This window comes from Macaca mulatta, chromosome 9 (genome assembly GCF_049350105.2).
Source record: "Macaca mulatta isolate MMU2019108-1 chromosome 9, T2T-MMU8v2.0, whole genome shotgun sequence".
Lineage (NCBI taxonomy): Eukaryota > Metazoa > Chordata > Mammalia > Primates > Cercopithecidae > Macaca > Macaca mulatta.
The window spans coordinates 90,729,359-90,801,447 of record NC_133414.1 but is presented as its reverse complement, the minus strand read 5'-3'; the positions used below and the strand labels follow the sequence as shown (position 1 = coordinate 90,801,447).

Genomic DNA, 72,089 nt, shown 5'->3' with positions numbered 1-72,089 from the left:
TTTCTACAGCTACATTATCAAGATGATTCTATGGAAAAATAAGCTTGTTTCTTGCAAGCAAACAACCAACAACAATAAAAACAATACTAAAAGAATAAATTTTTAAAAACCCTCTCTCAAGTCCATCATCGCAATAAAAGTAAGCTCTTTTAAAAAGAGAAGCTAGGTTTTAACCAATTAGTTATTGAGACATTATCTGTAAAATATAAATGATCTTCCTAAAAATATAAAGATCTTTAAAATGTAAAAGATCTTCCTAACCTTTTGGTATATGAGAAAACAAATACAGCACCATATACAGTGACTAACCATGGGATATTCTTAGAAAAATACTGTGAGGAAATCAGATAACAAAAAGGGGATTTTTCCCTTCATTTTCCTTTTTTCCTTTCTGTTTTAAAATCCACAATTCAAAAAGAAAAACCTGGCCTGGAGTTTGGAAAGAAGTATTGGATTCTTGTTCAGGCTATTTCTTCTTCTGTTGTCCTTCAGAGGAGACTGTGGGACTGGGATGATACAGCCAACGTGAAGAACGGTTCCAATTCTTTTCAAGTTGTATCTGCTTCAAATTCACAGCACAATTAAATGCTCTTCTTGTGTATCTCACTAAAATTGAGGCTCTGTGGGTCTTATGTTAGTTTCCCATGAACTAGTTGTTAAGAAATGAGAAAATCCAAATTCTGCTCTGTGATCCTTTTTGGCAAGTATGCTAAAATTTGTAGACCTGTTATTTCCTCTACAAACCAGACAGTTTGACTATATTCAAATTTTCAAAACTCCTGGCATTTCGGCAAGATGGTAAAGTTTTTATATTCAAAGGCTAAATATAGAGAACATGTCCACATATGGCAAATTATAATAAAGCAAGAATTATGCCAGCTTGAAACCTATGATCCATGAATTAAAAAAAAAAAAAAATTCTGCAGAAATGATTGGGAGACTCCAAAAATAATAATAACAATGTTAATGAAGTACTAAAAATAAGATTATGGGTGGATATTTATAGTATATTTCTCATTCCTTTTCATGTCACTCCTTTTTTGAGGCCTGTCAAATTAACTATTAATTTTCCACCTCCTGGTGACAATGTAAAGCAATCTTGCTCAGACACTTGGGTCAACAGTAATAGAAATAATAATAATAGTAGTAGTAGCAGACATTTCTTACCATATTGCAGGCACTGTCCAATCTTGCTTAATCCTTACCTTGCATCTCCCCCCCGTCCCCCACCAAAACATACTTTTTTATAGGTGAGGAAACTGATGCTCAGAGCTACTAACAACAGGTTAATGAGTGGCAGTCCTGAGAATGAAGTCTAGCTTGTTTGGTTTCAAAGCCCATGCTCCTCCCATTATGCCGTACGGCTACAGCGTCGGAAATGTGTCCTGAACCAGAGGGAAGGCAAGAACATACATAATCTGGAAATTGTAAAGAAGCATTAGGCTGCACACAGAACTAAAGCCCTTTAGTATGTGAAAGATTTCTAATTGCGCAAAAGCACTGAGAGCCAAAGACTTTTCACAAAACAACTCACAAATCTGTAGCAAGTCCAAAGAGGCATGGAGCACCACAAAGCGTTTTGAAATTCCTGTCTAGAGGATCTGTAATTAAGGACCATTCCGGTGTTAAATTTGCATCTGTCCTTTGCTGATCTTTACTTATTAATAAAGGATAGTCACTATTTTTAGAAGGGCAGATCTATTACTCTTGTTAGTTTGGTTTCTAGGGCCCTACCCTTCTCTTGGAGGTGTGTCCAGTGATGATCACTATATAATCTAAGGTGAAATTTTAGGTGGGTGAAGCAAAAATAGGAGAAATGAGCACTGGATTTAGCTATTGGCCCAGGGGTGAAAGAGGGTTAGACTAAGAAATTGACCTTCTCCAACCCATTCAGTCACCCCCTGGACTGAATGGAAGGAACTAGCTTGTCATGTAAGGAACTAGCTTGGTCTACTCATAGAATGGGGCTAGATCCAAGGCTATAAATGAGAGAGAATGCCTGCCTGAGACTACACTAGGGAGCTGTGCCTGATGGAGTAACCAAACCAAGCAGAAGTCCTTTAGAGGAAGTCCTTTAGAGGAAATTTGCTCTTCTTGGGCCTGGGCCCTGAGGGTTTCACATGATAATTAAGCCCTTTATTTGAAACATTAAGTCCTAAGAATTGCTTCTTGAGCCTATCTTCCTGGTTGGCTTCCCAAGTCACAGTTCCATCATGCCATAACCCTGACAGAGGTTCAGATGTTTTGAGATATTTCTGGCATTAAAGTACAATTAATTTACACTTTAATGTAAAGTATAAATTAAGACTATTGCACCCTCAGGAAAAAAAATACACACAAACATATAGAAATATATATAATATATAGATACATGTATGTAACTATGCATATATATGTAATTTCTCTCACTTATTTTTCTCTTTATCTCTACACACACACACATACATGCACATACACTCACATATGCATCAACACACATTGTTTTCTTTTAATGCTTATGCATATAAAAGCAACGAAGGAAGAGAGACCTAGAGGTAACATGGAGTCAAGGCTTCCAAGGTTGTTTTTTCACTAATTATGTGTGGCCTTTGGTAAATCTCTCTGAAAAGTGACATCTAGGTGTAGTACATTGTTATATGATTTAAAAGACTGGGTTTTGATAGGTTAACTCAAGATCTGATAACCCTATTCTTCTATTGAGGATCCACTGTCAGTACCAAAGATCTGGGAAGTGCAGAGAATAAAACCCTAATCCAGGACAGCTTTAGTTTATCTTGGGGCTCATGATCAGTTTATTATTTCAGCTTGTCAAATAAAGCCCAAGAGGCATTTTTAAGCTTGGAAAATGCAATTCAATAGGGAATATCATTACACAAAGTTGATAACTTTTTTGTCTTTTCCTTCTTTTTTTTTTTTCAATGCACATGTGTGTGTGCATGCGTGAGTATGTGATTATAATCCTCTTGATTTAGTTGGGGCCCATCAGCAGCCTGTGGCTTTCCCCTCCCTCATCTTATATCATTTGTACCAGATGAGCAATTGCTACTTTACCGATAATTTCAAGCAGATGAGAGAAAAGGGTAGAAACAGCCTCAGAGAACACACAGCATTTTGCTTTAAAAATTCCTGCTCTCTATTTAGCTTTTAGCTAAATCCTCTCTCCCTCTGAATATTTCCCACATGTAGGCAATTTTGCTTTTCTTTTCAGTTTTAAATGCTGCAAGTCAGCAAGAAAAGAAAAGTGTCTTGTATCGTCCTGAACAACTACCTGATATTACACAGGTGAGATAAATTGTGATGCCACCAAATGTCCTATATATAAATGTATGGACATATATTACTTTCTAAAAACTGTATTTATACTGCATAATTTCTATCTTACTTTTTCATGAATGGTGCCTGTTCATTTTCTTATATCATTATATACGCTTCAAGAAAACATCATTTCCAGTGGACTCTCAACAAGAGCATAAACTTTTGATGTCAGAAAAACAGGGCAGACATGATCTGGACTCTGGGATATGTAAGATGACCCTCGTCCTAGGAGACCACATGGACTTTATCACGTATTCAGTATGTGAGGAAGCTGAGCTTTCCCTGGGGAAACAAGAAAAAGAGTGGAAACCTAATGTTGTCCTATTTTTGTGCTTTACATTTATTATCCTACATAGTGCTCCTCCAAAACTTGGAAACTATTATTATCTCATTTTACATAGGAGGAAACTGAGACTTAGAGAGATGAAGATATCTTATGCATAGATCTTGGATTTGGGACCAGAATTGCCCTAGTCTAGACCTTAGTTCTTTCTATTTCACCATTCTGCTTCTCTGAGAGGTAAATGACATCTTAAAATCAAGTCAGGTAAAATGCTTTATACAACTACATGAAGAAAAAAATTTAAATGTTACGAATGGAATAGGACATTTGGTTCCTCAGAATCAGGGAGATAAACACAATGTCCTTATGCTTCATGTTTAATTCCCTGAAGCTTAAAAGGGGAAACTTGAGGCCAAGTAGGGCAGTCTCTCTTTCCTTAGGTTGGGAATTAGGGAAAAATGAAAAAGGGTAGAGTGGGTGTGGAGATAATGGCAGCTCAGTCTAGGAGAAATGGAGCCTGTTCATCTCTACATGAACTAAGTACTAGCAGGGATTGAGCATTTTTGTATATCCTGCATCACTTTAAAAAAGTAGATCACTTTTAACAATATAGGATTGAAGACAGTAACAGAGGCCTAAGGGTCTTTTAATCTACATCAGCTAAATGTCTTTGACAACATTTAATAAACTTGGCAATGAAGTACTGGATGCTGTTAATATTAAATCATGATTTCTTAAAACATTTTTAAACATTTTATTTGCTTGGTTTGTATTTTTCCCTTTTGTCTCTTGACCAACTCTTTCTAGCTGGGCTTGACTTTCTGCCACCACCAAAAAGCAGGGCAAGTACTCAAGTAAGTAAGCTACTAAGAAGGCCAGCGACCCAAGCTACCAGGAGAATCAGCTCCCCATCTCCACTCCAGGGATTCTGCCATTCAATGACCATGTCAGGTAGGACAGGCAATTACAGACATCACTATACTCATGCCTCTTCTTAAGCTAATGGAAAACAGGCAAGGATGATGCCCAGGAAGGTCTCAAATGTGTTACTCAGGCATCATCTTTTATTCACAGTGCAAATGTTTTTAGTAACAGGGACCAACTCCCCTGAAACCTACTACAGCCCTTCAAGATTTCTGTATAATTCCTTCTCCTTTATTAAGCCTGTGTACCCAGTATAGGGTAGTGAGGTTTGTTGTTCTTACTCACTAGCTCATTTTTGCCTAATTCTACCATCTTAATATATTTAATCACACCAAAAAAGTCATAAAGTATTCTAAGCGTAGATAACCACATGAATTATACCTTTTATGTATAGAACCTAATATAAGGTATATTTCTCATTCATATTGCCTAGAATAACACTCTTTCTCTATAAGGATATGATCAATAACACCATTACCCTCTCCATTTACCCATCCCAAACTAAGGGGAAAGGTCACTATGAGCCAGGGAAATCAGAGAAACACCAGGAGGCACAGTGCAAGGTCTGGGGTCAAGATAAAACTAGTAGCATTGGGACAGTGTCTGAGGTGGGCTTTCTGTAATGAGAAAGGACAACTGTGACAGGGACTTCCTTTCTATTCGGGAATGTCCTTAGCAACCTATAGCTGCCTTGACCCACTGATCCCATCCCACCTACTCCTGTTCTTTTCCCTAAATGGCTCCTGCTGGCTGTAATGATAGCCTTGGCAGATGACAGGGTCAAGAGATGTGCACAATTATACAGTCCTTCTTCACCCTTTTCTGAGTTCTTACATAACCTCCTAGTCTCTCTGGATGAGCAGAAACATTCTGTCAAAACAAGAGGTGTCAGAGAAGGAGGCAAAGAAGGGTTACAGGTCAGACTCTCTGGTTCCCTTGAGCCTTATCACTAATTTCTGTCATCTGGGAATTGTCTTAACTTACTTCCTACCTAGCCTGCCCTGGCTCCAGAGGCATTCATATCTCTGTGCCCCAGACAGCAATTATAATGAGCTGAAGGCATGCAGGTCAAGGAAGAAGTGACAAGAGTAGCCTCATATAAGGACAAGCTATGAGAGAGATAGCAAAGTGCTTTCTTTACTCCAAAGCACCATTTTATTTCTAGTAAAAGGTCAGTTACTCAAATTCAACACCTAGATGTATACCCCAAAGTATTGAAAACAGAGACTCACAAAAATATTGGTATATTAGTGTTCATTGCAGCTCTATTCACAATAGTTAAAAGGTAGAAACAACCCAAGTGTCCATCAGCAATTTCATGTATTAAAAATGTGGTATATGCATATAATGAACATTATTCAACAATAAAAAGGAATGAAATTGTATATACAATACAATATGGATGAGCTTTAAAAACATTACACTAAGTGAAATATTCCAGACACAAAAAAAGTTGCATGATTTCACTTATATGAAATATTGAGAATAGGCATATTCATATAGACAGAAAGTGGGTTAGAGGTTGCCACGGCCTGGTAGGAGAGAAAAATGGCAAGTTATTGTGTAATTGTTAAAGTTTCCATATGGGATGATGAAAAGTTTTGGAAAAAGATACAGGTGATAGTTGCAGGATATTATGAATGTAATTAATGCCACTGAATTATTAAAAATGGTTAAAATGGCGATTTTATGCTATGTGTATTTTACCACAATTTAAGAAAAGATCAGCTACTCATCAGGGCATGTGTTTTTTTCCTGTTATTCAAAACTTTTTTCCTAGATTTTGCAAAGTCTCTGAAAAATTCTTTGATCTCATTAGATTGACACATACTTTTTTCTACCTTTCTTTTATTCACAGTGCAAATGTTTTTAGTAACAGGGACCAACTCCCCTGAAACCTACTACATTTCTGCATTTTCTACCTTTCTGCATTTTCCCATTTTCTGCTCCTATGACCAACTGTTAGGAAGTCCAATTACTTAACATTTATTGAATTCCAGGCACTCTTCTGTCCTACATGAATTGATGAATTTAGTTCTCATAACCTCTATGTGAAAAGTATTACTGTTTTTGCTATGGAAGGGGGTCAGGGAAGTGCAGGGTAGAGAAGGGTGTGGTACCTGGGGAGGGCTCCACTCCCGGACCTGTGCCCACTAACCTAGGTAATGAGAGGCACTCCTGCCTTCCTGTCCAAATGTTGCATTTTCCAAGACCATCCCAGCCCTCCACGACTCCATCCTGTGCCTATAAAACCCCCAAGACCCTGGTAGGCAGAGACACAAGCAGCTGGATGTCAAAAGGAATACACGAGCGGCTGGACATTGAGAGGACGTCTAGGGGAGCATGCCAGGGGAAGGACACAGGACAGACGCCGGCAGGCCATTGACCAGTGGCCAGCAGAAGGAGGCAGAGTTTGGCTGCAGAGGTTGGAGGAGAGCCTGGGCCACTGAGTGGCCAGACTCCATGGGAAAACCATCTACCTTCTGGCTCCCCCATCCGCTGAGAGCTATTTCAACTCAATAAAATCTTGCACTCATTCCCCAAGCCCACAAGTGATCCAATTCTTCCGGTACATCAAGGCAAGAAATCCCAGGATACAAAAAGCCTTCTGTCCTTGAGATAAGGAAGGGAGTCTAATTGAGTTGACTGACACAAGCTGAGCTAACACAAGCCGCCTACAGATGGCTGAACTAAAAGAGCACCCTGTAACACACGCCCACTGAGGCTTCAGCTGTAAACATTCACCCCTAGACAGTGTCGTGGGGCCGGAGCCCCACAGCCTGCCCAACTGTATGCTCCCCTAGAGGTCTGAGCAGCAGAGCAGGGAAGAAGCAAGCCACACCCCCATCGCATGCCCTGTGAGGGGGATAAGGGAACTTTTCCCGTTTCATTATTATTCTTATTTTACAGAAGGTAAATGTCATTCTCAAGTCATCCTGTAAGTAAGGTCAGATTCCATCTTGGTAAGTCTGGTAAGTCAGGCTCACTTTTTATTTTAATGGGGTCTAACTCTGTCACCCAGGCTTGAGTGCAGTGGAGTTATCCTGGCTCTCTGCAACTTCCACCTCCCAGGCTCAAGCAGTCGTCCTACCTCAGCCTCCTGAATAGCTGGGACTACAAGCATGCACCATCATGCCTGTTTGTTTGTTTGTCTGTTTGTTTGTTTGTTTGTAGAGACAGTGTTTCATCATGTTGCCCTGGCTGGTCTTGAACTTCTGGCCTCAAGCAATCCACCCAGCTCGGCCTCCCAAAGTGTTGGGATTACAGGCGGGAGCCACCATGCCTGGCCAAAACTTGCATTCTTCACCATTACTCTATGGCATTCTTTAAATCCTGCAATACATGCTCCCACAGTCTGCCCCAGATTGATTAAATCAGAATTTCTAGAGAAGGGGTCTGGAAATCTACATTTTAAAGGAAATCCCCAGAAATTCCAACCAATTTCAAAACGTACTACAAAGCTATAGCAATCAAGATAGCATGGTGTTATTGTAAGAACAAATATATAGATTACTGAAATGGAAGTTTAAGTGTAGAAACAAACTCTTGTATTTAAGACCAATTGGTTTTTGGCAAGGATACCAAGATAACTCAATGGGGAAAGAATAATCTTCTCAACAAGTGGTGCTAGGACAACTGGATATCCACATGCAAAAGAGTGAAGTTGGACCTATATCACATACTCTGCACAAAAGTAACTGAAAAATTGATCAAAGACTTAATCTAAGAACTAAAACTACAAAACTCCTTAAACCAAACATAGATGTAAATCTTCATGACCTTAAATTAGACAATAGTTCCTTAGATATCATGCCAAAAGCATAAGCAACAAAACAAAAAATAGATAAACTGGACCTCGACAAAAGTAAAAATGTGTTTTTTTCTAATGATACCGTCAAGAAAGTAAAAAGACACCCCATAGAAGAGGAGAAAAAAATGGCAAATTATATATCTGACAAGGGACTTATATGTAGAATATATAAAGAACAGCTATACCTTAATAATAAAAAGACAAATAATCCAATTTTAAAATGAGCAAATAATCTGAAAAGAAATTTCTCTGAAGAAGATATACAAATGGCCATAAGCACAGAAATCAAGCACAGTATTATGGTTGATCAATATCATCAGCCATCAGGGTAATGCAAATCAAAACCATAATGAAATATGACTTCACACACACTAGGATGGCTATACTAAAAAAAGATAGATAATAAAAAGTGTTGATGAGAATGTGGAAATATTGGAACCCTTTTATACTGATTCTCACATGGTTTTCTATATTTTTATGTTTCAAAACCTAGGAAAGTGAAATGAGCAATTCTCTAGTTATATTGACCACTGACACAACAGTAGTAATAATGATAGCTAATTATTTTATGTATCTGCTATTTTTTCTAATAGCTTTATATTTGTTAACTCATTTGATCCTCACAGGAAACTATGAGACAGGTTCTGCTCTTAAGATGTCCAATTTGACTATAGGTAAAGTGCAAATTATTGGCTTCAAAATGAAATTTTCAGCAAACATGATACATCCAAAAAGGAATTTTTGTCATAAATTAGTCCTAAATTTAACAAAAATTGATTCAACAAATATTTTTTCAACAAACTACTCTCAATGAACTCACAAGTAAAGACAGAAATAGATATAACACTAACCTAATTTTAATGCAGACCACACTACAACAAACTGGCGTTGAGAAGAAGTGCTGAGGACATAGTGAATGAGTAATTCAGGCTCGAGGAGATTGAGCAGGTATTTGAGTTAGGGTTTTGAGGGATGGGTAGACTTTTCTTGGGTTTAGGAGTTAAGGAAGTATATCTAGACAAAGAGTATAATAGGATAATAGTATGGAGGCTCACTAAATTGAAATGACCTGTCTCTTCCTAGGCTGGCAGCTCCTTCAGAGCATATACTAGGCCTAAGTCATGCCTATAATCCTGGTGCCTTGCAAAGTATTTATGGTGTGCTCAGTAAATTCTCACTGAATTAATGAACAGATGGATGGATTGATGAATGTTGGAAAAGTTAATGAATGTCATAAAGTGTTTGAGAAATAACAGAATAGTGTGATTGTTACACAAAGTCAAGTAGGCAATGGAGTTAAAAAGAATTTGAAGCCAAGTTCAGAAAGGACCTATGTATCATAAAAAGTATCTTGGCCTTCATTTTATTAAAAATATGGATCTATTGACTCTTTTTGAGCATATGAGTGGCATTGGCTGGTTTGTGTTTTAGAATCATAATTCTGACAGTATGGAGAATGGATTAGCAATGGTTGGAGGTAGTTATGTAACAGGAGGAAAATTCTTAGGAAACTACAGCAAATTGTCCAATTGAGAGATGATGAAGACAGAACTATGAAAAGGAATATAAGAGAGACACTTGAAAATAACTCTGTGGCATCTAGCTTGAGTGACTGGTAAGAGTGCAATGTCATATTCTAATATAAATCAGGAGAGAAGGAGCAGATTTTTTCAAGGAAAAATGATTGAGTAATTTCACTTTTTTTTTTTAGTTTGGGGAGCCCATAGGTCTGTCCAGAGTGGCTTAGCAATATTAGCCAAGAGGTATGGGCTGAAGATATAGATTTGGGATTTAGTTGCTTATAGGTATTAACTGAAACCATGGAGGAGATGAGATTCTCCAGGAAGGCGAAGAGGAAATAGATTGAGCACAGAGCATTAGAGAATACCTATATTTAATGAGCAAGCAGAAACAAAAGGCACAATGAATGGAATTTGATAGAGAGGAAGGAGAATAACTGAAAGAGATTGCAAGGCAGATATTTTGAGACAAAGGTGAACCTGGCAGACCCAGCAATGAAATACTTACGATGATACTTCTAGTTGCAAGTAGCAGAAACTCACTTGAATTAACTTAAGTAGATGAGACGAATCTAATGACAGTGTTCAAGAGTGTTTAACCCAACCTAAAGTCAGACCAAGTGACTGGGCATCACAGGGGGCTGGAACCAGGAACTGGACAGCTATCAGGAACCAAGCAAGACACCTGCTCAGTTCTCTAAACTGCTTCGTTCTTCTCTTTGAAGACTGCCTCTGCTCTTGCCCAACTCACGGTGGCTGACTTCCATATTAAATGGTTCTCTGAATCCCAATTCCAGTTATTGTAGAAAGAATATGATTGGCCCCAGGTGGGTCAGGTGTCCACCCTTGATACAATCCACTATGGCCAGGATAGGGATAGGGAAGGACTCAGAACAAATATGGCAGATAGGATTTGCTTCTATGAGTGAAGGGAATAGTTCTCAGAGAAGGACCACTCTGAATTGGGCAGATGCCCCCAAAGATATCTACTACAAGATTAATCAAAATGACTGCATAAAGGCCTGGTTGATCTTTCATGGAGACATCAATTACAAGGAAAGTTGTGAGCACAGTGACTCCTTTTCTATTCTCTCTGTTCCTGTTTCCTCTGTTAGCCCAGAGGAAAACTTGCATTAATGTCAGTGTTTATTTCTCCACATAACAGAAACTAGAATAAAATAAATTGCTTGTGAAATGCCTTGACATCCTCAGGTCAAAGGGTCTAAACAAATACAAAGCATTTTTTCCCCTAGGGAAAACTAGAGCTTTCCAGTTGTTTTTGCTTTCACCTAGGTCTCATTGATTTCCCAAATTGTACTAGTTGCTTTCTGGCTTTCATTAATCAAACTGCCACTTGGGATAGACTGCTGGTCTTTTATCTTATTTTGATTAATTTCATTCTCACATTCATCTCTCTGGCAATTTGCAGTGGATGATTTGTTAGGGGCAGAGCAGGATGCGGGATGACTAGGGATTTGGGGGAGTAGAGTCAGTTCCTGAATCTGATTGAGTCTGTCTGTTAACAGAAATATTTTCCCCCTCATTCCTTCCAGCTCTAAGAATAGCAGTACCAGCTGTACTTGCCTGAGCCATATCTAAATTAATAAAATAAAGTGGGATTATTGACATTTTCTTGCTTCAACTAGCAAATGTGCATCTTTGAATTTTTATCAACTGAGACGCTCTTATAATGGAACATTCGCAGAAATGGGCTTGACATCAAATGATAATGTACACTTTATTCATGCTAATTATGCATTTGTATTCCTCTTACTTATGTTGTCCTTTTATCTATTTTGCATTTCAGCAGTTAGTATTAAACAGAAGCAGTTTAGGGAAGGCAAAGTAGCTTAGTTGTCAGGAAAGTGTCTCTGTGGTCAGGCTTTCATCCTGCTCCCAGCTCTCTTACCTAAGACCTAGGTGACCTCAGGGAAACTATTTAACCTTTTGAAGCCTCCGTTTTCGTACCTAAGCAATTATGCTCCTTTGAGGTTTAAATGATATATACAGCAGGTCTTCAAATAACATTGTTTTAATCAATTCCTGCTGGGACCACCGTCAGTGTGGAGTTTGCAGGATCTCCCCATGTCTTCCTGGGTTTTCTACAGGTACTCCGGTTTTCTCCCACATCCCAAAGATGTGACTCCTAGTATCATTGGCATGTCCAAATAGTCCAAATCTGAGTGTGTGTGTGTGGGTGTGGGTGTGAGAGAACATGCGTGTGCATGCCCAGTAATGGGACAATGTGCTGGCAAGAGCTGGTTTCTGCCTTGAAGCCTGAGCTGCAAGGATAGGGTCTGGCCACCAGTGACCTTGAACTAGAAAAAGCAGAATAGAAAATGAATGAATGAATAAATAAATAAATAATTATTATCAAGTAAAAATTTGTAGATTCAATGATAATCATACAAGTGCATGACAATGTATATATAGCTCACATTTATTTCAGTGTTAGACTAGAAATGTTTTGGTTCTTATTTAGAAGTTTGCTGATGTTTTTGTGACCAGAAATATGCTGTAGGAATTTAACTCTTGTTTATTTCAATTAGCCTGTGGTAAAATTGGTTTCATTATATGTTATTTTGCTTTAAGTTGCAGTTCACCATAGGCTAATTAATGTTATTTCAAATGAAAGTTGTTTTGATAGAGAGAGGGTGATTCCTCAGCCATACCATATGCAGAATCACTGTTTCAGACATGGAGTTAAAGAAAGAGTTCAATGTGTGGATAAAACCAAGGGATATCTGGGAGCCTCAGTTAGCAGGTAAAAATAGTGGAAAGCTTGTTGGAGGGAATGGGGTCCCACTCTCTTTTGCATACACAGGACTTCCACATCCCATAGGAGAGTGCAACAGGATTAATCTTTGAGAACCTAAACATTCTTCACTCTCAGGATTGGGCATACCCACAGGTCTCTGTAGCTGGGCCACCCCTAACTTATTAGAAGGCCTGAGGAGTCTCCTAGGCAAGAACTCTTCCAGGTTCAAGCAACTACTGGCCATGGGCCAAGCTCAGGAAGGAGTTTGAATACCACACTTTATCTGCTACTCAACTTTTCCATGGTCTAGATTGTGGGACTCATGCCTCAGGCTTAGACGAAGGCCCAAAATGAGATTAAAAGAAGGAGAAATGCCCTTCACTCACACTTTGGTTGCGCATTCAGAGCACATGTCCACATGGTTTTCTAAATGGCTTAAATTCTGGGTGAACTAAGCATTCCCCCTTGAGGTAACTTCTAGAGCCTAAAAAGGTCAAGGGCACAGTGGCCTGAGCAGCAAGCTTGATCACCCAGAAGATGAAACAGCAAAAGAAGCAACAGCTCTGAGCCCTTGGCAGCTGGAAGGACTAGCTCACAACCACAGCAAGACCCATGAGTGAGAGTTCCTGTGGCAAGGGTATGGGCAAAGTGCAAAAGCACCATTTGTGGCTGTTTGCTGTGACACTGATTTTACCCTCTTGTGATGTAGTCTGGTAAATAATTGGCACCTAATAAATATTTGAGGAATAAATGTCTACTAATTAAGCAATTTATATGCATCCCACTTGAGTATTGTCCTTTTTTATTTATTTTGCTTCAAAGGATTAATATTGAAGTTAAAAAGTTCAAAGGAGTCTGTTTGGCAGGAACAGGGGCTTTGTCTGGCATCCAAGAGAGAGACTTGGGCAAGTAACTTCATGTCTCCATTCTTTTTTCATTTCATCTATAAAATAGGATTGTTGGGAAATTTAACTGGACAATGTATGTAAAGTAAATGGATGCATGCCTGACCCTAACCATGGAACTTCCACGTAGCAATAATCAGCCATAAACTGCTTAGCTAAGAATTCGTGTATACAATTGCATTCTCTTATTCTTATGGTTGAAGACAGGAGCATTAAAAGGAGCATTCAAAATTAATATAAAATTAATGAGGAAAGAAGTCTGCAAGGAGAGGAGCAAGAATGTGTCTCATACTTCTTTTATATTGTCCAAAGTTGTCAGTGAAGCTCTATATCTTTTAGGTAGGTGCTCAAGAAGACTATATTAATGTATTGATTTGAGGTTCCCCTCGTAACTTGGATAATAATAATGCAGCTGAAAAGCCACCGAACTAGGAAACGGAAGACTTAGGTCAAGACATAGTTACGCCACCTAATTAGCTGGGAGACCTTGAATAAGTCTTTGGCCTTGGCATACTATTTCTTGGAGTTTCTCCAAAATTCTTTCCAGCACTAATATTCTATGTTTTTACAAAAGATCTGAGGATGTAGAATAATGTTCTTCTTCATGAGGGAAAAGGGGTGCATAGAAATGGCATGTGGTAGCATCCCAGTGGGAAAATGTAAAGTTATGGGCATTAACTCCACGTGACAAACAGAGAAATAACAGCAGCAAGAACAGCATTTTGGGTGTCTACAAAGTTTCAAGCACTGTGCCAAATGCTTTTCACACATTATTTTATTTAATCCTTACAATAACCTTGTAAAATAAGTATTTGTATTCCCAACTATAGCTAAGGAAACCACGGTTTAGAGAAAGTTTTTCATTATTCAGTAAGCTAGCATTTCAGTGACCACTGGCCTTGTATACTCACCTGGGAATCTAGTTTGCCCTTCTTAGCAAAGAAAACTGGAATTCAATAATGGAATTATGCCCATAAAGCTGGTTTGTCTATTGTGGTTCTTAATTTTTACTGAATTATAAGTTTTCTAAGGAATTTTATAAATATTGTTGGTCCCTTTAAAGTATATTTTTGGTCTAGCACATCTCTCCTGTAAAGGATCAAAATTTCTCCACAGTCTTCAATTGCGGCCTAAGAGGACCTGAGAACATCTCAAATAACTATCCAGAGAATGCTTCAAAGGTCTAGAAACATGATAAAAATCCTTGCCACAATGATCTTTTTAGGATATCATGTTTTCTCCTTTCTTAAGTCTGCATCTATCCACATATCTATTGGACTGAGGCTAGAGTGCTTGCCTTGAAGCAATAAAACATAAATCATTTGGTCTCAATTTCTGCCTGTGATCTATTTATTCACAGCCATCAATTCTGGATCTTCACTATATTCTGGCCAGATTTGGGGATTGTGTGGGTAGAGATGATGACTGAATACTCACAGGGTATTTGTGCTAAGCTTGGTGATAATACTTCATCCTGCTTATTACATCAACTGCAATCTGTCTAGGCTAGGCTGCATTAGATTATGAGAGGTTGCCATCCTGCCATTTAGAGACCATTCAGATTTGAGTTATATAGCAAGAGAAGCCAACAAAGTGTGTTAAGCAGGGGAAGGATAAGGGGGGTGTACGGTGGGGGGTGTGTGTGACCTGATCAGAATGGCACTGTGACTACAGGAGGAACAGACTTGGAGAAGACTAAGAACTGGCATAACAAAACTAAGTAGATGGCATAGGTCACCCCATTTCCTTTCGAGCTCTTTGTAGGCAGACACCTTATTAATATTGGTAATTGGTCTCCATGACACGTAGTGTAGGGTATGGAGCTTAGTCAGTGAGGACTGTGGAATTAATCAGTGAATGAACAAAGAACTAAAAAGCTCCTTGAGAGTAAGAAGGCTTCTTCATTTTTCACTGATGAATTTGTAAATTGCTGCTGTTTACAATGACTAGTCTTAGCCAGAAAGCACAAAGTGGCCCAGCATTATTTTTAGTAAATTATTAGCTACTTAAAGACAGCACCTGTAATTATTTTCTTTGTGTCTTTGCTCACCTTCCTCCTAGCACAGTTATTTGTGCATAACAAGTCATTAGTAAATGTTTAATGAATGAAAAATTCAGCTTGTAGACTAATGAAGTTTCTTTCTTTTTAAAAGAAAACTGTTGAAACATCATTTTCAACAGTCTTTTTACACTTACCAGTGCTTCTTAGTGGGGCCGAGTCTGACAGTTATAAGCATGAACAACTAAAAGAAGTAGAATCAAAGAATGCTTGAACTGGAGGAGGCTTTAGAGGTCATTCGGTCCAGCTGTCTACCTGATGTGTGCAGCAGTACAACTGCTGTGGGTATTGCTTTCTATTTTGGTTTCATGTTTGACCTTTGCCTGACTTCTCCGAGCTCTGTCCTCATTTCTTTCCAACCCTGGGTAGTACACATTTGCATGATTGTGCTAAATCCATTTCAAAATGAAAAATAGGACACCTCTGTGGTGTGATCCAGTGAGTGTCATTCTTCCTGGCTCGGATCAATTTCTTTATCATGCCTTAAAGGAGGTAAGGGAGGGCCTTCTGGGCCGGTACGTGCTATAAGTTCTAGATGTAAGAATTTAAAAAACTAGCATGTTTGGGGCATTTTAATGGGATTTAGTAGAGTGTGCTGCTTTCCTGTCTCAAAGATTTAATAAGCAAAGCAAAGGTAGCTAGGGTGGATGTTAGGATTGTGTAGAGTCAATACTGAATCATTTTATCACTAATGTCACATTCCTGGGCCTCTACACTAGAATTTTTTATACCTCTTATGTATTTACAAAATGCTTTCATAGTTGGTCTTTGTTTTTGTCAGCGTTCAATTTTCCATTATGTTCTTTGAAATATCACTCATGAACACCTACTTTGCGCCAAGTACTATACTTTGTATCGTAGGTCATCTAAAGAATTAGAGGATTTGCCCCTGTAACAGTTAGCATGCTTAGGTTGCCAGCAGCAGAAAGTCTGGCTAACTGATTGCAAGGCTTTCTGGTAGTTCAAAGAAGGGCTGGAATAGCAGTCTTGGGCCAGGGAAGTAGATCTAGAGCCCAAGGTAAAGGAAGATAGACAGCTTCCTTAGGTCACTGCCTCTGAAATCAGTCAACTGTTTTCCCTCTGTTTATGATACATCATTGAAGTTTCAAATTCCTGGAGAGAAATTCCTACTGGCCTAATTAAGTCATTTATTTAACCTTAGGAAAAGAAGGGCAGAGAGGCTTGACTGATTGTCCAATCAAGATTGTACACGAGAGAAGGGAGAATATTTTTCTTTTTTTTTTTTTTAAGTGTTTCATTTCTTGTATATTTATTTACTGATTTTTTGGATTTTATTGATGTCTTTCTTTTTTTTATTATACTTGAAGTTCTAGGGTACATATACACTACGTGCAGGTTTGTTACATAGGCTTACATGTGCCATGTTGGTTTGCTGTACCTATTAACTCGTCATTTACATTAGGCATTTATCCTTATGCTATCCCTCCCCCTGTCGTCCACCCCACAACAGGTCCTGGGGTGTGATGTTTCCTACCCTATGTCTAAGCGCTCTCATTGTTCAATTCCCATCTATGAGTGAGAACATGTGGTGTTTGGTTTTCTGTCCTTGTGATGGTTTGCTCAGAATAATGGTTTCCAGTTGCATCCATGTCCCTGCAAAGGAAATGAATTCATCCTTCTTTGTGGCTGCATAGTATTCCATGGTGTATATATGCTACGTTTTCTTAATCCAGTCTATCATGGATGGACATTTTGGTTGGTTCCAAGTCTTTGCTATTGTGAATAGTGCTGCAATAAACATACGTGTGCATGTGTTGTTATAGTAGTATGATTTATAATCCTATGGGTATATACCCAGTAATGAGATCACTGGGTCAAATGATATTTCTAGTTCTAGATCCTTGAGGAATCACCACACTATCTTCCGCAATGGTTGAACTAGTTTACAGTCCTGCCAACAGTGTAAAAGGGTTCCTATATCTCCACATCCTCTCCAGCACCTGTTGTTTCCTGACATTTTAATGATCACCATTCTAACTGGTGTGAGATGGTATCTCGTTGTGGTTTTGATTTGCATTTCTCTGATGACCAGTGATGATGAGCATTTTTCCATGTGTCTGTTGGCCACATAAATGTCTTCTATTCAGAAATGTCTGTTCATATCCTTTGACCACTTTTTGATAGAGTTGTTTGTTTTTTTTCTTGTAAATTTGTTCAAGTTCTTTATAGATTACGGATATGAGCCCTTTGTCGATGGGTAGATTGCAAAAATTTTCTCTCATTCCGTAGGTTCCCTGTTCACTCTGATGGTAGTTTCTTTGGCTGTGCAGAAGCTCTTTAGTTTAATTAGATACCATTTGTCTATTTTGGCTTCTGTTGCCATTGCTTTTGGCGTTTTAGTCATGAAGACCTTGCCCATGCCTATGTCCTGAATGGTATTGCCTAGGTTTTCTACTAGGGTTTTTACGGCTTTAGGTCTAACATTTAAGTCTTTAATCCATCTTGAATTTAATTTTTGTATAAGGTGCAAAGAAGGGATCCAGTTTCAGCTTTCTACATATGGCTAGCCAGTTTTCCCAGCACCATTTATTAAATAGGGAATCCTCTCCCCATTTCTTGTTTTTGTCAGGTTTGTCAAAGATCAGATGATTGTAGATGTGTGGTGTTATTTCTGAGGCCTCTGTTCTGTTCCATTGGTCTATATCTTTGTTTTGGTACCAGTACCATGCTGTTTTGGTTACTGTAGCCTTGTAGTATAGTTTGAAGTCAGGTAGCATGATGCCTCCAGCTCTGTTCTTTTTGCTTAGGATTGTCTTGGCAATGTGGGCTCTTTTTTGGTTCCATATGAACTTTAAAGTAGTTTTTTCCAACTATGTAAAGAAAGTCATTGGTAGCTTGATGGGGATGGCATTGAATCTACATATTTCCTTGGGCAGTATGGCCATTTTCATGATATTGATTCTTCCTATCCATGAACAAACAAATGTTCTTCCATTTGTTTGTGTCCTCTTTTATTTCATTGAGCAGTGGTTTGCAGTTCTCCTTGAAGAGGTCCTTCACATCCCTTGTAAGTGGATTCTTAGGTATTTTATTCCCTTTGTAGCAATTGTGAATGGGTGTTCACTCATGATTTGACTCTCTGTCTGTTATCGGTGTATACCAATGCTTGTGATTTTTGCACATTGATTTTGTATCCTGAGACTTTGCTGAAGTTGCTTTTCAGCTTAAGGAGATTTTAGGCTGACATGATGGGGTTTTCTAGATACAATCATGTCATCTGCAAACAGGGACAGTTTGACTTCCACTTTTCCTAATTGAATACTCTTTATTTCTTTCTCTTTTCTGATTGCCCTGGCCAGAACTTCCAACACTATGTTGAATAGGAATGGTGAGAGGGCATCCCTGTCTTGTGCCAGTTTTCAAAGGGAATGCTTCCAGTTATTGCCCTTTCAGTATGATATTGGCTGTGGGTTTGCCATAAATAGCTCTTATTATTTTGAGATATATTCTATCAGTATCTATTTTACTGAGAGTTTTTAGCATGAAGGACTGTTGAATTTTTTTGGAGGCCTTTTCTGCATCTATTGAGATAATCACAGGGTTTTTGTCATTGGTTCTGTTTATGTGATGGATTATGTTTATTGATCTGCATATGTTGAACCAGCCTTGCATCTCACGGATGAAGCCGACTTGATCATGGTGGATAAGCTTTTTGATGTGCTGCTGGATTCGGTTTGCCAGTATTTTATTGAGGATTTTCGCATTGATGTTCATCAGGGATGTCAGTCTAAAATTCTCTGTTTTTGTTGTGTCTCTATCAAATTTTGGTGTCAGGATGATGCTGGCTTCATAAAATTAGTTAGGGAGGATTCCCTCATTTTCTGTTGATTGGAATAGTTTCAGGAGAAATGGTACCAGCTCCTTTTTGTGCCTCTGGTAGAATTTGGCTGTGAATCCGTCTGGTCTTGAACTTTTTTTGGTTGATAGGCTATTAATTATTGCATCAATTTAAGAGTCTGTTATTTGTCTATTCAGAGATTCAATTTCTTCCTAGTTTAGCCTTGAGAGGGTGTGTGTGTCCAGGAATTTATCCATTTCTTCTAGATTTTCTAGTTTATTTGCATAGAGGTGTTTATAGTATTCTCTGAAGGTAGTTTGTATTTCTGTGGGATCAGTGATGATATCCCCTTTTTTATTTTTTTATTGCATCTATTTGATTCTTCTCTCTTTTCTTCTTTATTAGTCTTGCTAGTCATCTATCAATTTGGTTGATCTTTTCAAAAAACCAGCTCCTGAATTCATTGATTTTTGAAGAGTTTTCTTGTGTCTCTATCTCCTTTAGTTCTGCTCTGATCTTAGTTATTTCTTTCCTTCTGCTAGCATTTGAATTTATTTGCTCTTGCTTCTCTAGTTCTTTTAATTGCGATGTTAGAGTGTCAATTTTAGATCTTTCCTGCTTTCTCTTGTGGACATTTAGAGCTATACATTTCCCACTACAAAATGCTTTAAATGTGTCCCAGAGATTCTGGTATGTTGTGTCTTTTTTCTCATTGGTTTCAAAGAACATCTTTATTTCTGCCTTTATTTTGTTATTTACCCAGTAGTCATTCAGGAGTAAGTTGTTCAGTTTCCATGTTGTTGTGTGGTTTTGAGTGAGTTTCTTAATCCTAATTGGATTGCACTGTGGTCTGAGAGTCAGTTTATTGTGATTTCCATTCTTTTACATTTGCTGTGGAGTGTTTCACTTCCAACTATGTGGTCAGTTTTGGGATAAGTGTGATGTGGTCCTGAGAAGAAGGTATATTCTGTTGATTTGGGGTGGAGATTTCTGTTTATTAGGTCTGCATGTTGCAGGGCTGAGTTCAATTCCTGGATAGCCTTGTTCACTTTCTGTCTCGTTCATCTGTCTAATATTGACAGTGGGGTGTTAAAGTCTCCCATTATTATTGTGTGGGAGTCCCATTTTTATTGTGTGGGAGTCTAAGTTTCTTTGTAAGTCTCTAAGGACTTGCTTTATGAATCTGGGTGCTCCCGTATTGGGTGCATATATATTTAGGATAGTTAGCTCTTCTTGTTGAATTGATCCCTTTACCATGATGTGATGGCCTTCTTTGTCTCTTTTGATCTTTGTTGGTTTAAAGTCTGTTTTATCAGAGACTAGCATTGCAACCGCTACTTTTTTTTTTTGCTTCCCATTTGCTTGGTAGATCTTCCTCCATCTGTTTATTTTGAGCCTATGTGTGTCTCTGCACATAAGATGGGTCTCCTGAATACAGCACACTGATGGGTCTTGACTCTTTATCCAACTTGCCAATCTGTGTCTTTTAATTGGGGCATTTAGTCCATTTACAATTAAGGTTAATATTGTTGTATGTGAATTTGATCCTGTCATTATGATGCTAGCTGATTGTTCTGCCCGTTAGTTGATGCAGTTTCTTCCTAGCATCAATGGTCTTTATAATTTGGCATGTTTTTGCAGTGGCTGGTACTGTTTATTCCTTTCCATGTTTAGTGCTACCTTCAGGAGCTCTTGTAAGGCAATCCTGGTGGTAACAAAATCTCTCAGCATTTGCTTGTCTGTAAAGGATTTTATTTCTCCTTCACTTATGAAGTTTAGTTTGGCTGGATATGAAATTCTGGGTGGAAAATTCTTTTCTTTAAGAATGGTGAATATTGGCCCCCACTCTCTTCTGGCTTGTAGAGTTTCTGCCAAGAGATCTGTTGTTAGTCTGATGGGCTTCCCTTTGTGGGTAACCCAACCTTTCTCTTTGGCTGCCCTTAACATTTTTTCCTTCATTTCAACCTTGGTGAATCTGACAATTATGTGTATTGGAGTTGCTCTTCTCGAGGAGTATCTTTGTAGTGTTCTCTGCATTTCCTGAATTTGAATGTTGGCCTGCCTTGCTATGTTGGGGAAGTTCTCCTGGATAATATCCTGAAGAGTGTTTTCCAACTTGGTTCCATTCTCCCTGTCACTTTCAGGTACAACAGTCAGACATAGATTTGGTCTTTTCACATAGTCCCATATTTCTTGGAGGTTTTGTTTGTTTCCTTTTACTCTTTTTTCTCTAAACTTCTCTTCTCATTTTATTTCATTAATTTGATCTTTAATCACAGATACCCTTTCTTCCACTTGATCACATTGGCTATTGAAGCTTTTGCATGCGTCATGTAGTTCTTGTGCCATGGTTTTCAGCTCCGTCAGGTCATTTAAAGTCTTCTCTACACTGTTTATTCTAGTTAGCCATTCATCTAATATTTTTTTCCAGGTTTTTAGTTCCTTGTGATGGGTTCGCACATCCTCTTTTAGCTTGGAGAAGTTTGTTATTACTGACCTACTATTACCGTTCTTCCAGGTACCATCTGATGAGCTTCTGTCAGCTCATCAAAGTCATTCTCTGTCCAGCTTTGTTCTGTTGCTGGCAAGGAGCTGTGATCCTTTGGAGGAGAAGAGGTGCTCTGGTTTTTAGGATTCTCAGTTTTTCTGCTCTGGTTTCTCCCCATCTACCTTTGGTAGATAAAACCTTTGGTCTTTGATGTCAGCGACCTACAGATGGGGTTTTGGTGTGGATGTCCTTTTTGTTGATGTTGATGCTATTCCTTTCTGTTTGTTAGTTTTCCTTCCAACAGTCAGGTCTCTCAGCTAGTCTGTTGGAGTTTGCTGGAAGTCCACTCCAGACCTTGTTTTTCTGGGTATCACCAGCAAAGGATGCAGGACAGCAAATATTGCAGAACAGCAAATATTGCTCCCTGATCCTCCTTCTGGAAGCTTCGTCCCAGAGGGGCACCCACCTGTATGAGGTGTCTGTCAGCCCCTACTGGGAGGTGTCTCCCAGTTAGGCTACACGGGAGTCAGGGACCCACTTGAGGAAGCAGTCTGTCTGTTCTCCGAGCTCAAACACCATCCTGGGAGAATCACTGCTCTCTTCAGAGCTGTCAGACAGGGACGTTTAAGTCTGCAAAAGGTTCTGCTGCCTTTTGTCAGCTATGCTTTGCCCTCAGAGGTGGAGTCTACAGTGGCAGCTCTCCTTGCTGAACCGTGGTGGGCTCTGCCCAGTTCGAGCTTCCCTGGATGCTTTGTTTACCTACTCAAGCCTCAGCAATGGCAGACACCCCTCCCCCAGGCAGGCTGCTGCCTCACAGGTTGATCTCAGACTGCTGTGCTAGCAGTGAGCAAGGCTCCATCGGTGTGGGTTCTGCAGACCCAGGTACAGGATATAATCTCCTGGTGTGCCATTTGCTAAGACCATTGGAAAAGCACAGGATTTGGGTGGAGTGTTCCGTTTTACCAGCTACCATCTGTCACAGCTTCTCTTGGCTAGGAAAGGGAAATCCCCTGACCCCTTGCACTTCCCGGGTGAGGCGATGCCCCACCCTGCTTTGGCTTACCCTCCATGGGCTGCAGCCACTGTCCAACCAGTCCCAATGAGATAAACCAGGTACCTCAGTTGGAAATGCAGAAATCCCCCGTCTTCTGCATCGATCATGCTGGGAGCTATGGACCAGAGCTGTTCCTATTCAGCCACCTTGGAACAGAGAGAATATTTTTCAAAAGAAAAAAAAGGTTGCTGTTACCAAACTAGGGAAATGAATACTGTACAGCCAAAGAAACCAACATATATGACTACTACAGTTAGTTCTCCTGGAGATTTCATAATAAGATTTGGGAGATGTGACATGCCTCCATGAAGAGTTAACCAAAGGGATAAGAGTTGAATAGCCAAGTAAAACAACAGCACAAATACCTCAAAGTAATGATATGATTAAGTCCCTCTGAATGGTATTGAGGATAAGTGTTGTGAGTTCAGAGAAAAAAAAATTACTAGAGAAAGTCAGACTGCTCTCACAGAGATGGAACAATTTAAGCTTGGCAAAGAAGGATGTGTAGAATTTGGTTAGGTGGGGTGTCCTTCATCATGTATTCACCTCTGGGTAGATTTAAACTAAAAGGTCCAAGGCACACCTGGATTGGAAGAGTTCATGTAATTAAGTGCAAATGCTAATTATTGAAACAACAAGAGATAAGATATATATTTAGAATAGAATCTTTCATGTAGTTAAGTACTTAAAAATGTTAGCATTGTTATTAACATTACCATCATTATTATTACAAAATTAAGAGTATTCTTCTGATTATATGTCACATTAATTTTTATAAATGTCTCTCAAAAAGACTGGAGACATCTCTTTGCCCTATGTTACAGAGTCTGATATGAACATTTACCAAAAACTGTGTCCCTGAGCTGTTTGAAAACTTATCTCTGAGACTCATATTCAAAACGTCAGCCAGGGCAGCCACAACCAGATCTTCACCTAAATTAGCCAGGATATTTTTAGGTGCACCAAGGTTGACATATCCATATCCTCTCTAGGATGCCATGTTAGTATTGTCACTCTCCCTGAAAAAACGTTCTTAGTTGTGTTAAATCAAGTTATTTTGCTGTAATATTTACGTGTGCTAACCCCTGTTGAAATGGAAAACAACCTGTCAGCCGCATCCTCTTAATGATTCTTACACTTGGATGCTATTGTCACTTTTTGGCTTCCTTTTCTCTGACCTAAAAACACTCCAGCTCCTTTCATCTTTATTTACAGCTTCCCAGCTTTTTAAAAAGCCTTTGTTGTTGCTTTTTTTCTCAGGATCACTTGCAGCTTTTCTATGTCTCTTTTTATACTTTCTGGAACAAAATTGTACAGACTAGGTGATCATAGAGTTCCAATGAATAAGGCCAGGAGACCTCTCAAGAAACAATACTTACGAACAATTGTGGAGTGCTTACTATGTGCTAGGTATTGTGTTGAGCAACTTACATACATTCTTTAATAGTTAAAATACTATGGCAATCATTACCCCTATTTCGCATTCATGTAAGGTTTCAGAGATAGTACATGGCACAGCCTGGATAAAACTCAGGTCTGCTCAATATTGGAGCCTGTGGTCTTAACCCCCAGGCTATATTATCGCCCATTATGTTTGGGACCATAGTAACAAACAGATGATTGGATGATCAAGGCCCCATTAGAAAAATTAGAAAAGTAGCACTTTTCTAATTAGAAAATTAGTTTTCTAAATTAATTTTTCTAAATTAATTTTCTAATTAGAAAAGTGCTACTTTTCTAATTTTTCTACCCTGGTATTCAGAAGACATGGGGAGAATCACAACATGGTCTACCAGAAATGGGAGAGATTATTTAGGAGCTCATCTTTTTAATCTTAAAAATCCATGTATGTTTTGCGTTCCATTTAATAATATATTCATGTCTATTCAAATATAAAAAGTTAAAATTATTAACACCAAGTGAAATTGAATCTCCTAAAAAGATACATCATGTTTATTGTTACCTGGAGTTCTCCAGGGTTATGGAAAGCTCAGATTGAGAATCTGAGACATAGCAATGACTATGGTACCTTTAGCATGTGAGATATTTCAGAGGAGTTTTCATCACTTACCTCCTCCTTCACAGAATCCACCCCCAAATAACAGACAAAGCATCACTCAGAATTACATCCCAGTGTGCATCAACAGACAAAGCATCAACAGACAAAGCATCACTCAGAATTACATCCCAATGTGCCCTGTAATATACACTGTTTGTGAAATGTCTGTTACTGTAACTCAATGCCATATGGTATAGAGTTATTTAGATCCAGATAAAATTTGGGAAAAATCCAACTAAAATGATGATTTTTTCATTTTAATATCATTGATCTGTTGTTTTTCATTCTGGCAATGATTAAATATAATAGAGAATACTTAATTGCTATGTCCATTTTGGATTTGTAACAATGTAACTTGTCTCCTGCATTTATTCTCTTATGGGAGTGGAGCACAGGGGAAGGGTAACAGTGTATGGATCTCATCCAAAGCTGTAATCAAATAGCCATTACATAAAGTTGACAGGGAAGGAAAATGTTTTCTGCTTCATCAACCTAGCTTTCATGGTAGTATTTGTGATACTGGTAGCCTGACATGAGCATCAGCAGTTGGGAGTGGAGAGCGAAGTCTGTACTGAGCTCCCTCATTTTGTCCCCAAGCAAGGGAATCATATAATTTTTGTATAATTTATCATTCAAACTGGAGCATTCTGGAGAAAGAAAGGGGGCACAGTAGTCACAAACTGGGACTAACCTGGGCAAAGTGGGACACATGGTCACACTACCCATCACCAATTCCTCACGTGGAGTCACAGGCAAAGGAAGGGTCAATTATACTAAAAACCTAATACTATCCAATCTAGTTTCACATTGCTTTTTTGATGACACCCATGACTGATTTTACCTGTGAATAATAGGTTCTCATATTTTAAAAGGACCCCCCCACCCCAAATTCCTGTATTAATGTGACTCTTCTTCACATATCTTGAGTATATATTTTTGCGTGTCTATTTACCAATAATTGCATCTAAACTAGCAACATTGTTGTTTATTTATGTCCAATTTGTGTTACATTTTGACCATGAAGTTTTGTTTGTTTGTTTGTTTTTTGTTTTTGCAGGAAGAACAGCAGTTAGTCAATTTTCTCATCATGTATTTGAGTATGTTCATGCTTGCTCCTAACTGTATTCTTTATAATTATTGAATTTCTATTTCAGTTTTGAAGGACTTTCACATAATTTACAGTAAATTTGATTCCTGTCTTGAGGAAGGCATTGGCAGCCCTCACCAATTTGATCTAGCTGCCACCTTAATTAATAGTTGTTGATATCAATCACAGGACCACTTAGTGTGAAACTAAAGAAAAGGCCTCCAAGGTTATTCTGATTGCCATAATAGATAAATCCCCAAATCTCAGTGGTTTAAAAAAATAGAAGTTATTATTTTTTTCATGCAAGTCAAAACTAAATGGATATTCTTAACACCAGTATGTCTCTTCTCTGAGAAGTGATTGAGAGATCTAATTTTCTTCTATTCTGTTGCTCTTGGGCTAGGCTTGGAGGTAGAATACGTCACGTCCACTGATCTTCTATTGCCTAGAAAATCACAGGACCACAACTCACTGCAAAGAGCTTGGTAAATACAATCTGGTTGCCTTCCCAGGAGTAAGAGGAAATAGGTTAGGTGAACACCTAGTCAGTCTATGCCACAGAGGTGATTCTTCCGTACCATTTGTTTGGCACATTAAGCAAGGATTGTACCTCATATAAGAAAGTCAGAACCTAGTCTATACCATATCCCCTTAGTGTGAGAATTGCATAGACCCCAAAGCTTTATAAAAGCTTTTGCAGAGGCAGTAGATCAAATAGACTCAGGTATGACTTTGAGTAACTCACTTAAACTCTATGAGCTTCAATTTCCTTATCTTTAAAATTTAGCCAGAAATAACGAGTACCATTTCTGCTGCATAGAAAGTAATTCTTTCTTATAGTTTCATAATGGAATGTGTTATGCACCAGTATTGGATTCATTGTAGTTTTTTTTTGTTTTGTTTTTATAGTATCTTTGCTATATGGGAGATGAATTAAGTGGTCTTTTCTTTTTTCCTTTTTTATTTTAGATTCAGGGGGTAAATGCACAAGTTTGTTACGTGGGTATATTGCATGATGCTGAAGTTTGAGGTACAATTAATATCATCCAGATAGTAAGCATAGTGCCCAATGGGTAGTTTTTCAGCCCTCCCCTCCTGACCCCCCACCTAGTAGTCCCCAGTGTCTATTGTTTCTGTTTTTATCTCCATGTGAACCCAATGTTTAGCTCCCACTTATAAGCGAGAACATGCAATATTTAGTTTTCTGTTCCTGTGTTAATTTGTTTAGGATAATGACCTCCAGTTGCACCCATGTTGCTGCAAAGGACATACTTTCATTCTGTTTCATGGCTGTATTTGTACCACATTTTCTTAATCTAGCCAGCTGTTGATGGGCACCTATGTTGATTCCATGTCTTTGCTACTGTGAATAGTACTGCAATGAATATACGAGTGCATGTGTCTTTTGGGTAGAAAGATTTATTTTTCTTTGGATATATACCCACTAATGGGATTGCTTAGTCAAATGATAGTTTTGTTTTTAGTTCTTTGACAAATCTGCAAACTGCTTTCCATAGTCTCTGAAGTAACTTACATTCCCACCAACAGTGTATAAGCATTCCCTTTTCTTCATAGCCCCATTAACAAATTATTTTTTGACTCTTTCATAACAGACATTCTGACTGGTGTGAGATAGTATGTCGGTGTGGTTTTTATTTGCATTTCTCCGATGATTAGTGATGTTGAGTGCTTTTCAAATGTTTCTTGGCCACTTGTCTGTCTTATTTTGAGATGTGTCATTCGTATCCTTTGCCTACATTTTTTTTTTTTTTTCTTTTCTGAGACGGAGTCTCAGTCTGTTGCCAGGCTGGAGTGCAGTGTCATGATCTTGATTCACTGCAGCCTCTGCCTCCTGGGTTCAAGTGATTCTCCTGCCTCGGCCTCCCGAATAGCTGGGATTACAGGCACGTGCCACCAAGCCCAGTTGAGTTTTGTATTTTTAGTAAAGACAGGGTTTCACCATGTTGGCCAGGATGGTCTCCATCTCTTGACCTTGTGATCCACCTGCCTCAGCCTTCCAGAGTGCTGGGATTACAGATATAAGCCACCGTGCCTGGCCTTCTTTACCCACTTTTTAATGGGGTTATTTGTCTTTTGCTTATTGAATTGCTTTAAATTAGGTCCTTCTCGTCCTTTTTCGTTTTGCATTGCTTTTGGAGACTTAGTAATACATTCTATTCCAAGGTCTATGTGCAGAATAATATTTCCTAGGTTTACTTCTAGGATTTTTTTATAGTTTGATGTCATACATTTAAGTCTTTGATCCATCTCGAGTTAATTTTTGTATGTAGTGAAAGGTAGGTGTTCAAGTTCATTCTTCTGCCTATGGATAGCCAGTTATCTTAGCACCATTTATTGAATAGGATGTCCTTTTCCCACTGTTTATTTTTGTCAACTTTGTCAAAGATCAGATGGCTAAAGGTGCACAGCTTTATTTCTGGGTTCTCTATTCTTTTCCATTGGTCTATGTGTCTATTTTTGTACCAGTACCAAATTGTTTTTGGCTACTGTAGCCTTATAGTGTAGTTTCAAATCAGGTAATGGGATGCCTCTGGCTTTGTTCATTTTGCTTAGGATTGCTTTGGTTATGCTGGTTGTTTTTCGGTTCCATATGAATTTTGGAATAGTTTTTTCCTGTTCTGTGAAAACGACTTTGGTAGTTTGATAGGAATAGCATTGAATCAGTAGACTGCTTTGGGCAATATGGCATTTTAATGATATTGATTCTTCCAACCCATGAACATGGATTATTTTTCCATTTCTTTTTGTCATTGTGATTTCTTTCACCAGTGTTTTGTAGCTTTCCTTGTAGAGATCTTTCACCTCCTTGGTTAGATGTATTCCTAGTTATTTATTTATTTGTTTGTTTATTTATTTAGTGGCTACTGTAAATTGGCTTGCATTCTTGATTTGGCTCTCAGCTTGAGTTATTGGTGTATAGAAATGCAACTGATTTTCCACATTGAATTTTGTATCCTGAAACTTTACTGAAGTTCTAGAAGCCTTTTGGTGGAGACTTCAGAGTTTTTTAGATCTAGAATCACATTGTCAGTAAACAGAGATAGTTTGAGGTCTTCTTTTCCTATTTGGATGCCTTTTATTTTTTTTCTTGCCCAATTGCTCTGGCTAGGACTTCCAGTACTATGTTGAATAGAAGTGGTGAGAGTGGGCATTCTTATCTTGTTCTTTTTCTTAAGGAGAATGTTTTAAGTGTTTGCCTGGTCATTATGGTTTTGGCAATGGGTTTGTCATAGATGACTCTTACTATTTTGAGGTATGTTTCTTTGATGGCTGGTTTGTTAAGGGTTTTTATTATGAAAGGATGTTGGATTTTATCGAAAGCTTTTTCTGTGTCTATTTTGATGATCTTACGGTTTTTGTTTTTGATTCTGTGTTGAATCATATTTATTGATTTGTGTATGTTAAAGTAACTTTGTATTTCCGGAATAAAGCTTACTTGATTGTGGTAAAAAAGTTTTTGATGTGCTGCTAGATTTGGTTTGCTAGTATTTTGTTGAGGATTTTTTGTCTATATTCGTCCAGAATAATAGCTTGTAGTTTTCTTTTTTCATTGTGTCTTTGTCATACTGGTATCAGGATACCAGCTCTACTTTGTATGCCTGGTAGAATTTGACTGTCAATCCATCTGGTCCAGGGATATTTTTTGTTTAGTGGGTTTTTTATTACTGATTCAATATTGGAACTTGATATTGGTCTGTTCAGGGTTTCAGTTTCTTCCTGATTCATTCTTGGGAGGCTGTATGTTTCCAGGACTTTATCTATTTCCTCTAGACTTTCTAGTTTGTGTGCATAGAGGTGTTCATAATTATCTTTGAGGACCTTTGTATTTCTGTGGGATCAGTTATAATGTCATCTTTGTTGTTTCTGATTGTGCTTATTTGAATCTTCTCTCTTTTTCTTTATTAATCTAGTCATTGATTAATCAACCTTGTTTATCTTTTTTTTCAAATTTAATGAACTTTTTATTAAACTTTGAGTTCTAGGCTACATGTGCACAATGTGCAGGTTTGTTACATATATATACATGTGCCATATTGGTGTGCTGCACCTATTAACTCATCATTTACATTAGGTATATCTCCTAATGCTATCCCTCCCCTCTCTCCCACCCCATGACAGGCCCTGGTGTATGATGTTCCCCATCCTCTGTCCAAGTGTTCTCATTGTTCAATTCCCACCTATGAGTGAGAACATGCGGTGTTTGGTTTTCTGTCCTTGCGATAGTTTGTTCAAATGATGGTTTCCAGCTTCATCCATGTCCCTAAAAAGGACATGAACTCATCCTTTTTTATGGCTGCATAGTGTTCCATGGTGTATATGTGTCACATTTTCTTAATCCAGTCTATCATTGATGGACATTTGGGTTGGTTTCAAGTCTTTGCTATTGTGAATAGTGCAGCAATAAACATACGTGTGTGCATGTCTTTATAGCAGCATGATTTATAATCCTTTGGGTATATACCCAGTAATGGGATGGCTGGGTCAAATGGTATTTCTAGTTCTAGATCCTTGAGGAATCACCACACTGTCTTCCACAATGGCTGAACTAGTTTACAGTCTCACCAACGTGTAAAAGTCTTCCTATTTCTCCACATCCTCTCCAGCATCTGTTTTTTCCTGACTTTTTAATGATTGCCATTCTAACTGGTGTGAGATGATATCTCATTGTGGTTTACTTTTCAAAGAACAAATTTTTTGTTTTGTTACTCCTTTGTATAGGTTTTTCGCTCTCAGTTTCATTCAGTTCTCTAATATTAGTTATTTCTTTTCTGCCAGCTTTGAGGTCTTTTAGTTTGTTATTGTTTTTCTAGTTCCTCAAGGGGTGATATTAGATTGTCAGAGATCTTTTAAACTTCTTGATGTGGGTGTTTAGCACTATAAACTTTCCCCTTGACACTGGTTTTGCTTCATCCTAGAGATTTTGGTATGTTGTATCTGTGTTTTAATTTGTTTCAAAGAAATTTTGGATTTCTGTCTTAATTTCATTATATTTGCAAAAGTCATTCGGTAGCAAGTTGTTTAATTTCTATGTAATTTTTGTGATTTTAGGAGATTCTCTTGGCATTGATTTCCATTTTTCTTTCACTGTGGTCTGAGAGTATGGTTGGTATAATTTCAATTTTTTTTAATGTATGGAGACTTGCTTTACAGCCAAGCATGTCATCAACCTCAGAGTATGTTCTGTGTGCAGTTGGTAAGAACATATATTCTTTGGTTGTTGAGTTGAATGTTCTGTAGATGTCTATTAAGTCCAATTGGTCAAGTCTTGAATTTAAGTCCAGAATTTGTTAGTTTTCTGCTTTGATGATCTGTCAAGTAAAGTGTTGAATTCCCCCACTACTATCGTGTGGACATCTGTGTCTTTTTTATAGGTCTAGTACTTGTTTTATGAATCTGGGTGTTCCAATGTTGAGTGCATACATATTTAGGATAAATAGTTTTGCTGAATTGAACCCTTTATCTTTATGTAATGCTCTTCTTTGTCATTTATTTTTACTCCTTTTGGTTTAAAGTCTATTTTAACTAGTCAATGGATAAGTTTAAATTTCCTAGCATGCACTAGCAAAATACTTTTCGCAGTTTCTTCCCTCCCATCCCCCTCAACTTAATGAAGTACAGAAAGTATACCATTCAGAAAGGTGGTTTAACAATTCCACTTCCAAACACACAATTTCCCACCTAACTGGTCCTTAATGGACGAATCTACCCCAAGGCATAATATCACCTTTTGTAGTGCCCAGGAATTCATTCAGTCGCCCAAGGCCTATTAAGCAGTAGTGGTGACCTTGTGCCACCTTGATGCCTGGAAGATCCTACTGATAATCCATCTAGTTTCTCAATGCATAGTTCAACTCTTTCTTTCTTTATTCTAATCAGGCTTTCCATTTTCTCATATGAAGAGTGTTTGATTCTGGGTTATCTGTGAGTCCAGTTATTGAATACTTTTGCATAATATAGTAAATATTAATTTGAGAATTACTGACATTAACAATTGTAAATTGTTCAAAGTCAAGAACTGTCTTCAGGCCAGATTCCCATTAGATATCATTTTCTGGCACTGTATACATTGTAATTTTCATTTTTGCATTTGCCTTCAGGAAAGAGAGTGTCATGAGCTTATATGCATATAGAAGGAGAATAAGGGAAAAACATACAATAACAGGCAGACACATTCACTTGTTTTATTTTCATACATTTAATTCTATTAAACAGGTATTGATGGCTTTATTTTAATAAAATGAGTAAACAGAAATTCAGAATTCTTCTGCCCATACTTTAAGTGCTCATATTCTCCAGTTATATCCAAGGCCATCTGCTTTCATTCACAATCTCCTCCCACAGGGTGGCTAAGATTCCTTATCTGCTGCCTTTTACTCCTGCCCTGAGATTCAGACACATGCACCCAGTGATCTATTTGTCTGATGGTTCACCTCAATGTCCAACATATGCCAAACTGAACTAATTATTCATACACTGTATTTCATAAGGAATTGTATTAGTCTGTTCTCATGCTGCTAATAAAGACATACCCGAGATTGGGCAATTTATAAAGAAAAAGAGGTTTAATGGACTCACAGTTCCATGTGACTGGAAAGGCCTCACAATCATGGTGGAAGACAAAGGAGGAGCAAAGTTATGTCTTACATGGTGGCAGGCAAGAGAGAGCATGTGCAGGGAAACTCCCCATTATAAAACCATCAGATCTCATGAGACTTATTTGCTATCATGAGAACAGCATGGGAAAGACCCGCTCCCATGATTCAATTACCTCCCACCAGGTCCCCCCCGTGACATGTGGGAATTATGGGAGCTACAATTCAAGATTTGAGTGGGGATACAGCAAAACCATTTCAGAATTGATTAGATTTTTTATTCAGAGATAACATACAGGCTAGAGTATCGGGAGAACCTGCTCCCGATGTTTAACGTGGGTTCTTTTCTATTTCCTAAGTGTCTCGGCTGGGTTGAGAAATAAAGGGAAAGAGCACAAGAGAGAGAAATTTAAAGCTGGGTGTCCGGGGGAGACATCACATGTCGGCAGGATCCGTGATGTTCCCTGAGCCGTAAAACCAGCAAGTTTTTATTAGTGATTTTCAAAAGGGGAGGGAGCGCATGAATAGGGTGCGAGTCACAGAGATCACATACTTCATAAGGTAATGCAGTATCACAAAGCAAATGGAGGCAGGGCGAGATCACAGGACCACCGGATGAAGAGAAATTAAAATTGCTAATGAAGTTTTGGGCACGCATTGTCTTTGATAACATTTTATCAAAAACAGGGTTTGAGAGCAGGTAACCTGTCTGACCACAATTTATTAGGTGGGAATTTTCCCATCCTAGTAAGCCTGGGAGCACTATAGGAGACCGGGGCTTATTTCATCCCGTTGGATGGGACGCCTTAAAAAGGGGCCGTCTACAGGCCTACCTTCAGGGCGCATTCTCTTTCTCAGGGATGTTCCTTGCTGAGAAAAAGAATTCAGCGATATTTCTCCTATTTGCTTATGAAAGAGGAGGAATATAGCTCTGTTCCATCTGGCTCACTGGCGGCCAGTTCAAAGTTACCTCTCTTGTTCCCTGATCATCACTGTTATCCTGTTCTTTTTTAAAGATGCCCAGATTTCATATTCAAACACACATGCTCTACAAAAAATTTGTGCAGTTGACACAATCATAGGGTCCTGAGCCGACATTCATCCTCCTCAGTTTACAAAGAAGATGACGGGATTAAGAGATTAAAGTAAAGACAGGCATAGGAAATCACAAGGATATTCATCGGAGAAGTGATAAGTGTCCATGAAATCTTCACAATTTATGTTCAGAGATTACAGTAAAGACAGGTGTAAGAAATTATAAAAGTATTAATTTGCAGAACTAATACATGTCCATGAAATCTTCACAATTTATGTTCTTCTGCTGTGGCTTCAGCCAGTCCCTCCGTTTGGGGTCCCTGACTTCCTGCAACACTAGAGGCAGCACAAATCTTAAGGGCATGACTTGATGAATATCCAGAAAGTGCACACATTTATATAAGCAGACCCCACATCAAGCTAAGATATAACCAGTAGCTAGTAGCACCCCCATACCCCTTTTAGTTTTTATCTTCCCCACTCTAAAAGTGACACTATCTTGATTTCTAATAACATAGATTAGTTTTGCTTGATTTTGAATGTTCTATAAATGGAATCATATAGTATGTTCCCTGTGTCTGGCTTCTTCAGCACAATATTATGAGATTCATCCATGTTGTTGTATATAGCTGTCGCATGTTCATCTCATAAATATATGATATTCTACTGTATTAACAAACCACAATTTATTTATTTTTAGTCAACTACTGATAGGGTTTTTGGTTAAGTATGAGGCTATTAAGCATAATGAAGCTATACATTTATTATACATGTTTTTAGCAAATATATGTACAGATTTCTGCTAGCTATATGGCCAAAATGGAATTGCTGGCTCAAGGTTACACGTAAGTTGACCTTAATAGATATTTCCAAATGCTTTTCTAAAGTGTATGCCAACTTACACACTATCAACACTATCAATAGCATACGTGAGTTCCCATTTATCTGTCCTTACTAACACTTGATATTGCTAAAGGAAGTCTTTTTGCATTTTAGCCATTCAGGTGTGTGCACAAATGTAATTTGCGTTTGCTTGGGAACTACTTGCTAATCATTTTTGCATGCTATGTTTCATTAAGTTGGTGCCACTGTCCACCTGGTCACAAATTAGAAATCTGGGCATCATCCTTGTCCCTCCTCTTTCTTTACACTCACATACTAATTTTTCCACATAAATATTTCTCAAATCTCTTGGCTCACTGCCATCGATTATTGCCAAAACCTTTATCCATTGCCTCTGTTGTTTCTTAATTTGTCAACTTCCACAGCCTCCTAAGTGCTTTATTCTTTTTGCTTCCAAATAGATGAGCTACAAAGCCATCAGAATTATCTACCCCTAACCTAAATCTGCCATGTTTTTGTTGTGTTTAAGCATTTCTGTGGCTCCTTACCCCTACCCAGATCACAAAAAGTCTAGTCCTCTTAAAATAGATATAAGACTTACCAAGAGTCTGGCTTTTGCCTTCTCATTTGGCCCCATCGCCCATCATTTTCTGTCACTGGTTCCATATTCTAGCTATGCCAAATTCTCTTTTTAGAGTTTTTTTTTCCCCCGGAAATACTGTACCTTCCATGTCCTTACTCCAAAACCATTCCATATGTCCTGCACTGCTCTTGAGAAGTCTCAGTTTACACTGAGTGAAAGGAAGGACTGCCAAACCTTGAGGTATTTCCTCTCCATAGGATGTTTATATTTTAACGAAGGATGAAAAACCAGTCTCTAGCAGTGGAATTTCTAGCATCAGTGTGCATGTGGAAGAAATACAAAATTACACCATGAAGCATGCAGCCTACGCATAAAAACAGTCCTTTGAAATAATAATTTTTGAGTATATTTAGAAAAGAATAAATCTGTATCCTTATGTAAATCCTTACACTAAATTAAATTCCAGATGGATCAAAGGTTTGAATATACATATAAATAACTTAAAAGTGTTAGAAGAAAGTATCATTTAAAATAATTTTATGACAGGAAAAGCCTTTCCAAACATCATAAAAAAGAAACTATGAAAGAAAAGATGGATAAATTTGATTCCATAAGGAAAAACACAAAACATGAATGTGAAACAAAATCAGTATAAATTTGGTTGAAAGACAATAGTAAACTCGATGTGGTGCACAAGATTTTCTATATGTCATTATTGCTTGCTTGAAGTGGCATGGCCTTTTTGGACAAAAGTGTAGTGCTTGTGCCAAATGAATGAATAAAATGTTCATTCAATGAATGATTTCATTTTGGAGCCATTAACATGGTGATATATATTTTCAATATGGTCATTATCTATTCTTGAAAGGGGAAATAAATAGGTTGCATGCTGATTTTAAAGCAATTTTATGTAAAATTATATGTTGATCCAACACATTTTTAAGAATTATATGCATATATATATGCATATAATGCATGTGAGTGTTTATGCACAGAGAGGTGGAGGACATAGGTTCTAAGGTATGAGGACAGACACTTTTCTCTCTTGCACACACATTTGAATCTGCAGTGCCTGTCAACTACTACAGGAGTCCCCAACTCCAGGGCAATGGACCAATACTGGTGCATGGCCCATTAGGAACCAGATCCCACAGGAGGAGGTGAGTGGAGTGACAGGCAAGTGAGCAAAGCTTCATCCATATTTACAGCTATTCCCCATCACTCACATTACCTCCTGAGCTCCACTTCCTGTCAGATCAGCCATGATATTAGATCATCATTGGAACCAATTGTGAACCGCGCATGCAAGGGATCTAGGTTGTGCACTCCTTATGAGAATCTAATACCTGATGATCTGTCACTGTTTCCCATCACTCTCAGATGGGACCATCTGGTTGCAGGAAAACAAGCTCACGGGTCCCACTGAATCTACATTATGGTGAGTTGTATTATTATGTCATTATATATTATAATGTAATAATAATAGAAATAAAGTGCACAATAAATGCTTGAATCATCCTGATAACCATCCCCCAACTCCCAGCCCCACCCCCCCATCCATGGAAAAATTATCTTCATGAAACCAGTACCTGGTGCAAAAAGGTTGGGGAATGCTGAACAAGTAAATGTTCAATAAATGTTTGGGAGCAGAAAGGATTCAGTAAAGGAAAGAAAGGCGAATGGAAAGATGATTTGCAAAAATGTTTATAGCAGTTGATGAACTTTTGGATTGTTTTCACTTTTAATATTGTACTTTTCTATATTTCTTTGATGTTTTTTCTCTCCAAGGAGCATATACAGTTAGAAAATAGTAACAATGTCATTTTTAACAAATAAAAGCTTTGTAGCTGATATACATTGGCCAGGGTTAGGAATATGTGAGAGATCCAAGAGTAGTCTGAGACTGAGGAGAAAGAGCTTTCATATGGCCAACCAGCAAGAATGGGTTTTTGTTGCAATCGCAGTTTTAGTGTTCTCTTGCCATCCAAAAGGTAACCATTTCATCTTTAGGTAAAAATAGAAGATTTTCACCCCAAATATGGCAGATGATGCCAACAATTCCAGAACCAGAAACTTTCCTCTGCTAACGGAAGTCCCCTGTGCAAGCTGGCCCCATCTCAGCCTCCCACTAGAGGCTCCTTGTCAGTATTAGCCAGACCCATGGGATTTGCACTGGTACCTGAATTAGAGTTTTCTCTGCTCTCCCTCCTCTCTTCCTGGCCCCCTCAAAAACTTTGCAGTTTTTCCCTCAGTCACTGATTTCCATCTTTTAGATGTCCTAGGCACATGATCCAGTTCTAGTTTCTGCAACAGACAATTAGAAAAATGTCTGTCTGCCAGGAGAGGAAATAGGATGCTGAAGTGGTACCTCCTTTGCCCCACATAAAGTGCTTCTGTCTGGATCTTCTCCCAGAATCCTTGGGAGCAGAGGCTGCTGCCAATGGGGTTTGCTTTTTCAGATGGAGATTGGCAAGTCAGAGATAGTCTCCCTCTGTGCTGTGAGAACACTCAGGCCAGATTACAGGAATGCAGCCTCTTTGGGGTTTGCCCTCGAAATGCCTCTAGAACCTGAAGCCAGTGTTATCTGCCCAGGGCTGGAGACAGCCAGGCTCCAGTCAGTTCAGTCCAGCAACTCAGCACTTGGCTTGCCAAAGTCTTTCCAATTTGGCCCCTCATATTGACAGAGACAACCTATTTCCTTCTAAGTGAATAGAAACTGAATTCTTTTCTGGGGCACTTTTTAAAGCAGTTGGTCTTGGCCCTAGAGAACTGATGCACTTGCCCTTAATTTGATGTTTTTATATATATATTTGTGTGTGTGTGTGTGTGTGTTTTAGGAAATCAGCATGGTTTCTAATTCTTCTAACCACACACTGGATAAACTCACTTTACACTCACTTTGAAGAATTATAGTGCAGGGATCTCCCAAGCAGCAAACCAGAAAAATCTGACTTAAATGCACATCTGTTCATGCTACTAGTGTGGTGGAAATAAAGACCACAAATTTAACCTTCTAAGTTGAGTCTCTGCCATCTTCAAACAGGTGGACAAAATGAAAAAGACTCACAAACAGCAGTGACTCTATATCCTGTCTGCTTGATGATTGTAGTTCTGTTTGCTCTATTGTGCAACTGGCATAGTAGTTTAAGCAAATAATCAGGGTTATCCATGCCACAGCTGTTACTTTTTGTTGTTAGTGGTCTACTTCTAAGAACAGCTGCTGCTTTTTCTGAAGTAAAAGGTGTTTGCTTTGTGTGTGTGTGTATGTGTTTATGTTTTATGTTTGTTTAGGCATGGAATTTTTGGACAGGGGTTTACTATGACAAATGGGAACTTTGGGAAGAGCCTCTCTTTCCATACAGGGTGGGGGACTGTGGGTATTTCTGGAAGAAGAGGGGTCAATGGAGACCTCATCATTAGTCAGTGCACCAGAGAGTCAGTGACAAAAATCTGATTCAAAGTAGCTCAAGCTATTAGAAGGCTAATGGAGAGGAGGGGGGCACATGATAAAAGAAATCACTGAAGGATCAGTTTTAGGAAGGGGAAAGCAGGGCAGCTTTGGAGACTTGAGTCTAGAAGGAAGGCGTTGAAAGCTGCCACAGTTCTCTCTCTCCCTCTCTCTCATAGTCTACCCAGGGCCGACTCCAAAAGTCCTTTGCACCTGTCCTTCAGGAGACTGCTTTGTGGGATGTTCCTCACAAGCACGTTTATGATCTGGATCTATCTTTGTAATTTCACACCTCACTCTGCAGTTCTGAATGCATTTCAGTTCCTCAGTTAAGCCGTTTGTTTCCTTCTGCAGTCTCCTGTCTCATGCACTTAGCAAACTGCCTAACTTTCAAGATTCCATTCCAATGGTAACTCCTTGGAGAGACGTTCTCGCAACACCATCCTTCTCCAGGCAATTTCTCCCTCTTGTGCCTTGCCATAACTTCTTGTTCAGTTATTACTATTACCAATAGTAATTAGTATTTAGTTGTTACTAAACTATTACTGTACTTCTTATCACTGAGTTATAATTAACATGACCATAATCATTTGTTTAATGTGTTTTACTGTCTCTCTTCCTCCGGACTGTTGGGTATATTGGGCTCTCTTCATCTTTGTACTCAGGGCCCATCATAGGCCCTGGCACCCCATAGATGTTTGTAGAGTGAGATGAATAAATTAATGAGAGAGAGAGGAAAAGCATTTAAATCTGACCAGGTTTACATGTACTTTAGAAGAGTTTATAGAGGATTCTATAATTCCAAAGCCTACATCTTCAAAACAGTCTGTATTGGAACCATGTTTGTGAATCAGAGAGTAGTTGGTGCACAGCAAGCCTCAACATGGTATTTAAATTAGTTAAGCTACACCTAGCAGCTGATATGCTGTGGGAGGGTAGGGGGAGGTGCTTAGAACAGCTAAGAGATATATGTGAGGATAAGAAAATCGCAGCATTTCAAACAGGAAAAGGTGTGTTTTGCATCTTCCAGGGCAGCTCTAATTTTAAACATTTGGTCTCATTGTCTTCTTAAGCATACTTAAGCTTCTGTTAGATTGTTGTTCTGATATCTTGGCAAGAGGAATATGGTAACATTAGGTAAAATTAATCTGTCGATTTGCTAATAGAAAAGAGAGGCAGGAAAATGAAGGTACAAAGAGACTGAATAGAATGATAAGAATTTATCCTAATTGGAACTTTCAACCTAGTAAAATAGTCTGACAATACAAGTCAGAGAGAAGCCAATATATGAAAATTTAAATTAAACATACAATGTTATCACTTGAGGATAAAATGTTCAAGTATCACATTGTATTTGGGTACCTGATATCTTTTTAAAATGTTCATTTACACAAGGAAAAGCCTACAGTTTTCCTTTCAGTCATTTTGTCAGACTTATGAGAAGCATGGTTCTCAAATCAAATAATTCTCATGTGTTGATAATGATTTTTAATTTTAGGGCAAAATAAAACTTAAGACTGGTTCCCAATTCTAGACGATCTACTGAATCTACTGCAGATATAATCTACTATCCTCCTACCTCCTATTCTCTTGCTAGATTCTGGTTCTAAATAGCTCTGAAGTGGAACTTATTTGAAAGGTTTTAAAGAAGAAAAAAAGTTAACATTTAGAGGGCTGAGCTTGTAAACTAGTGCTTCTCAGGATTTGGTCTTGTTCTAACCCAATCAGTCACCTGGGTGCTTAAGAAAAAGCTAATTCTCAGGCTGTGGCGAGGGCCTATTGAATTAGAACCTCTAGATGGAAAAGTCAAGAATCTGTACTTTACATATGCTCCCCAGATGATTCTTATGCACATCAGTATTTGAGATCCATAAGTAATTGGTTTCTGATTTAAAATAAATAAATATTGATGACTGTAAGCATCTACCTTATAATATTTATAATAATATCTTGATTAGGATGCTCAGATAATTAGGAATTCCAGTTCGTTTAATTTTGTGTCAAATTCATTCTGAACTGAGCTAGGAGAGCTGTCATCTTTTGGAAACTAATAATAAATTCTGACATTTCTAGGAAGCTAATGTTATAAACTCACCATGGGTCCATTTATGCACAGGACCCACAAGCCTCCAGGGAAGTACTACCCTCAAAGAAGAGAATATGAAGCGTCCCCATTTGGCCCAAAGGTAATGGGCTGATGCCAGGAGGGAGGCCAGCCAAGGAGACGGAGGTAGTAAAAATCAGAAGTTTACACACCAGAAATGAAATCAGTAACATTTTCAGAATACCCAGGCTCCTGCTTTATATCACAGACCGAGCATGAAGGGGGAGACGGATAATTTCCAATGTTGAAGTGGCTGGTTAAGTGCACACTATAACACAAAGAGAATGGTGGCTTCTACCCACAGACTTCACTGAGATGAAGTGGGAGGGGAATCACATATATGCACACTGAGAAGGTCAGAAGAAAGTCCACTGTGGCTAGAGCATGAGGGGAAGAACATAGTGAGCTCTGTGTGACGCTGAAAAGATACTTTTTTCCTAGTACATGAGAGGCAAATGCTGTGGACTTCCTGAAATCACTTGATTTTTGGAGTAGGTGGTTTTCTTGTAAATTACAGATGTGCATGCAACTGAAGAAACACTTCTTTCCTACTGTTTTCATGATATTCATAATGCTTACAGAAACAGGGATTGTATATGGTTCCCTTATTGAAAAGTGTTCTAAAATGCCATGTTCCTATCATAATAAACAGAGTAGAGAAAGTTAATATGCAGTGATAAGAATGAGCACAAGACTATGTATGTCAGAAGCCCAGTATTCTAATGCTGGGGCTCATTTCCTGCTGTTTGACTTTGAGTAAGCTTTAGTTCTCTTTGCCATCTACTTCCTAGGGTTCTGCAATGCTTAAGTTAAATAATAAATGGGAGAGTACTATACAGACGTAAGTTGGGATGATTGTAATTGAATTTACTCTTGATGGAAGAGTCTTGGTGATTCCCTAGAGCAGTTGTTCCCGGGGTTGTATCTAAAAGCCTGTGTAACTTTAAAAAACATAATGTATATCTGGGCCCTGACCCTGGATATTCTGATGTGGGGAGGGAAGTCACCTACATATGTATTTAAAATTCTTCTGATAATTTTAAATACATATGATAACACTAGAGATTGAGAGTTTTAGTGTAGAGGTTGGTGGTGAGTACACAGAGCCCTGGCAACCTGAGTCCTGGCTCTGCCCTCAGCAAATATTTTTCAGCTGTGGGAGGAAGCGCAGCAGGATGTCGAAAATGTCACTAAGTTCTTCATTCTTCATTTTCTCCACTTGTCAAAGGCAGAGCTGGACTAACCAGTGAACTTCTACCTTTTGAAATCCATAGACTTTACTCAATGTGAATTTTACTTGGAAGCTTTAACATGTAAAACAGAAAAAAGCAGCATTGTTTTGATTTCTGCTCAGCAGTTTCCCTATGGGACTTCAAAAACCATAGGACTGGACGGTCGATAACATCCCCTCTGGCACTAGAATCTTATTCAAGGCATGGAAAACTTACACGAATTTGTATTGGCTCCATTTGGGAGGCCAGAAGATCCATGGTGTACACACACACACACACACACACACACACACAAACACTCTGACGACTGTGAATTAGGTGAGTAAGCAAGCAAAACTGACCCTTTACCTGTTTGCTCTGTTATCTTTCTCTCTGCCCTTCTGCCCTGCTCTGTTTTCTGGATGCCTTTGCCAACCGGCTTCCAGCCATATTTGGCCAAAAGTATACAGTGGCAGGAGATTGAAGGACAGGAGAAAATGTAAACTAGAGCATTTCAACTTCTCTTTCTCTGCGTTGGTTGATGTCATGTGCTTTTATCCATTTCCTGCTATGATTTTTCTCAGGGAAAATTGTTTTCTACCAACTTGGGAGATTTTTGCCTCCAAATATCCCTTGACTACCTGATTTATCATCTCTTTTCACTTTGACTTTCCAATGGAAAAGTCAGATGATACATAGATTGACCTGGGTCATCATGTTAAAGAAATTCCATGGTAAGGGAAGTGAGGATAACCTAAGAAAAAAAAAATCCACTCCTAGTATATACCCAAGTGGAATGGAAGCATATCCATGGAGACTTGCACATCACTGTTTTTAGCAGCATTATTCATAACAGTCAAAACTTGGAAACAACCTAAAGAACCATCAGCTGGTAAACAGATGGACAAAATGTGTATATCTATACAGCAGAATGCTATTTAACAACAAAAAGGCACAAACTACTGACGTATCCTACAACACTGATAAAATTCAAAAACACGTTAGGTAAAAGATGCTAGACACAAGAGGCCTCTTGTTGTTTGATTCAATTTATATAAAATGTCCAAAAAAGGCAAATCTATAGAGACAGAAAGTAGATTAGTTGTTGCCTGGCATGGAGTAGGGGTGGGAATTAACCCATAAAATGGGCATGAGGCATCCTACTGGGGTGATGGAAATGTTCTAAAACTAATGTATTGTGATGGTTGCCTCCACTAGGAAAATGCACTAAGAAATCATTGAATTGTACACTTGATGTGAGTGAATTATATGATAAGTAAAATATACCTCAATGAAGTCATCTTTTAAAAGGAGAAAGATAATAGGCAATAGCACTGTTATTAATCTGGGCCTTTTTAGATGCCAATCAAGTAGTTATTATGTCACTTTCAGCTACATTATTCACATATATATGTCATTTTCATGGACTTTCATCACAAAATAATGTCGAAGAGTGTTTCAGAAGTCTAAACAGAATATCATCACTCTGGTACTCCTATGCTCCTATTGGAATTCAGAAAACAATACCCAAAAAAAGGCCTCAGAAGCAGTCTAAATTTCTCTCCAAACTTCTCCTGTCCTCCAGCCTCTCATTCTCATTCTTCCATGAGGCTAGATATAGAAACTAGAATCCCTCTTCCACAGGGTAGGTTATGGAAATCACAACCCCTTTTTCCCAAAGCCAGCCATAAAACCTAAACATATCACTCTAACTTTTGTTGCACCTTTCTGTGTGAAAACTGGCCATAAACAAATTATCTGACCTAACTTCTATGACTGCAGGTCATATGACCCCTATTCCAGACAAGGATTTGCCATACACCCAGAAGAAGGAATGCTGCTCAGAGAGAACGAGAAGAATCTAGACAGACAGGACTTGCTGCATCTCCCCACTCAGTCTATTAGCATTAGGTCATACCCTTTTAGGTCCACCATATTTCTACATGGCCGTACTTACTTTGGTGAACCTTAAGCATAAAAATGGGCAATTTCCCTTGTATATTTGGGTGTTTATTCGGAAGTCTACCATGTGCACATTAGACAAAGTTGTATGCCTTTTCTCTAATTAATCTACCTTGTATGAGATGATTTTTCAGTGAACCTTCAGAAGGGGAAGAAAAACTTGCCCATTAGCCCCAACACACCCATTCTGTTTCATCAAAAGAGACAATATGATCTAATGTAGTTCAGGCTCTCAGACATATATACTGATTAAAAATAGAAAATGATCAATTTGTTTGGAGGTTAGGACTTTAAATCCTCCAACCCCCAAATAGAAACTGGTGGTCTAGTAGTGATTCACACCGGAGGTTTGAAGAAATACTAGCTGGTGCCGAATAGCGTGCACTCAGAGACTTGGAAGACGGTGCTTGCCTCTGTTTTCAGCACCCAGTAGCCGGGAGATAGGTGATAAACAAATGCTTTTAAAAGTAATTTCTATCCAAATTGTAATAGCTTTAATTCCCATGATCTGAAGAAAAAGAAGCCCTCTTTGTCTTGCTGTGTGATGGCAATAAGGTGCTTGCTGTGAAAGGCTGCTGCTCATAACAACGCTCAGTGACTCACATAATAATCTATTGATTCTTCCCACACTGAATTTGTCATTACCTCCAGATTAAAGTCCCCTTTTCTGATTTTAGTGTTCACACATCTGCCATCAACAGTCCATTGAGTATTGGACTCTGCTCTTAGAAATGACTGAGCTGGATATTTTGTTTCTTAGTTTTATTATTCTTTCATGCTTTCTGTCTGGGAGGGAAAATAATAGTCCTTCACCTCCCTACACCCAAACCTATACCTCAGCATGGCTGGAAAAGGAGCGATTACTCCTCACTCAGCCATAGCTCTGTCATCATTAATTGAAGTAACTGAGAAAATTACTGGACCGTAGGTTTTTCATCTTTAAAACTGAGACTTCTTATCGTGCCTGTCTCCCTCACAGCATGGTCATGAAGAGAAAATGTAATAGATACAAACATCTTTTTAAAATATTTCCTGGAGGAGAGGTTCTGGGACATTTTGATTCTGGGCTGAAATCAAGCTGAGTTCGGACTTTTTGGGAGATACTGGAGGGAAGTAGACTAGACTTAACTGAAAATTTTCAAAGCTGCATTACTTTCAGGCTCTTGAAGCTCTCTGCTTGGTGCTCCTCTCTCTGGATTCTTTGCAGCTGATTGGAGTACAGGAAGGACAGCTGTAGGTCCTTCGGTAATTGAATCTTAAGGGGACTGACAATAGATGCCATTACATCCCCCTCCAGCCACACATTACTCCCACTAGCAAGATAACCATCCACAATCCAAATCCTGTCCTCTGCACGCTTCTCCACTGCCTCTCCGCTTCCCTGCCACATCTAATATTCTTTTCATCTTTCCTTAATAGACGCCTAAATGCCTGATGTGTGACAGCAATGCCTGTTCCCATGGAGCCGCTGCTTCTGAGAAAGCTTGAAACAGACAAAGAACAAGGCAGAAATGGCCTTCTCACTAGAGATGAAAAGAAGCTGCCCTGGTGAGGAAATCGGATCCCAGCTTCTGTCACTAAGATTCTTCTCTTCTGCCTCTGGTTGTCCTCATTGTTAACCCCTAGAAGCAATCGCTCTCTCACAAAGCAACACACACAATAGAGTGAACAGTGATTCTACAACCTGATTCTGGTAAAGGCGACCACAGTGGTAAGAGTGATCCACACAAGTATAGGGCCTCCTGATTAAAACACTAAGATTTCATCTCACGTTGTGCCTTTATACTGTTGAGATACTAAAGAGGACACTAAAGATCAAAGTGCTACTTTACAACATTTTGAAGAAAACAACTGCTACCTGTGTATCAGTTTGTGCAGATGCATTACACAGCTTAGCTGTGTCTGTACCTGTTTATTAGAATCAAAGTATTTTTAAAGTACCTAAGGCTGGGCACAGTGGCTCACACCTGTAATCCCAGCACTTTAGGAGGCTGAGGCAAGTGGATCACTTGAGATCAGGAATCTAAGACCAGCCTGGCCAATATGGTGAAACCCCATCTCTACTAAAAACACAAAAATTAGCCAGGCATGGTGGCACATGCCTGTAATCCCAGTGACTCAAGAGGCTGAGGTATGATAATCGTTTGAACCCAGGAGGAGAGGTTGCAGTGAGTGGTGATGGCACCACTGCACTCCAGCCTGGATGACAAAGTGAGACCCTGTCTCAAAAAAAAAAAAAAAAAAAAAGGTACCTCAAACTTGTTATACAATTTAGCCTTGTCCCCACCCAAATCTCATCTTGAATTGAATTATGGGGACAGGTCTTTCCTGTGCTGTTCTTGTGATAGTGAATGAGTCTCACAAGATCTGATGGTTTTAAAAATGGGAGTTTCCCTGCACAAGCTCCCTTTTGTTGCCTCTGCCATCCACGTAAGATGTGACTTGCTCTTCTTTGCCTTCCACCATGATTGTGAGGCCTTCCCAGTCATGTGGAACTCTAAATCCAATAAATCTCTTTCTTTTGTAAATTGTCCGGTCTCAGGTATGTCTTTATCAGCAGCATGAAAACAGATTAATACAGCATGTGAGATACAATGATGGGCACTGAAGAAACAAGGGTGGCACAGCCCCTGCTTTCCAGAAGCTCACACTTTAGAAAGGCAAGTGTATTAATAACTACTTATATATAACATTTGTGTTATTTAGAAAATGCAGTAAGAGCACAGATGAAGAACAAAGTACAGTGGTAAAGAAGAGAGAGTTTATGAGAAAGGTGGAAGAGAAAAGACACTTATGCTGGGCTGCAAAGGATGAGTTAACATTTCAATTCCCATCCTTAGACAAAGCTGGGAAGAGCATTTCAGCATAGGCAAACTGAATAAAGGCCTTGAGACCTGGAAGTGCATGTCATGCCCAAAAAACATGTAAACCTGAAGGCTTTGAGAGCTAGATAATATTTCACCAACTATGGTGATCAAAATCACCATCATTTGGGGTGTTTGCTTAATTTTTTAGCTTCCTAAACCCTAGCACAAGCCCACTGAATCAGAATATCTGAAGGTGGCAAGAGGAATCTATATTTTAGAAGCAACCCTTTCTCCTCCAAATTCTTCATAGAGTGAGTGTGATGAATAAAGGTTGAGGACCATCTGGTTTAGGCTGTTCTAGGTGGGGTGGAGATGTAGGGAAGGACAAACCGTAAGGCTGTTACTCCAAGTTGTGCTGTGGTTATGTGCCTATACACTATCACACAGACTGGTCAATTCTGTTCCAAATATGTTCAGTGTTAAACAGAACCCAGTGTTGTAAACTGTAATTACACATTGTAAAACTTCTGTAAACGGAAGCCTACTTCTCATACATTGAAAGAGCCAAAAGGCAAGATGCAACTGAGCCTGTGTAAAAATGGTGAAATGTTTTCCAGACTCCAGCTACAAGGAGAATCCTCTTTGTAATGCTGAGTGTCATGATTAAAATCTCCCACTGTTCAGCAGCATAAAACTGTCTCAAGGAGTCTCCAAAGAGAGTCATATCAGAGTATCTTGCAGCAGTCTTTCCATCCTCAAGCTTGGTTGTATCTCTACACAGACCTACATGAAAGCAGAGACACTGCAAACAAGAAAGGGCAGAGAGCAAGCTGGGAAGTTGATGAGCTTGGAATTTGATGAGCTCCTTGTCTGAAACACGAAGCCTGAACCAGAAGAACTGGATGTTCTCGAGAGAGATGGACCTCTCCTCAATGGGAATATCAACATCAGTACAAATTGATGACTCCAGTTAAGAAACAGGCAACACTAGTCAGAGCAGCACATAAAGCCAGAAGGAGACAAAATATTGGTAGCCACTCAGAGCTATGCACTTTCCCAGCCTGTTCTTAGAGTGAATTGTTGCTAATGTCAGAGCCGTGTAGTAGTCCTAGTACCAATCATCCCAATAATTTCACGTACCAACATCCACAATTAAGTTACTGGTTTATAAACCATAAACCACAATTTATCTAGAGTGTTGACTTAATGTTTTTCAGCAAAGTTTTTTTCCCCATCTAAGGTAACATTTCTCATATTATGGACCCCTCCCTTGAGATTGTTAAAATGAAGAGACTTGGGTACCACCCACAACTCTCTGAGGTTAAGGCCCAGGAATCTGCTTTTTCACACACTCCCTCAGAACATTCTCTCTCACAAGGACTTTCCCTTCAGGGAACTACTGTTACACTCAGTACTGAATAGTGTATGTGTATTTTTGTTTTCTATTAGAATTTTGCTAGTGGGGCTTTGATTGGCAATAGGATGTGGCTGGAATAACATAGGGATTTTAGCCTGCATTGTTAGCTAACTGCCTGGGTTCCCTGTGACATGTCTCTCAGGTATCTCTAGCTCAGCAACTTTCCCACTCTCATCAACCTTCCCATCCTCAATCCACCCAACCCCCACTCTCCCACATTAAAATCAAAGAACCTCTACGGTAAAGTCCCTGGTTAAACAATCATCTTCAGGTACTGTCAAAGTAAGATAACTGAACTAGGCTCCCTTGTTGGTACCAATCAGATTGGGTAGGACAGCAAACAGAATTGGCACATAACCAGGTATAGTTGCATGCAGGCCAGCATGAAAGTATCTGAATATTTGGTTAATTGAATTAAAACAATCACTGAGTTATTCTGAGATTGTGAAAACATAGTCAAAATTCAGCTCTTTACAATGCTTTTGCATCAGGAGTTGAGTGCATCAGGGAGACTGATAAATCATACATGGCTCATAAAGACTAAGAGCAAATCCTAAAACAATAGAGCTGGAAGGGACCCAAAAGATGACCCAGTCTGGGTTTTATTTTACAAATGAAGCAACCAGAGTCTGCAGAGGCCTAGTGACCAAGGTCATACAGCTCATTAGTGGCTGAGAACTACAATGTCCTAACTTCTGGCTGAGGGTTTTTTCTATGATGCCTCCCCTGAGACTAAAATAAATCCCCACTACTAAAAAAGCAAAATCATCTTGTTCTTTTCTTTTCTCTTAAAAAAATGTCCTCATCTTCTCATTGAAGGACAAGAAAAAGTCACTAAAATAAAATGTGTAAACAAAGATGCTGACTCATGGATCGAAAAGAAACCTTAATAATTTGGTGATCCCAGTAAACATTCATTCACACGTTCATTCATTCTGAAAGCACTGTGGAATGAGCTTTCTCCTCATACCTAGAGAGAGCATGAGATGTTCTTGGGAGATAGGCAGTGCCATTTTAGTGAGATGACACTGAAAAGAGCTTGCTGTTTGGCTGCCAGGACCTCCCTCACTTGTCTTCAGCTGCCCCATCTACTCTCTTTCACTTTCTCAAATTGAACTGTTCACCCCAGGAGGCCAGGCTCAGTCTCCCTTTTCACCGTTCCTCCTGCTGTGCTCCCATCTGGTATGCCTTCCCACTTCTCTTTGGCTCTCCAAATTCTGTCATTCAAACACCTAGTTGAAGAGTCTTTGCCTTGTTCTTCAAGACTTATCTCTCCTCTTGGGTCACAAGGACTTTCCCTTTGATGAATTCCAGTTATACTCAGTACTGAATAGTGTAAGCATATTTTTGTTTTCCATTAGAATTTTGCTAGTGCAGGTTTGGTGGACAATAAGATGTGTTTGAAAGAGCATGGGGATTTTAGCCTGCATGGCTATCAAACTGCCTGAGTTCCCCATGACATGTCTTACAGGTATTTCTAGCTCAGCAACTTTCTCACCATCAGCAACTTTCCCATCCTCAATCCACCCAACCCCAACTCCCCACCCCCTGTCAAAGCTACTCCTCTTCCATTGTTCCTTATCTCACTAAATTATGTGACACCATCTAGCCAGAAACTGGGGGTCATCTCTTACTATTATTTCTCCCTTACATCTTAATAATCATAAAGTATAATTTTCCCTTCTAAATATCCCCAGCATCTTCCCATTTCTGTTTACCACTACTCTTACTACCATTCTCAGGGCTGTCACTCCTTCTTCCCTAGATTATTATAATAATTTCCAAACTCCAACCTTGCCCTCTTCAATCCTTGCCCCATTCTGCTACCAGAATAATATTTTTAAAATTCTCATACTGTCACTTCCCCTGATACTCTCACTTCCCTGCTTAAACCTTTTGGCTGTTAGGATAGTTTCAGCTCATTCAAATCCCTTTCACAATCAAGTCTTTCTCCAGCCCTCTAGTCCCATCTCTTCCTACTTTCTCACTGTATTAATCAGGGTTTTCCAGAGAAGCAGAACCAATATGATATATGTAGAGAGAGAGATTTAAGGAGGCGTTATGGAAATTAGTTCATGCAATTATGAAGTCCAAGAAGTTCCACAGTCTACCCTTTGCAAGCTGGAGAGCCAGGAAAATCAGTGATGTCTTTCAGTCCAAGTTCCAACACCTGAGCACCAGAGGAGCTGATGGTCTAACTTCTAGTTTGAGGTTGAAGGCTTGAGAACTAGGGCAAAATTCCTGAGAACTGATTGGGGGAATGTTGATGCTGTTGCAAGACCCAGAGTCTGAAGGCTCAAGAACCAAGAGCTCTGATGTCTGAGAATGGGAGCAGATGGCTGTCTTAGATAAAGAAGACAGAGAGAGAATTCATGCTTCCTCCAACTTTTTGTTCTCTTTGGCCCTTCAATGGATTGAATGATGCTCACTGGCATTGATGAGGGTAGATCGTCTTTACTCAGATTCAAATGCTAATCTTTTCTAGAAATACCCTCACAGACACACCCAGAAGTAAAGTGTGTGTGTGTGTGTGTGTGTGTGTGTGTGTGTGTGTTTTGTTTTTACCCAGCTATCTGGGCATCCCTTAGCCCAGACAAGTTGACACATAAAATTCCCCATTATCCCTAACTTGAACTTCATCTCCAGCCAGATTGAACTGCTTGCACAGTGCACCAGACTTCCTATTGCTGTTAGAGCTTTGCACATGCTGGTTCCTCTGCCTGAAGTGCCTTTCTTTCAGTGACTGTTCACTTCTAGTTTTTGAGGACTTAGCTTAGACACTATCTTCTCTAGGAAATTTATTTGACCCAAATATTACTACTGTGTGTTTTCATAGTATCCTGAGCTTATCTCTTTTTATGCATTAAATTATGCCCCCTAAATGATATGTTGAAGTTCTAACTTCTAATACCTATGAATATGACCTTATTTGGAAATAGGTATTTGCAGATATAGTAAGTTAAGATGCAGTCATTAGGGTGGGCCCTAATCCAATAAGACTGGTGTCCTTATAAGAGAAAGATGCCATGTGAAGGTTAAGATACACAGGGTGAATTCTATGTGATGACAGAGGTAGATATTGGAGTAATGTAGCTCAAGACCAGGAATCTCAAGGATTGACAGCCACCACTAGAAGCTAGGAAGAGGCACAGAAAGATTCCACCCAGAGTCTCAGAGGGAACATGGTCCTGCCAACACCTTGATTTCTGACTGCTAACTTTCAAAACTGTGAGATAATAAATATCTCTGTTGTTTTAAATCACCTCGTTTGTGATACTTTTTTAGAGCAGCTCTAGGAAACCCATATACTCCTACTGTGGTACTTACCACACTATATTGTATTGGCTTGACAGTTTTGCTTATCTTCTTTTTTTTCTCTTGAAAGGTGGTATTGAGTCTCAGACAACTTTGAAATCTAGTACACTTCTCAGTCCCTAGGAAATAGTAGTTGTTCAATAACTAGTGGATGAATGATGAATGCAGTGTTATAAAATGAACAAAAATATTATATTATCTCTAGTAAGGCACCTGACAAGGAGAAGTACTTGGTGAATATCAATTGCTTTCCCTTCTGCACCCTAATAGGTTAAAATCTTCTCAGGGGCAAGGACTCAGCCTTCTTCTCCGTTGTGTCCATTCTCAGTGCCTGGCACAATGTAATAGAAACCGTAGTGGCTCCCCAACCACGCATATGCTCCTTCACATTCTTCAGCTTTCCTGGCACTTAGGGTTAGGGTCATGTACTGGAATCCACTCAATATGCTATGGATAAAAGTGATATTAGCCAAATCCATCCTATTTAACACTCTGGGTTTTTTCCCCATGCCATGGTAACCTTGGGGTCCCCATATCCCCGACTGAGTAGCACAAGATAAGAGACAGTGTCCTGACCTGCATAGGACTCACATGACTGAAAAGTAAACCTTTACTGTGTTAGCAACTGTGCTTTAGGGAGTTACTTATGACCATGGCAGAGCCTAGCCTATCTTGACTAATACACAAAACAATGTGGACACATGGGAGGTTCAGAGAAGTGCTTGTTGGTTGACTAGTTAAATCATCATAACAAATAGGATATCAGAGAGTTCTGACTGAATAAAGACTATTTGAGAAATACAGGCATCACTATGTTTCCTCTTGGCATGCTTTACTAGTTTTCAAAAAGTGTCTGGGGCTTGAATGTTTTAATTGAGAAGAAGTTGCCCAGCCAACACAGCTGCCTTGGTGAGGTTGTCTCACCAAGACACTGAGGACTGGTCCACGTGCCTGGGCTTTAAAAGAAATTTATTCAGTGGGACCATGCCTAAATGAATGCCACCGGCTTTGCCTTCCTCGTCTCTCTGCAGGTGAAAGAGGTATACTATTTATATTATCAAGCATGTTTTTGTACAAATTGATTGTTATGCTGCAGCTCTTGCCATAAAGTTAATCAGGATAGTTAATTAGGACATTAAAATCTAAGCTACAGTAATTAGCTGGAAGTAAAGTAAATGTCTAGTAAGCTGGAAAACAGAGCATCACCAATAAAATACACAAATTGAACAGCCATTCTCTAGTAATGCAACTAAAATTTCACAATGCAAACAGAATAGCCACTTGTTACAAAAATGTGAATCTAAAGCTTTATTTGCACAGAGACATAAACCCCCTGAACTTCTGGGCAAATGTGCCAGTGTGTAATTGGTGAATTGGATCCACCTGACTTGACTGTGCATCCCATGTACCTGTGATAATACAGACTTGTTGATCACAGTGGTTTATTAATGCCAAGAGGGAAAAAGTCACCAACATCTGTTTATGATGATTGTCATAATGGGCAAGTGTGAGTACATACTGCTAAGATTTCTCACTCTTAGTGAGAATTAGGACAGTAATAATGCTCATCAGTCCAGCTGCTTCTGTCTAGTTCATTCTCTCCCACATGCATAGATGACAGTTCTGTACCTTTTCCTCTCTCTCTAACCTCCAACACTTCCTTCCCAACCTCTTGCTCAGCTAATAACAATGTTTCTTATTTCACTGAAGAAACAAAGGCAATGGCAGAAGAATGTCCTCACACTCCCATGACCATACTTATCCACCTGCCAGCATCTGTTCCTATTTACTCTGCCTTCTTTTCTATTATTATCGAAGAAATGTCTGAGATCCTATACCCGAGCAATAGATTCCAACCCCTCTTACCACTCAAGGCGTTGTCCCAGGAATCCTTCCCCCTCTCTCCTGCATCAATAGTTTGTTTCTTCTCTACCAGATTGTTCTTATTAATGTACAAGTGTCAAGAACTGCGAAGGGTCTGAGGTTTCACCCTACTTACAGGCCACAAGTTAGCCTGCCACAGTTTCGTGGTTGCTGGGAAAAGCCATAAGCTTCTTGGGTCATTGACAAAGGACTTAATTGCTGACAGCAACGGGAGTAGCCAGAGGATCAGCATTTTATTGTGCTGGTTACATGAGCCCCAGTTCCCACAGAGTGATGCAAAAAGGGCCAGGTGGTACTTACACACATCATGAGCTGCATTGTAAGAGAGGAACACTGAACTTGGGGAACTCAAATTATTTATTAACCTGGTCAGTAAACATGACAGCCTTTTGATCTGGAGAGAGACGCCCTCTCTGTCTTCAAAAGTTGTTCACTATACAAATATCCTTGAAAAGAAATTCTAGAGCCAAAGCAAAATTAGTGTCTTTTATCACAAGACATGCAAAAATGCAAGAGACTCATGGAAAATTGCCTTGTAACAAGTATGCTGTAATTTTTCCCACCATTAATGAAAACCTCTTTCCTGACCCTCATGTCCTCTCTGTGTACTGTTGCCCACCTCCTCCTGCCATTTCTCTACTCCTCTTTATGGCTATAATCTTTGAAAGACTTGTTTATAGTTGCTGACTCAAATTTATCTCCTCTTGTTCTCCCTTGAATACACCACCATTAAGTTTTCATCCTTAGGCTGCTTTGTCAAGATCACCAATAATTTTTGTGTTGCTAAATCCAAAGCTCAGTTCTTTTTTTCATATTTCTTGACTCCACTGCAGAATTTGATACAGTTGATCACTTCCTCCTCCTTGAAACACTTTCTTCCCTGAGCTTCTAGGGCAACTTTACTTTCCTGTTTTTGTCTTCTACTTCGTCTACTGCTCCTTCTCAGTTTTCTTAGCTGTTTTTTTCTTCATCTTCCATCATGTTGTAGCACTTCCAAGGTCAGAACTAGAGCCTCTTCTTTCTTCCATCTACTATATCGATATGTGGATATCTATCTCGAGGATATATACTCAGGATTATATCCTGAATATATTATATCCTTGGATATCCAGGATTATGGCTATAAAGCCATCAGTGGAATGATGATGCTTCAGTCCAGTCCTGTCCTCTGAAATTTGAATTAATACTGAATTTGTCTAACATATGTCTCTTCTTGAGCATCTCTTTGATATCTCAAATGTGCGATACAGAACTCCTGATTATACCACCCATAAACCTGTACCTTTCAAGCTTGCCTGACTTATCAAATAACAATTCCATTTTTTCAGTTGCGTAGGCCAAAACCCTTGGCATCATTTTTGCTTCTTCTATATCTTTTATATTTCACATTTCCTCAGTGGCAAATCCTGTTGGCTCTACCTTCAAATTTATATCCTGAATTTAGTCATTCCTCACCACCTCCACTGCTACCACCCAGGACTAAGCCACTATCATCTCTCCCTTGGATTATTGTTAAGTCTCCTAAATGGGTTACCTTCTAACACTCTGGTTCCCTTTTAGTCTATGCTCAATGCAGAAAATACTGTTAAAACATTAAGTAGTTTGTGTCACTTTCCCCACTTGAAACTCTCCAATAGCTTTCCACTACATTCAAAGAAAAAGTCACAGTCTTTACAGAATCTTTTGCTCCTCATTAAGGCTTTGATATCAGCTTTTACTACTTTCCCCTTTGCTTGCCCCATGCCAACTCCTCTAATCTCCTTCTGTTCTCCTCCCCAAACATGTTCCTGCCTTACGGCCTTTGTACTTGCTCTTTTCTCTGTCTACTATACTTTTCCCCCTAGATAGATTCACGGATTCTTCCCTCATCTTTTTTATATCTTTGTTCTAATGTCACTTGAACATCAAATTGTAAAGTGGAGGTTCACCCCCACCGTGGACATTCCCTGTATACCTTAGAACCTATTTTTCATCCATAACATTTACTAAAATCCAATCTACTATTAATATATATAGTCAATTCTCACTATTCACTGTGGTTATGTCACTGCAAACAATGAATCAGTGAATCTTGAACCATTACACTTTCTACGGGTCGGGGGTCACAATGTTTTTGTCACCCAAACAATACGTAACCTTGTTTTATGTATGTTTCTATTTAAAAGAACCTTATTTAATATATATTGTTGATTCACAAACATTGAACTCATGGCCAATAGCACTACCACTCATGCCTGAAGGAAGCTTATCTAACACATGTATTTTCTCCATAAGTGACATTACTGCCTTCCTATACTAAGGAACACTAAACAGCACTTTAGCATGATGCTTGGCTGGCAGCATTTTAAACAGAAAAATCATTAACACAAAAATGAGAGAAACCCATAATCTATATGATACTTATAGTATGAGGATGGAAACAGGAAGGCGGAACTTTGCCTTGTTTGACACCAGCAAGCGATATGTGTGTCAAATTTTTCACTGCTCTGGCACGTTTTAAAATGACCACAAAAATGCTGTATTTTAATTCTGGGGTTACAAACAAATTTTAACACATAGATGAATTCACAAATATGGAGTCCATGAGTAATAAAAATTGACTGTGTTTATTATATATATTATTTATGTGCTTATATATGCAACTATTTTGTATTTATTGTGAGTTTATTCCAGCTAAAATGTAAACTTTATGAGCCTGGGGATTTTTGTCTGTTTATCTCACTCATGTGCTCCCAGTGCCTAGAATAGTATCTGGCACACTCAATGTTGTTGAATAAATGAATGAAAGTTTCTTTCTCTCCAGGTTGGGAACTGCAGTGCTAATGAGGATTTTGAGGGCCAGGAATGTTGATGTTGGAGGCCAGAGCTCCAGGGGCACCAAAGCCATTAGAGCATGTAGAGCCAAATGTCTGGGAAAGATGAGGTTCATATGCCAGAGAAGGAAGTCCAAATGGGTCACCAAACCCAAAGGAAGAGAAGCAAATCTGGAGGGCTAGGGATGGAGCCCAGGAGCAGAGCCCGCAGAGGAATGCACTGAGCAGTGGGCTGAAAGGTCAAATAGGAAAGCAGTCAGGCAAATCTCTGAAACTGCAGTTAACGTCTTTGGCTTAATGTCTTTGGCTAGATATTTCATGACCATGATAGTGAGGTTTGTGAGAGAGCCAGCGATATGGAATATGCCACTAGCTGTGAGCCGTTTGAAGCCAGCACGTGTGTCTGATCCATCTTTGTACCTCCAGCTTGTGGCAATGCCTGCCATACAGTAGGTATTTTAAAAATGTTTATTTATTGAGAAACAGCTATTACCTATCACAGTGCTCCTGGGTCAGAGGGAAAAAGAGAGTGTTTGCGCACATCCTTGGGTCTAGGGATCTTATAAAGGAAGGCCTCCATTCAGCCTGGACTTAATATTGACCAGGGCCTTAACTGGGTGTCCTCCTCCCTGTTCTCGCTCCCACTCTACCTCTCTGAGCCAGACATCTCCTCTATTTCTGCAGACCCGTTGTGTCTTGCAGTGGACTCATCAAGACAAAATGTTTCCTGAAGTCAATCAACTCAGTTCTTCAGGACACCAGTTCTTAATCTGGAATATATAAATTGGTCTCAAGTCTGTGAACCTTCTGAAATGAAAAGTGTGAAATGTGTGCATGTGCCTGTGTGAAATTTTTTAGGGAGAAGATTCATAGATTTCACTAAGGGCACTAATTTTTAAAAAAAAATTTTGAGAACAATTCCTTGAATGATTCTGATTGTGCCCACAAATAAGAGGTAAAATAAAATAACAGCAGAGAACTCAATACAGTATCCCTAGGTGGTTGATTGCTCATTCATATAGAAAGGAATTCTAAAACCTCAGTGCGCATGGAAATCCCTTGGGGATCCTGACAGAAGCAGAGATTTCTGAGACCCTGAAATTGTGATTCAAAGAGTCCAGGTTAAGGTCCTGGAACTGGTCTTTTAAATAGACTTCACAGGAGATTCTGACGTATTCACCAGAGCACACTTCTGATTTTCTAAGCTGTTTGGCCAAGTAAAGACATGGCTGTCTTCCATTTTTGATCAGACCCCTTCAGGGCAGTGGGTCTGAACCTGGCTGGGCACAAGAATCATGCAGTGAGCTGGTGGTCAGTGGTGCTGATGGTAGTGGTTTTAAAATACAGATGTTCTGGCTGAGTGCAGTGACTCAAGCCTGTAATACCAGCACTTTGGGAGACCGAGGTGGGCGGATCACGAGGTTAGGAGTTCAAGATCAGCTTGGCCAATATGGCGAAACCCCGTCTCTACTAAAAGTACAAAAGTTAGCCAGGCATGGTGGCATGCATCTGTAGTTCCAGCTACTCAGGAGGCTGAGGCACAAGAATCGCTTGAACCTGGGGGGCAAATGTTGCAGTGAGTTGAGATCGCACTACTGCACTCCAGCCTGAGCGACAGAGCGAGACTCCATCTATAAAATAAAATAAAATAAAATAAAATAAAATAAAATAAAACACAGATGTTCCAGGCCATACCTGAGAGACTCTAATTCACTAGAGCTGTGATAGGGATCTAAAGATCTATACTTTCAAACATCTGCCAAGGTTATTCTAGACATAGCCATGATCAGAACCACTACAGTAGAGACCAAGGCCAAAAGCATCTGTGTTTAAACAATTCCACGTAGTAGAGAAAGCTTTCCTGTGGATCTGGTTCCAGAAACAAACTAGAAGTTTAATATTACAACCGAGCTTTGCTGAAAAAATATTTCTATTTTGTTAACCTTTGGACTTCTCTTTAAAAAGCAAGTAAGCGGGTAACAATTTAACACATTAATGTTTTACTTTCACAGAAGTCAGTGAAGGGAGACATAACCCATGAACTGAATTTCAAAATGGAATATTAACCAAGTAAAGGCCAAAGTGAGATTCATACAAGAACTTCCTATGGTATTATCATAACTCCAAGCAACAGTTTGATTAATGAAAATGACTCAGTTAAGGAGCTGAGCAAAATCCCAGAAGGAACAATGGTGCCAAGAACTCGAAATTTTTAGAGCAGTATGTTTTTCAAACACCAAATAAGAACACTTCAAATGCATTATTAATGCTCAAAATCACCTCCAGTTATAGATAATGAATTTTCAGTAATTACCTTTGAGTCTAATAACCTCAAAATTATGAAGAGAAGCTAAATACTCAGTATCGAATAACAAAAACACAAACCACTATGTACCAATCATACAAAGGACCAACTTAAACCAAACCGCAAAAAAGGTTTTAGAATATTTTAGGAAACATTCAATTCCATTGAAATGAGAGTCATTCAGAGCTAATGTATTATGATTCAAGTGAAATAATGTATATAGAGTCTTTATAATGGTACCCATTATATAGTAAGTGTTTAGTAAGTTGACATCCTAACACCTTAAAAATCTGGAATTTTCTGGCAAGTCTGATGTGCATGAAACCGTCCATGTAATTTTGGAATGGGCTTTGTGACTGATGGTCTGGCCCCTACATATCATGATTAAAGTTTTCGAATCAAAGAGAAGTGAAGGCTGCCCTAATCTACCCTAAAAAGATGGATATATTTTCTAAAGTATGGAACAGTCAAGGAACATATTCTCCAACTTAGAACACAGCTCTAGTATAGTATAGATTTTAAAAAATTCAAGTGGTTTTACATTATTACTTCCAAGCCTCTTGGAAACTTGGTATGAAGTACCTGGATAGAGAAAAATAAAAACCTTAGAAAGAAAGGCAAATGCCTGAACACCCTGCATTTGTCTCAAAGAGTGTAGCATTTGGAGGAAAATCCTCTTGGGAGTTTTTCCAGGATTCTTCATCTCTTACTCCTATTTTCCATTGAAGCCCTTCACTGTCTTGTTTCCTGTCATGCATGTGATTTAGTGCTTAAGGTCCTTTCTTGCTTCCTTAATCCCTCATCAGCTAAGATCTTGCCATAGCCTTCCTCTGAGCTACACCACACCAGGCCTACTGAATCAGAAGCACATTTTATCAAGATTTCCAAGTCATCTGTATGTATAATGAAGTTAGAGAAGCATGGCCTAAGATGTATAATTTAGTTCCCCTTTTGCTTCATGATTTCTGTGGAGAACCTTAAATTGCACCTGAAGCAGTTTGTGGTTAATTCAGTAAACAATGGGGATCCAAGGAAAATTTTGAGCAGAAAAATGAAAAAACACATGCCTAAAATTTGTTAATCTTGATGACCAATGATAACCTTATTGCAGTAAGGTTTCTAAATTACTTTGGCTTGTGAGAGAGGTTGAGTAGAAGCTGATATTAGATATTGATATTAGAGCAAATGTGATGCACTATTTTAAAAAAAATTCACTGGCTTAGAATCTTATAATTAAGAACAGAATACGTCAAGTTTTGTGTTCTAGTTAAGCCAACATTTACCCTCCAGCCAGAGGAAGTATCCTTGCGATAGCATTTAATCATTTTCAACCACAACCTGAAGAGGTCATAATAGTTATTTTTTCTGATATGCTTGTGATTTAGCCTTATGAGTCATCCTTCTTAGCAAAACAGAAATTGGATCTGGAGCCATGGAATTGTACAGAAATAGCTCATGTTTCAGCTTCCCAGATTTCTCACTCTGCTTTTGCCATTTTTTTTTCTTTTTGAAAAGCACTCTCCTAACTGTGTGATTTCTGACCCTAGAAATCATCAAGTGTAGTTCCACACCACAGATACGTTGACCTTCTTCCAATGAACTGATCACCCGGTTCAGAAAACAAAAGCCAAATCACGCAAGAACACACACCAATAGAAGGTTACAGGCACCAATAGCACTGGTGAACAATATAAAACAAAAGGTGAAGATTTAAAGCACCGGGAGACACAGGAGGATAAGGACATTCAGAATGCAGTCAAAAGCTAGAACAGGAGAAGTCATAATAAAATAATTTTAGCAGAGCTAAAATTCTAAGCCTATCCAATGTAAAATTAGCAGCTATAATTTGTTGCTTACGTACCAGACACTTTATATATATATTTCCTAATTCCCCAACAACTCTGCAAGGTAGGTATCCTTATTTGCTCTTTGCAGACAAGTACACTGAGATCCAGAGTTTACCTAACTTGCCCCAAATCACAGACATATTAAAGGTAGAATCTGGGTATTGTCCCAGGTTTGACTGCCTCTGAAGTCAGTACCTGTCCACTCCACCACAAGTCCTCCTTGGAGGGATCTTCTTCCATTTTTCTATTTGTTAGGAGTTACCCCACTGTCAAAGAGATGAGCTCCTGGGCCTCCTAAGACAGCATTTTCCAGAATGTGCTCAACGGAACACAGGTCCTAAGAGATCTTTTGTAATAAAAAGAATTTTAAGAACTGGGTAAATTAGGGAATAGAGAATACTCAGAGGATCTCAATGCACATTTAAGACAGCCTTGAGAATCTACATGACCTTGACACATTTGTTTTGCCTATATTTAGTATTTTTGAAAACAACATGGGAAGCTTTAGTCTCTTTTTGATACCTATGCCTAGGTATTTAATAGCAAGACAAACCAAACAAAAACCCTTAAGCATTATGGGAAAACCCACAGAGCCAGATAAAGAGCTCACGTATTTGTGAAGAACTAACTCCAAACTGATAACTAACTCCTGAAATTCCTTCTGCCTCCCTCTCTCCCATATCCTGCATCCATTTAGATTCTTGATTTTGATCTTTCTTTATCTTTCAAACCTGCCCTCTTCAGCACAGATAGAATATCCCTGCTGCCAGTGCCTGTTTTCAGAATCTTCATTTCCACATTTAATCTTCCACACCTCATTTCTCCAATCAATTTCATCTTCCACACTTCATCGAGAAATCTTTCTAAAAAATTGAATGTTAAAAAATACATCTGCTTGTGCCAAATTTTGTTTTAACACCTCTGCTATCTCTCTGCTGCTTATTAGAAGAAGTTCAAGCCTTTTAGCTGGCACATGAAAACTTCACAGTCTGGTTCCAGTATATACCTTGATACTCTTTAATCAAGCTGATCACAACATCGTTTTCATCACATTCTGGGCCTTTCATGATTCCTTGTGTGGTGTTCCCTCTGCCCAGAATGATCTTTCCTTCCTTCTTTGCATGGCAAGCCCTTTTCCTCCTTCCCACCCAGTTAATTATCACCTCCTTATTAAAATGTTTTTACGTTTTGTGAGACAAAATTTTGCGACTTTCTTATGTTCTCACAGAGTTCTGTTTCTTTCTCCAAAAGCTTACCCAATATCTTTTTATTTTAATTGCTTTCTTGTTTTTCATCTTTACTCAACTGTAAACGTTTAAAAATAGAAACTATGTCTTATGTATTTTTTCAGTTTTGTATGTAATCGCTATTCATTAAATGTAGCAAAAATTGAAAGCTCATTACAGAGCACCCCAGATATAAATATTCAGTTAAGACAGCTGCTCCATTTTCACTTTCACACTCTCATTTTGAAGTTCAGCTTCATCATACTCCAAGCCTCTTGGATTTTCATGACTTTCTAAGTTTCACGGTGACTTCTTTAGGATTCCTGCCTGAAGTGTGGCAGTTGACCACAATACCATTTCTTTGATTATCTAATGCCTCATGAACCAAGCGTATCATTTCTGACACAAATATTTATGATCTAGACCACGCACTCATGCACTGCCTGTGGAGGAGAAGATTTTCCTTTTGAGAGGTATCTAAGCAGTTTCTTAAAAACTTGAAAGTTAGTGAATTGGGCACAACTGTCCCCCATAGCGCTGAATGTTTCCTTTGCTGTTCTCAGCGACCCTTAGCAAGATAGCAGTGTTCATGTGTGATGCAGCAGTTCTCAAAATGTGGTTCCTGGACCAGCATCAGCAGCACCACTTTGGAAATGAGAAAAGTACAAAATATCTGCCCTCTACCTCTGGCACACAGAATCAGAAACTCTAGAAGTGGAGTTCCATAAGCTGTGTTTCCACAAGCCCTCCAGCTGAGTGTGAAGCACACTGAAGTTTGAGAACCACTGCCGTAAGAGCTTGGGCTTCTAAAACAGACTACTTGGATTGAAATCCTAGTTCTTCCTCCGCACCTTGTGTGTTTCCTGACACCTCTGGTGCTCCATCTCACGTCCTCTTGGTCTGCATTTTTCTCCTGCCATAGCTGGGATACCTATCCCAATCATACTTTGCCTCAGCTGCACTGTTGTCTCTTGCTTTGTGCTTTGTCATCACCACATGGTACACCTGTAGAAACCTGTTCAACACTCTGATTCATGCACAAGTCTGAAAATGCAGGAAAATTAACCACTTGTGGGACAAACCTTTAACCAATGGAGATGGGAGTCAGTTATTAATTAGTCTCTTCTGTTTCTTGAGGACAATTTTGTGGCTTGTTCTCCTCAGCTCCTCAGAACGTCTCAGGAGTTTTGAGGCTCTTTGCCCACTCAGTGACCATGTCAGTTACACACATGGGACTGGCTTTCCCTGCTTCCCTCTTTCACTCTTCGCAGTCCCCCATTACTAGTCATTAGGGCCACCTCCCAAAATAAACTATTAATGGGCAGGCAAGTCCATGTGTCCGGCTTTTTGGGGAATTCCAGGTTAGACATCTTATGAACACACAATTTAAAAATATATAATATTAAATGGTAGTTCAATAGAGGCATTTCTACAGAGAGATATCTAACACAGATGCATTTTGGTGGTATGTTCAAAGTTGTTAACATATGGAAAATCAGGATTGTAACCCTTGAAACAGTTTGTGAGGGAACAGTAGGTTGTTGGGTGCAGAATGCATCAAATTTACAGTCTGGTGATTTACATCAAATTTACAGTCAGTGACTGAGGAAGGCATCTGAGAGCTGCAAGGAATTTGTCTCTGTGGCCTAGCAAAAATTATAAACATTCAAACCCCAAAACCACCTAGAATCAACATCAAGACAAATCCATTCTCCAACATGATTTTTCTCCTGAAATCTGTAGGGTGCTCCTCTGGGGGACATTTTCTCTGTCATCTTTGTGTTAATTTGGTACTGAATTTTATCTATAGAAGAATCATGGTGGGGGTTGGAGGGCAGTTTGCAGTAAAATCTACTTGTGGAGAATTCTACAGTGCTTAAAAGCTAAAACCACTGGATTCCCAAGAACCCACTGTAATACAGTGTGTGAAGTTTGAGTCTGGTTTTTAGAGACAATTCAACAGTGTCAGAATTTTCTACAGATTCCCACATACTTTCAAGGGTAAAGAGTTTAGTTGGGAAACTAAGTGTTCCAGTTTGGCCAACAGCAGGGTATTAATAATGGAAAGGGTGATAAGGAGAGCAGTGTGGTGTGGTGGGAAAAAGCAAGGTATTTGCATTCAAAAGGTATGAAGTAATTACTTCTGCTATCCTGCTTATGTCCTGTTACTCCCTTTAGACTCAGTTCTTTCAATATTAAAATTAAAAAGCATGAATTATCTCTTCTACAAAACCTAGCTGTATTATGACATGATCATTTGAAAATTATGGATATAAGTGTGGTGCGAGTGTGTAAGTCTGTGTGTGGGATATGTTTGTGTGTAATCATGTTACTGCATGTAATATCCTTTTGTGGCTTTTGGGGTAGAATCTCAACTCTTTAGACTTGCCTTATAAAATTCTTCATGATTACAATCTGGTCTATGTCTCCAACCGGTCTCTTGTTTTATATTCTACACATACTAAATGTCCAGTCACCCCAGGCGACTATGTCTCTTGCCTGTAGCCCCTCAAACATGTTGTTACTCTGTCAGAGTCTCTATCCTTCCCCTGGCTTTTATCTACCAGCCCTTCAAGTCCCAAATAATTATAAAAGCAATAACAATACTAGTTACAGTATACTAGTAATGATAGTTTGAGTAATATTAAGACAAAAATAATAGTATTGACTATATCTTTGCAGAGCTTACTGTGTCCAGCAGCTAGGGTAATAACTTTTCATACATCATCTCATTTAATTTTTATCCCAGACTTATGAGGTTGTTTTATTGTTTTCATTTTAAACATTAAGGAACAGAGCCCTGAAAAAGTGCCTGCTCAAAGTCATTTCCTCCTGAAAGACCTTCCTGATCTCTGAAATCTCCAGTAGCTTCCCATGCTATGGGCTCCTATGGCACCAATAATCACAATTAATACTACATTATGATATCCACGATGCCCCACAAGGAAGTCTTGCTTACTCTTATATTCTTAACTACTGGCATAGTATTTAGTACATAGTACACACTAAATAAACAATGATTGAATGAATGAACTAATAGACTCAGAACTCTCCTTTCACAAGATTGTGATTTAGTCTACTAAACATCAGTGTATCCCATTCCTCAATTTTGTCCATCCTCCCTTTGCTTTATAATTTCTAGTTACTGAATGCATTAAATTGGGTTAGAGTAAGTGTCTAGGGCAGTCTCTGTAAGGCAAAATATTTTTTAAAAATTTTTAAATGTAGTTTGAGAAGTGTAGAAGGAGGAAGGACAGTCCCATACCATATGTTTTGGTGGTGATGGGCAGGGTCTTCTCTGCAGCTTCTGAAGTTCTGGGTGGCCTGAGTCTGTGGTCTGTGTGTCTGTGTGAATGGACCTAATTTTCCACCCCCTGGGGTGGCTCTGACTCAACCCAATCAGGAGAATACTTAGGTAATTACCATCTTAGGTAATCTGTGAGAAAAACACAGCTTCTCCGACCCTAAACTTTCCAACTCAGACAGGGGAATGAGGAGCCTTGAATCCAGATGTGTTGCCCACAGTGTTAGCCAGATGTTGAGAACCAGCTGTCTCATAGACTTATTTGTCTCCTTTAATTTTTGTCCAAATGTGTGCCAACACCAGGATCCAGCAGAAAGTTTTATTGCAATCTCCCTTCTTCTCATAACTTCTCTGTAAATGCTGGCAGCACTCAAAAGGTGACAGAAATGGGAGTAGGAGTGGCAAGTTACAGCACTAAGACACTTAAAAACTGAGACAGAAGGATGCTGATCACCTCTGATCTACCACATGACACCTTACAGGAGTGAAAAAAAACGGGGAAGCCTGACTCCACTGAGCTTTACCACAGTCAGCAGTTGTTTGGGACATGTAATCTCAATCTCAAGGTTTCTGAAACAGAATCATCTAGAAGTGCTTGCTAAAAAAACATATCCTAGATTCCCGCCCTTCGTATATGGAATTTGGGGCCAGGAAATATGAATTTTTTAAAAGTTCCTGATATGATTCTTAAGTACTCCAAAGTTTGAGGACTTCTGCATATTTGAGAGTATAGGCACTGTGCTCCAGCTACTGTGAAGATCCACTTAACTGCTTACCCATAATAAAGTCATGTTTATTTAAGTCATAAAATACCCCCCAAGTTACTATCCCAGTGGGCTCTCTAATGTACCACATTTTACCCCAAATTCCAGTTGCTAACTCTCATTCACATTATTCCTGATGCCTGCCTAGCCTTCTTACCTGGTTTCCTGTCTCTTCTTAGTTTCAGGAACATAAAACTCTTAAAATGCCAGAGCTCGAAGGGATCAACTCTCCCAACAAATAGATACTGAGAATCTAGCATTGTTTTAAGGAGCTCCAATCTGAGGAGCCAGAGCCATATCAGTCCAGAGGTCACACCATCTAAAACAAGCACCAGGTACATTGCCCTCTTTTTGCTATTTTTCTGTTTGTGACTAGTTCTCTATGAGAATAGGTTCTGTGTATTATCATCATTATAATCCCATGCATTTAGCACATGCCTGCACATTGCAAGCTTATGACAAAAATCTGTTTAATATAGGAAAGAAAGAAGGAAATAATTTTCTTAAACAGAATTCATGTGGACCTGAGCTACCACTAATAGCCTTTATGCAGGCGAGACTGTTGGTGTTCATCAGTAACTGGCGCCATCAATAAACTGCATTAATTTTCTTGTGGGCACCAGACCACACTTTCCAGTCTCTTTTGTGGTAGATGTGGTTGGTCACGCAACTGAGTTCGAACCAAAGAAAAGTGAGTAGAATTGAAAGGTACCACTTCATGTCTTGGGCCATGAAGACCTCCTAAACTGGATTCTTGTTCTATTTCCCCATCCACCAACTAAATGGAGTTGACTAAGGCCTTAGAGGAAAGTGAATCGACAAGACTATAGAGCCTTCAGTCTCTGACTATGTGGAACTAAAGCCCCCTGGCCTTCACTGGATTATATGTGGGCAAGAAAGAAGCTTCTATGTTCTGCATTCATGACAATTTTGCATTGTTTGTTACATTATCTAGCCTATTCAACTAGTTATGCTTGCAAAGAGTCATGTTCTCACAGTTTTTGCCATTTGCTATGATGTTGCATTAGCCAGATGTCATTGAAATCATGTTTCTCTCAGTCTTAAGTTTCCTGGTTCCAGAGAGTCTGCACTTACCAGATCGATGGTCACCAGCCAAAGAGTCAATATCTCTGTGTCTTCCAAAGTGGTGAATAATACAAGAAAGGATCTACACCGAAGAGAAGAAGGTAATATGTTCAGCCAATTTTCATCATTACCAAAGTGACCCAATCATGAGGGCCAACTTCACAGGCCATATGCTTAGTTTATGGTTCTGCTGTTGCCATCTTGAAATAGTTAATACTTTCTTACCACTTCATTTTGCACTGGGCTCCACAAACAATGCAGCCAGTCCTGCCCACCATAATTAAAGGAATCAAAGAGTTGCCCATTGGCTTGTCTTTGTCTTCTACCCCCTGGGCAACAGGCTGCAAGACTTTTTGAACTATGGGAGTATGAGCTCAAAGACTACACCTGATCAGTAGTTGCCCATGCCACAACTTCATCTCACATCTCACATGGACGTTTTCCTAAACTCTGATCTTCCTTACTCTTTGGAAGATACCTTGAGGGTGGCAACATATTCCAGTGTAATTCCCCAGCAAGGAAATGGAAGCCTTCTTTTATAAAAACTAGCAAGAAGCCACGCCACCATTTTGAGAGCTTTCTGGCTCTGGCTTTGCTTTGATACAACATCCCCCACCCTTCTTAATATTTGAATCATCTTCTGTTGTTGTGATGTTCCTGGTTTCAGATGCCTGGTCTAGAGACTACCCGAATTTTTCTTTACCAATTTGCAACCTCGATTACCTGCAACTTCAGATGTTTTAGATTCTCCTCTCAGTGCCATTGTGCTTGTCCATCTTTACATGGCTCCTCATGGACATCCCACTGATCCTTCTAACTTGCTTTCCATTCAGGTCCTGGAATTTGCCTTGCAGTTCTAATTTGCCTGTTAGTTCTTGGCTAGGTTCTTCATGGTGGTGGTGGTGTCGTCGTTTACACAAGTCAGACTGCAAATTTTGCCATCATTATCAGAGGTATTCTTTTTTATGTATTTATATATTTTTGTTTATTAAGAGTTCAGCTATTTATTGAACATGTTATAAAACAAGTTTAGTCAAAAAGACCAAAGCCCATGTCCTCATCAGACTCCTCAGATTCTTCTTTCTTTGCTTCCACTTCCGTCTCCTCAGCTGAGGCAGCAGTGGTGGAAGGGGCAGGACCTCCTCCTTGTGTGGTGCGGGCTGCTGGAGCAATCTAGCAGCACCTGCATTGCAAAGGAGGCTGCCCATACTGGCCAGGGCTTTTGCAAAGAAGCCAGGCCAAAAGGACTCAACAGCTACAGCAGCTACTTTAATGAGGGTATTGAATTTATCCTCCGTGATGGTCACCTCATTGTCTTGCAGAATGAGGACCCAGTAAATGCAGACAATCTTGGGTGAAAGTGTAACCGGAGCCGCCGGCCCACAGTACTACTTGCGAGATGAAGTAGCACGGTAGCGGGCAGCTCAAGACTCACATTCACCACATTGCGGTTGGAGTGCCTCACTCCAATGTGGCCTTAGCTTTTTCAGAAGGACCCGAGTACCTTGGCAGCAGCTGAGGGAAGGGACTCTTCCTGTTTTAATGAGGTCCTAATCAATGTTTAACAACTAGTTGTTTAGGGGAAAGGGGAAGAAAAAGCCCCATTTGGCTACCTTATTTTTTTCACCAAAATTGCTTATTGGTATTTCTGTCTCCAGTCTTTCCCCTTTCTAATCTTGTCTCTGTATCACTTTCTAAAATGCGATGTCATCATGTTATAACCTAGGTTAAAATCCTTTAATAATATCTCACTACCTGGAGGAAAAAGTCACGCATGGTCTTTTGTGACCTTGGTTCAATTTACTTCTTCAGCTTCATCTGTCAGCCTTCTATCTCTTATTCTATGCTCTAGCTAAGCTTGAAATTCCCCCACAATGTAGTAGGGTTTTTGTTTTTTGTTTTTTGTTTTCGCCTCTGAACCTTTGCATATGGTATTCCTCTGCCCAGAATGTTCTCTTCCTGCTTTTTTTTTTCACATTGCTTATTCCTATTCATCGTCAGAAGGTCGTTTAGATACTACCTCCCCCTAGAACTGTTCCCAATATCCTCCAGGATGGTTTTGTTTGTTTATCCTCTATTCTCATAGTACATTGCTATCTATACTAATAAAGACACTTGTATCTATCAGGGTCTCAGCAGGAAACAGACAGCATGCTCCAAATGGACAATTTGAGGAGAGTTTAATAAAACAAAGGAATTGTCGGGATTTAGGGGAACCAACAATAGATAGTTCAGTACCACCCTCGTACTAGTAGCATCAGAAAGTATTTCCACCCTAAGCTTGATGAAGAAAAGAGAAGTAGCTAATACAAGCCAAAGAGAATGCCTGAGCCTTATGAAGGCTGTGGCCCTTTGTAGAAAGATCCACAGCAACTCCGCAATGAGGGAACCTGGGAAATACATACTCAGCCTCACATTCCTCATGTCCTCCAGTCTACTGCCAATGACTTCAATGAACTGAATCCAACCAGAAGCCAAAGGGTAAATGGAGGCTGATGTAATTCATAATATATGTAATCTGTAAAGGTCAGTCTCCTAGCTCCTACATCATAGAATAGGATTGAGAAAAGTAGAGTATGAATCTAGAAAGACAAACACAAGGTAACCAGCACAAACTGATGTCCATTTATTGAATACCTATTTTATTTGACAAATGGTATTCCCGGTTCATAGAAGTGCCCTATATTATATATAAAATTGTGTCCATTTTACAAGTGAGGAAACTGAGGTTTGGCTAGCGAGGCTACCTAAGAGGTGGCATAGTACAGATTCAAATCCATTTCTATCTGGGTCTGAAGGCTGAGCTCTTGCCACTTTCCATACTGCCATTACTGGTGTGGAATTTTTCCTTATCCCCTAGTCTATAGTCTACTTGAGTACAAGGTTAACATTTCATTTATCTTTATATCACTCGTGCCTTGTGCAGTGGCTAGCCCATAGTAGATAGAGTAGATGATAGATATCTGTGGAATTGATTAACAAAAATAACTGAAGGATTCAGTATTTTAATTTATATAAGTGGGGATTGGGTAATTGGAGTCTGCCAGGGGATGTTAATGGATTATATCTGGCACTAAAGCACCTCTTTGTAACTGTCCTTTATAAATAATTGCCCTTCTCTTCATATTAAAGAGAGAATAAAAGTTTATCTGGTCTCTTAACCATAATGGAGTGTAACAAAAGCTGACAATAAGTGGGTTTTCTGTATGCTGATCATCTTCCATCTTCCCCCTGACTTGGCTAAAAGCTGAGGGTAACAAACAATGGAGCTTGCTTTCCCCAGTTCTTCCTCTATGACTTTTCTTCGAGTTGCCATGTCCCTTTCTAATGGTTCATTTCTCTTTCCCTTTCACTTAACTTGGCTTTTATATGTCTGTCCATCACTGGCTCTCTAACTATCAGCTAGGCTAGCCTGACTCTTTTATAACTTTCAAAGGAAGCTGCCTGCTCTGAATGTATGATGCTAAAGAATGGGTTTTGGTAAGTCCTTAAGAATGGTTGTTTATGTTATTTCAAAGGTTGCCAAGTAATAAATAGTTGTTTGAAAGTGAAGGGTAAATTGGTATTTCACCACCCTGTTCTCTGCTTCTCTTGTGATGGCTCAAATCATAAAACATCATGTTTTGACCTTCATAGGAAGATTTTACCAACTTGGGGTTACTGAGTGGGCAGAGACATTCACTTTCCTACTCAGTACCCTGGACACTACTCAATCCTAGCCCAGTTGGAACTCCACTGTTTGAACCTTTGAAACTCTGAAACTGATTGAAGCTTCTAAGCCAACAAAAGAGGCAAAGGGCCTTTGTGCTTCAGCAAGGAAATGTTCCAGTTCTTTTGCACTTTCCTAATAAAGGCTGGCTCAGGAGCCCTGGCGTCCCTGGAACACAGAGGGAGTTGTAGGGAATAAAGGCAACTTGACTCTTTGGGGTCATTTCTCTCTTCCCAGGGACTTTTATGGATAATCTTCCAGTCATTGAGAGGTTTGATACTCATTCAGATCTCATAGCTTTGGATTTGGATGAGAATTTTTTTAAAAAGCTATCTAGTATATTGCTGAATTGCCTCAGATATTCCAGTGTATAAACTCTGATGCTTACGTTGTCTCATTTTCCACATCCTCACCCAGCTTCACCCATTTAGGTCACCTGACTAGCCTTGTAGTGATTTCAGTTTGCTATCCCAAATTTAGTTTGTATTTTATAGTGCTATGAAGATGTAAATTATTTACTAGTGTTGTTATTGTTGGATCAAGTTATTAACTCTAATGCCATGTAATGCCTTTAGTAAGCTGAGTGAGGAGATAAGAATCTTCTCTCCTGACACAATTTTAGAAAATGTGATATTTTTAAAAGCCAGAGACCCAAATTCAAAATTTCATTTTAATATATTGTGTTATATATCTGCATATGGAAACTGAGGTAAATAAACAGCAGACCTGAAAGAAGCTTGAGAATTTCATCCCCCAATCCTCAATTTTATAAATTAGCTATTTGGTAGGCAGAGTAATTATTGAACATAAATTGCTGTGTAAGATGATAGCTATGTCCTACTGGTCATCCACCATAAATCTTCAAATTTGCAGAACCAATGAGGTTAATTATGGCATAGCATCTGAGTCTACAATGAAAGAATACAATGTGAAAGATGGTTCTGATACCGTTTTGAGGCATCTGGCCCTAATCAGACTCCAATTTTAGAACCAATCCTACCTAAAGTTTTCTATAATTTATTACATCAGAAGATTCAAAGAGTTATTTTTATACAGAGAAAATTGGACTCAAGTAAAAGTTATTTTCATCACTCCATCTAATTACAAAGCTGAGCACAGAACTATGACTATTCAAACATGTTGCAGATATAATAAAGAGAGTGAATAGCAATGAAAGCTGGTCTTGAATAGCTGCCAGGATAAGCAAAGATGGGGGAAATGACTCTCATGACTGGAGGGGAAATTAAGGAAACAGTAATTTCTTTTCAAAATGTTCACATACCATGTATTAGGTATTTTAAGGGTTTTGGGGTAGCTATGATTTTTATTATTCCTTAGTTGCATGTAGTTTATTCCAGCAATGAAATGTGATTTTATTGTAACTGACTTCAAGGAATATGGTCTACCACTGAGAAAAAGGAAAGAGAAGACTTATGACTGGGCCAGGGAATGTGAATTCAGACAAACATACATAGAGTCTAGATTTAAGCTATAGTTCATATCTCTTTGGGTAATTCTTTCTTTCCTTTGGGTTAGCACAAAACTACATCAGCACTGAGGAGGAAATCATTAGCTTTGAGGAGAGAAAATTTAGGGAAAAAAAACACCCTGAAAATTTAGCATGACCTGGGAGAGCTCATGAGTCAGTCAACTATTTTGAGCTCTTAAAAAAAGAAAATAACTTTCTTTGGTCCAGACGAAAACTTTAACTTCTTCTCAACCTTTAATTATTCCCGGGAAAACTAAAGAC

At 39.1% G+C, this 72,089-nt stretch overlaps 1 long non-coding RNA gene and 1 pseudogene across 1 annotated transcript; one reads left to right on the top strand and one right to left on the bottom strand.

The window, feature by feature from the left end:
• Window positions 1-15,721: 15,721 nt before the first annotated feature.
• LOC144331401 (uncharacterized) lies at window positions 15,722-46,390 on the top strand. The gene is made up of 2 exons (XR_013398501.1): window positions 15,722-15,856; window positions 45,282-46,390. It is a non-coding gene; the product is annotated as an uncharacterized LOC144331401 (long non-coding RNA).
• Window positions 46,391-67,659: 21,269 nt separating this feature from the next.
• Window positions 67,660-69,946, bottom strand: LOC702692 (large ribosomal subunit protein P1 pseudogene; annotated as a pseudogene).
• Window positions 69,947-72,089: the final 2,143 nt, after the last annotated feature.